Below are 72,089 nucleotides of genomic sequence, written 5' to 3'. Positions count from 1 at the left end.
TCAACTGATCGTTGAGTATATTACCGTCTTTGAGCTCTAGATGTTTAAAAATAAATAGCTCTTCCCACAGATCTAGTCTCCGTCCTTTAACTTGTCTGTGTAGGATAACCGTGTCTTCTAACTGTTTAGGCGTATGGCCGGCTATCAAGAGGTGTTCAGCAAAAGTAGAGTTGTGAACATTAGCTCCTTTTTTTCCTAATAGATGTTCTTTATATCGTGTTTTAACAGCTCTGCCTGTTTGACCAATATAATATGAGGGGCAGTTATTACAGGTTAGTTTGTATACACCTGAATTAGAAAACCAATCGTTAGCAATTTCTACTGAATGTATAAGATTTCTTTTTAAACTGTTGTCTGTAGAAAACGAGACGTTACAGTTATATTTTTTATTTAGAAGACGTTTAATCCTATATGATATGTTACCCAAGAAAGGGATGGAAATAAATTTTTTAGTTTCTGTGGTATCTGTGGGGAGGTTATTACTCAAAGTCGAACAATTTTGGGAAATTTTCTTATTAAGCAGGTGATCGATCATATTCTGGTTGTATCCATTATTAACAGCAATCATTTTGATGACATTCAATTCCTTTTGTTGGTCCGCAGGTGATAAAGGCGTGGTTTCCATTCGGTGAATGGCGGAATGAAAAAACGCCAGTTTGTGCGCTTTAGGATGAGTTGAGTCAGCAGGAATGACATTATCTGAATATGTTTCCTTGCGGAAGATATTGAAATGGAAGGTATTATCTTGTATAGAAATTGTTAAATCCAGAAAATTAAGTTCACGTTTATCATTTTGAAGTTCTTTTGTGAAGGAAATTTTTTCATGTAAACCATTGAAAGTGTTGAAGAGCTGCTCTAACTCAAGGTCAGTGCCATCAAAAGCAATGAAAATGTCGTCTACATAACGTGCATAGTAGCGGATTTTTTGGTGTAATTCTGAACTAGAATTGAAAAATGCTGTTTCCAGGGCGTTAATGAAAATCTCTGCTAGAATACCGGCGAGGGGGCTGCCCATTGCTAGACCATCTGGCTGTATATACATTTTCCCATTAAATGTGAAATAATTGTATTTTAATATGACCTTAAGCAAACCAATAAGTTCAGCAATCTGAGTTTCACTTAGTTTTTTATGCTTAAAAAGATTTTCTTTTACAAGGCCTATGGTTTCATCAACCGGGACATTTGTATAGAGGCTGATGAAGTCGAAGGACACCAGTCTAGTGTCAGGTGTACATCTTATAGATTGAATATTGTTAATTAATTCCTTACTATTTTTTATAGAAAAGTTATTTTCAAATGTGAAAGCATCTTTAATTTTAAAATGGAGGTGCCTAGCAAGAGTGTGATGTGGACTGCCTATACCATTCACTACAGGGTGGATCGGATGATTTTGTTTGTGCAGTTTAAACTGGCTTCTGAGCACGGGTGGTTTCGGGTTCATATTTATAAGCCCTTTCTTTTGAAACTTATTAAACAGGCTAACGGAATTAGTTAGAGTATGCCGGATTTCATTTTGCAGTTCAGCAGTAGGATCTACGGTAACCTCAGTGATGTCGTTTTCCTCAATAAACTTTACAGTTTTCTCTATATATTCATTTTTATAAGCCACGACAACGGTGTTACCTTTGTCGCTCTTAGTGCCTAAGGCGTCGTGCTCTCTAAGTTTATGATTAATGCTTTTTACTAAACTATATTCGCCCGACTTACTATTAGGAGATAATTTAATTTCTTTTTCTATTATCTTATTACATTCGTAGGCACATTTAACTTGCTCCGTTTTCTCTAATTTCAGAGATTCTAAACCGGTTTTTAGATCTACAATGAGATTACAAATAACTGGATATTTATCAAGTTTAGAAGGCAAGTTATATTTAAGGCCTTTACACAATAAGTCATTCTCAGCCTGCGTAAAACTGATATTAGTTTTATTTAGTACTCTTTCGTAAAATAGGTGCTTGCCACTATTGTCTGCTGTATTAACACTTTTACTTGTGGTCCTATTACTAAACTTCAAAAGCTTTCTTTCATGTCTAGACTTGATTTCTTCTTTACGATTAAAGAGCCATTCATTAATACTATTTAACCTGTGGTCAATAGGCTTCACTATTAAGAACATCTTTTTTCTTGTACAAATTCACTATGCTATCTGAAATGACTAAATGCACTAACTTCTTTTTAATGGAAGGCACTCTGTTACACTGTTTAAAGTTTGCGTACGCCTTCACGTAATCAGGGATAATGTCTTTATCTAGGCACTGTTGATTAAAGTCAATAGCCATACCTGCTTTCACAATTTTTAATTTGATGTACATATACCTTGCTGCAGCTTTTGATACCTTGGCAGGCAAGAATTTCATTATTTTAAACATAGCTGCGTAACAGCAACGGTTCCACGTAATTAGATTAAAAACAGCCGACCAGTTGCAAAGGATAAAGTAATCTTTACCTAGGTTTCAATAGGTTTAAATCTATCTTCTTCAGAAGGCGGCCTGAGGAAAATGAACATCATGTTTTATATGAAAGGTATACACATAAGTCAAGATTAGAGTTTAACATATATTAAGAGAATCTTGTGTTACAAAATATGAGAAAAATTTCTTGTACTTACAGTATTACATTAACATGGAGTGATACGTCATTGCCATTTTTACAAACATCTCCATAGCTCCATTAGTTCAAATACAATATAGCCCTAAGAGTAGGGATTGTCAGATAAATAAAATTAAGTACATGGAAGTCGGAGAGCGTATAAGCAACTGAGTAAAATCGGCCTGCGTGGTAGCACTGCGGCCAGGGCAGGTGGGGCTCAGGTCGCGTACTATGTGCCGATTGGCGTACTGAAGCAACATGTAAAATATAAATATTAATTGTGTCTTTAGATAGAGTGACAGTAAATAAAAGGAAAGCATTTAACATACCCATTATGACAATGTGAGAGCCTTAGAACCAATAACGTAGAAACATACATCAAAAAGGCAGAAGTAAAGCTGTGAGACCGGGCGTGAGTCGTGCTTCGGTAGCTCAGATGCTAGAGCACTTGCCCGCGAAAGGCAAAGGTCCCGAGTTCGAGTCTCGGTCGGGCACACAGTTTTAATTTGCCAGGAAGTTTCATATCAGCGCACACTCCGCTGCAGAGTGAAAATCTCATTCTGGAAACATCCCTCAGGCTGTGGCTAAGCCATGTCTCCGCAATATCCTTTCTTTCAGGAGTGCTAGTTCTGCAAGTTTCGCAGGAGAGCTTCTGTAAAGTTTGGAAGGTAGGAGAGGAGATACTGGCAGAAGTAAAGCTGTGAGACCGGGCGTGAGTCGTGCTTCGGTAGCTCAGATGGTAGAGCACTTGCCCGCGAAAGGCAAAGGTCCCGAGTTCAAGTCTCGGTCGGGCACACAGTTTTAATTTGCCAGGAAGTTTCAACACTTTTTTACATTCCTTGCACATTGCACAGCTAAACGTTTGCTTTTTTGAGAGAGCTGCACTATTACACTAACCTATTGGCGCTATCTTTTTCTAACCTAAATTAAAGATGCCACAGAAGATGTCAACAGTTCAGTGAATAGTATAAAAGATAATGGATGTGTAAAAAACATTTTCAATAACCACTTTTCAAAAGTAGAAGAGGAAATTATTGTAAGTTGCTAAGAAGAGAAAATAAAGTGGTACACCAAAGAAGTGACATACGGAAAATTTGATCATAGAAGTGACATATGGAAATTTTTTTATTTAAGGTTAAATACCACAACACTGAAAATTAAAAAAAAAATCATATGGGGCTAATGACACAGTCAATAACTCTCTAAATGTTGTGGCTCTATAATACCTGTATTTAATTTTCTTAATTATATGTGTTACATACCATTAGTTAATGGTGTTTTGACAGACATATTAAAATATAACAGTTACGTCTTTTTAGGGAAAGGTTAAATCCACAGTTGTCAGTAACAAATGGGCAGCCTCCATCTTCACATGGTTTTTAAAAATTTGGAGAATGTAATGTCCTTAAGAGATGTTAACCATCATTGCAATAATGAGTTATATGACAAGTCATGTTCAGATTTCAAAAGTGCCCCTTAACTGAGATGGCTATTTATACATTTACTAGACATATAATCTGATTATAATAACTTAACTTATTACTTTGTGAAATTCTTGCAACATATTGAAGACATTTGATTGCATCAGTTGTGATATTCTATTAGAAGATTTGTGTTCGTGTGCAAATGAGTTCAGTAAGCAGCAGTTTTAGCTATACATGTGAAATCTCCACCCCTGCCCCCTCCCCACCACTTCTCCTCACCGCCACCATTCCCATTCCTCTGCATCTATTTATACAGCCTTCCTTTACAAGCCAATGTGAATCACACAAAATAATGGACTTATATTGCATCTTCTATAAGGATGTTTGATTCATATGTTGAGCATTGGAAGAATCCCTGCTTAAATACCTCTTGTGAAGTGCAAAAAGAATGACTGTTTAAATGCCTATGTGCATGGTGTAGTTAGTGCAATCTTATCTTCATAGACTATGGTAGCAATTGAGATGCAGCAGTGCTATATTCCTAAATTCTTGACTATCAAAACTTTGTAACTACAATTTTTTGGAATAGTTGACATCTATCAGTATTGTGCTACAAAATCATAAACAATGACTCGAGTACATGTCTTAGAAAAATTATATGAAGAGTGCTGGGAATAAATTTATAAAACAGACATTGTTGACTGAAAATTTAACTCTTTATACGTAGATTCCTGTAGCACAAAGTTAATGTATGCTGGGAAGATAGAGCACTACCTATAGATTTGAAATTTCATTGCCACCAGTATTGTAAAATGCCCTAGTCTTTCATTAAAAATGCTCAAAACAGGAATCACTCCTTAAATAAAGTAAACGCTGTTTGTAACATTATTAAATAATGAACAGAAATAGTAAGCCAAATGAAACAGCCTCCTGAAAATAGCTCTGGTGGAAACAGTGATACTTCCAAATCAATGGTTGCCAAATGCATGATTGCTTCCTCACATGGCAGGGAATGTTGCTGCCACTAATAAACAACCAAACAGAGATGCATTGTACTTATTTGTGCATACACTGCACACACCATTAACACATATTGCTTCAATTGTACAATACCTAAGAAGATTATAAAAGTCATCAAAACACTAAAAATTAGTAATTCTGCTGCCTGTGATGGTGTTTCTAGAAGAATAATCAAATATTGTGCTGACTTGATAGAACTACACTTATTCTCTTAGTAATTAGTTAATGACTTAATAATAAATCACGGCACATTTCCTGACAGACTTAAATACGCTGTAGGAACACCCATCACTAAAACTAGAGATAAGCAAATTTTGTGTAATCACGGACTTATACGACTCCTTCCGGTGTCTTCAGAAGTGTTTGAGAAAGTGCCTGTGACAGAATGCTGAGTCATTCAAATGAGGAAATCTTGTTAATTGCATCTCAGATTGACTTTAATAAAGGAGTCTGCAAGGTGAGAGCAATACAAGTCTAAAAAATGTAGTACTAACAGAATGAAACAGGGAAAATTATCCTGTTGGTACATTTTTTGAACTTGCTTGACTGCTTGAGAAACAATGTTCCAATGGGCCAGAAATGGTTGCTCATCATCCCACCTCATCTACAGTCAACTATTCTGATGTTTTCTTATGACACTCTGATCTGGTCATCTGTGATCTGTGAATACTGCAGTCAGAATCATACACAGGTCTCACTGGCCAGGTCTCTAGTGATCTGTTAGACAAAACATGAGATACTGTAAGGAATGCTAGTGAAGGAAGCGTGTGACACAGTTACCTCAGGGGCATCCTGTACTTAGTCTGCTTGCAGCAAAGCGATTCCTCTGAATCAGAATTGGCCTCTTGGAGAGGTTCCTAAAGTTGCTAAACAAGAATCAATGGATAATAATTTGAACTCAGTACCTCATTCGCTGCTCTGTCACATAGGTTGTGTCAACTGACAAAGTCCCAAAAATTACAAGGTTCCTTGTAGAAGACATCATTTTGATGTATAGAGCACCCCATGGAATGATCCATGATTATGGGACTGTTTTCCTGCCAAAGCTAGTATTGCAAATAATTTCACATTGTTGTGAGACGTTGGAAGATATGCTCTTGATGTATGTTGATATTGAACAGAGAGACTGGGATGCAATATTGCTCATCATTACATGCACATACAACACAGTGAAGAAAACACTACAGGCTTCACATCATCCATTCTGCCTCATGGTCATGAACCTGAAATGAACAACTAATCCTGTTTCATCTGTCAAAACTCAGGATCATCATGTGAAATATCTCTTCAGCAGGACCAAAGGGCTTGCATAGATACCTCAGATGCCTTGGAGAAAGACCAAGAAACATATAATGCCAAGCACTGGCCAGTGAAATACAGCTGTAGAGACTTGGTGTGGATTTTTCTGCCTACAGGTAAAGTGGAACAATTGAAAAAGTTACTAAAGTATTATTTTGACATGTACTGTATCATTTGTTACTTGTCAAATATTACTTGAGAGTTATGAATCTACATCAAGAAGATAAAAGAGCAAAGACCTTGTTCATGTTCTCTGTATGAAGCACTACTACAGTCCTGAGGGCAGGTCAACAATATGGACTTCTCATTTAAGGAGTGACGACATGACCAAAATGTGAGGATCTGTTAGTGCTGCCATGCAGAGGACCACAGACAAGATTTAAATCCAAGGTGTTGTAATCACTGAATGACAACTTCTGAAACAGTTGGTCTCATTTTCTCCAGGAGAGAGAGAGCAATGCTGTGTTCACTTCGGTCGTGTGGCTAGGGCCTCCCATTGGGTAGACCATTCGCTGGGTGCAAGTCTTCCAATTTGGCGCCACTTCAGTGACTTGCACATTGATGGGGATGAAATGATGATGATTAGGACAACACAACACTCAGTCCATGAGCAGAGAAAATCTCCAAACTCTCCAGGAATCGAACCAGGGCCCTTAGGATTGACATTCTGTTGTGCTGAACAGTCAGCTACCATGGGCAGACAGCAATGCTGTGAGCTGTGCTGTGTGCAGTGTGGCATGGTAGTTAGCATTGCTGGCCAGTTAAAATGCAATTATTTGTCATTTATTATTTATCAGCTCTGGAAGATTCTCAAAATTTCTTGTCTTTCTAATGTTTATATATTCTGGAATATTTTATGCTTTTATAAAAAAAAATTTCACTCTCCATTTCTGTCTGTACAATGGAGCTAGTAATAAATATGGATTCTTTACTAAGTGTTTTACTTCATCAAGTAGCCCCTTTTTGTTTTCTGACTTGATTGTGGTGTTGATGTGAAAGTATTTTACAGAAAATAATCTATTGAACAAGAGGAATAAAACAACACATACAAAATTTCAGACAAATAGAATGGTCAGCTCAGAGGATTTTATTTTGAGCACTGTGGATGCAGACCTAGAAAAAGTGGACTGCAACAGGTTTCTGGGAATAGAGGTGGACAAATTTCAGTCATGGGAAATCTACATTAACAAGATCTGTTCATAAAGAACTGCAAATATATTTTAATGAATATTTTCATAGCCACAACATAAGAACTAGAAAAGTTGCCATAACTGTGGCAAATAGGTGAAAATGACAGATAGGGACCGTAGAAATGCAGTGAGTTTATTTTATAACAAATTGTTACTTAGCATAAAGATCGTAAAGGAACTGAGCACCTTCAAGATAGAACTAACATCTTGTCTTCAGGTGTTGGTATTAGATGAATCAATACTTGCAGACAACTTCATGTTGTTGTTGTTATGGTCTTCAATCAGAAGAGTGCAGCTCTCCATGCCACTCTATCCTTTACAAGCAGCTTCATCTCTGAACAACTGCTGAAACTTACATCCTTCTGAATCTGCTTACTTTACTCACCTCTTTGTCTCCCTCTATGATACCTTTCACCACCCTGCCTCCATGTCCCCCCCCCCCCAATCCCACCCCACAAACACACACTTCCTTCGAATACTAAACTGGTGACCCCTGGATGCCTCAGACTGTGTCCTATCAATTTAGCCCTCTTTTAGTCAAGTTGTGCCACAAATTTCTTGTCTCACCTGTTCTATTCAGTTCCTTCTCATTAGTTACATGATCTATCCATTCAATCTTCAGCATTCTTCTGTAGCACCACATTTCAAAAGCTTCTATTCTCTTCTTATCTAAATTGCTTGTCATCCATGTTTCAATTCCAGACATGGTTATACTGCATATAAATACTTTCAGCAAAGACTTACTAACACTTTATATTTGAAGTTAATAAATTTCTCTTTGAGAAACACTTTTCTTGTCATTGCTGGTCTATATTTTATATCTTTTCTACTTTGTGCATCATCAATTATTTTGTTGCCCACGTAATAAAACTCATCTACTACTTTAAGTGTCTCATTTCCCAATCTAATTCCCTCAGTATCATCTAATTTAATTTGACTTTATTACATTATCCCTGTATTTCTTTTGTTGAAGTTCATCTTATATGATCCTTTCAAGACATTGTCCATTCCATTAAAATGCTTTTCCATGTCCTTCGCTGTCTCACAGAATTACAATGTCATTGGCAAACCTCAAAGTTTTTATTTTTTCTCTGTGAACTTTAACTCCTGCTCAAAGCTATTCTTTGGTTTACTTTACTGCTTGCTGAATGTACAGACTAAATAATATTGGGGATCCACTACAAACCTGTCTCAATTACTTCTCAACCATGCTTCCCTTTCATGCCCCTCAGCTCTTATAACTGCTGTCTGGTTTCTGTACAAGTTGTAAATAGCCTTTCACTCCTTGTAATTTACCCCTGATACCTTCATAATTTCAAAGAGAGCATTCCAGTCAAAATTGTCAGAAGCTTTCTCTAAGTCTAAAAATTCTGTAATCATATGTTTACCTTTCCTTAACCTATCTTCTAAGATAGGTCAGAGGGTCAACACTACCTCATGTTTTCTTATATTTCTCTGGAATTCAAACTGATCTTCCAGGGCTTAGGCCCTACTAGCTTTTTCATTCTCCTGTAAAGAATTGATGATAGCGTTTTGCAACTGTGTCTTATTAAACTAATAGTTCAGTAATATTCACACTTGTCAGCACCTGTTTTCTTTGGAAGTGTAATTATTATATTGTTCTTTAGGCCTGGGGGTATTTCACATGTCTGTACATCTTACACTCGGATGGAAGAGTTCTGTCATGGCTGGCTCCCCCAAAGCTACCATTAGTTCTAACAGAATGTTGTCTATGTCTGGGGCTTTGGTCTTTCAGCACTCTGTCAAATTCCTCTCACAGTGCCATATATTCCATCACATTTTCATCTACATCCTCTTCTATTTCTATAACAGCACTTGCAAGTTCATCTCCCTTACATAGTCCCTCTATATACTACTTCCACTTTCCAGCTTTCCCTTCTTTGATTGGACTGGTTTTCCATCTGAGCTCTTGAGATTCATAAAGATGTTTCTCGATTCTCCAAAAGCCTCTTAAATTTTCCAATAGGCAGTATCTATCTTTCCATAGTGAAATATGCTTCAAAATACTTATATTTGTCCTCTAGTTATTCCTACCTAGACATTTAGAACTTTCTGTCAATCTCATTTTTTAGACCTTTCTTTGAACCTGATTCATTTACTGCATTTATATATATTCTCCTTTCATAATTTAAGTTTAATATTTTTTTTATGTGGAGCATGCAGGTACTAGACTGCCTACAGGCACAGCATTGGGTGGATTTGGGGCAGGAGGAGGGATGGGGTGGGGGAATGGGGAGTGAAAAAGAAGAGGAGTGGGGAAGAAGAAAGATGGGTGGGTATGCTGGCAGAGGACAGCACACAAATAGGGTGAGAGACAAGAACAGGGAGGAGGTGATAGGACAGAGGGGGTGGAAACTGCAAGATAGAATGTGCAGGGACAGTAGATTACCCTAGTCTGAGGCCAACATACTTTCAGTAGTGTAGAATGTGTTGTAAGGATAGCTCCCATCCATACAATTCATAAAAGATGGTGATGCAGGAGAGGATCTAAATAGCTTGGGTAGTGAAGTAGCCAATGAAATCAGGCATATTATATTCAGCTCAGTGTGGTCTACTTTGATCTTGGCCACAGTTTGGCAGTGGCCTTTTATCCTGGTGGACAGCTGATTGGTAGTCACAACAATATAAAAAGCCATGCAATGACTTCAGCATGGCTGGAATATGGCACAGCCACATTCACAGGTGCCCCAGGTTCTCATAAGATAGGATAAGCCTGCAACAGAACTTGAATAGGAAGTGCTTGGTGGTTGGATTGGGCAGGTATTGCATCTGGGTCCTCCACATGGATATGATCCCTGTGACAAGGGGTTGGACTTGAAAGTGGCATAGGGACAGACTAGGATGTTGTGGAGGTTGGGTGGGTTATCAAACAACCCTTTCAGAGGGATGGAAAGGATGTCCCTTATTTTATGGCATGATTATAGGTAACCAAAGCTGTTTCAAAGGATGTGATTTAGTTATTCCAGTCCAGGATGATACTGGGTGACGAAGGGGCCACACCTTTGTGGCTGGTTCTTGGGGATGGTGGGAGGATTAGGGGTGTGAGGGGAAACAACAAACGGTTCATTATACATGCAGACAAAGGTTCCACTACTGTTGCTATGAATCACAGTGACTACCTTGTGGAAGATCATGCTAATCATCTGACTCCACGATCTATAAACTCAGCCAGAGTGATCTCATCCTAGAAGTCCAACATAACCTCCAATCCCTGCTTAAAGCCTCTGGCCCTTCCCAGAACCACTTCCCTGAATCCATTTCCCTCCTCAGCCCTATGACATACCACACACTCACTTTTTACATGCTCCTCAAAATCCACAAACCCAACAATCCTGGATGTCCTACTGTAGCCAGTTATTGTGCCCTGCACTGAAAGAATTTTGGCCCTCATTGATCAACACATTCAACCAGTTGTCCATAATCTTGCCTCCCATGTCAAAGGTGCCAACCACTTATTTTACTAACTCACCACCTCCCCTCTCCTTTACCTTGTGGTCCCTGCTCATCATTGTTGGTGCCAGCTCCTTGTAAACTAACATCCCTAATGTTCATGGTCTTAATGCTACTGAACACTACTTTTATGAACATCCTTCAGACTCAGAATCCACTATCTCATTCCTCATACACCTTACTAACTTAATTCTAACTTACAACTATTTGTCCTTTGAAGGGAGGTATATAAACAAATCCATGATACACCCACACACACCTGCATGGCATCCTCCTATGCCAACCTCTTTATGCACTATCTGGAGGAGACCTCCCTGGCCTCCCAAAACACCAAACACTAGTTTGGTTCAGGTTCATTGATGATATCTTCATGATCTGGACTTGGGCCAAGATGCCTTCACAACCTCAACACTTTTTCTCCTATCAATTTCAGCTGCTCCTCCTCAACCCAGGATGCCACCTTCCTCCTCTCTGATGGCCCCATCTACACCTCCATCCATATTAAACCCACAAACCACCACCTGTGCCTGCATTTTGACAGCTGTTATCTCTTCCACACCAAAAAAATCCCTACCATATAGCCTGGCCACTTGGGGACAGTGTATCTGCAGTGACAAGAACTCCCTTTCCCGGTATGCTGAGGGTCTCACCAAAGCCTTCACAGACAGACGCTACCCCCAGACCTTTTCCACAGTGCGATCTCTTGTGCTGTTTCCTCTCACAACCCAGTCCTCCCACGTATCCCAGAAGCAGCTACAGAGGAGTGCCCCTTTGTCACAAATGCCACCCCAAACAGGAAAAGCTGAGCAACATCCTTTGCCAGGGATTTGATTACCAATCACCATGCCCTGAAATGAGGAACATCATATCCAAGATCCTTCCCACCTCTCCTAAGGTGGTATTCCATTGTCCACTCAATCTCCACAATATCCTAGCCACCACTATGCCAGTAACAATCCCAACTCCTTGCTGCAGGAATCATATCTCTGCAGAAGACCCAGACCTGCCCAATCCACTCACCTAGCATTTTCTATTCCACTCTTGTCACAGGCTTAACCTACCCCATCAGAGGTTGGGCATCCTGTGAAAGCAACTGTGTCATATACCAGATACGCTGAAATCATTGCACAGCTTTTTATATTGATATGACTATCAGCCAGCTGTCCACCATTATGGAATACCACCGCCAAACTGTGGCCAAGAGCAAAGCAGACCACTCTGTGGCACAACATGCAGTTAAACATAACATGCTCCATTTCAATGCCTGATTCACTACCTGAGCCATATGAATCCTCCTCTCCACCACCAGATTTTCTGAACTGCACATATGGGGAGTTATCCTTATAATACATTCTCTGCTCCCAAAATTATTTCAGCCTCAACCTACAGTAAACTACTGTACCCACACCATCCACACAATAGTTTACACGCTCTGTGTCTTAGCTATTCATCTCTCTCTCCCTTTTTGAGTGCTGCCCTCTGCCAGTGCAACCCGTCCTTCATTCCCCTTCCATGCCCCTCTCTTCTTTTGCTCCCCCCTCCCTCCCCCTCCTTACTTCCCAGCCCCACAGCCTCCCAACACTGTGTCTGTTGGCGGGCTAATCCCTGTATGCTTCACCAGACAGAGCTCCTCTTTCCCCCACACCGATACGCTGCTATCCCTTCCCTGTCCCTGCTCCTCCAGATTGCTGCTTCTGATCTATGTGGTGATGTGCGCATGAGGTGTGCTTGTTTTTGTGGATGCTTCCTTTTCTGATGAAGGCTTCAGATGAAAGCTAACATTTAAGAGTATTTTTGTTGTGCCTGTCAGCAGCTTCATGTATCCTCTTTACAGCATTGTATTGTATTGTATTAAAACGGGGACTTAGAAATGATGGAGAGGTTCGTCCCGCTGTAGACCTCAGTGGTTCACACCCCCACATCAGGCCACAGAAGTCTACCACACCCACCCCACCACTGCCCCACACTGAACCCAGGGTTATGGTGCAGTTCGACCCCCAGTGGACCCCCTCAGGAAAGTCTCATACCAGAGGAGTGTAACCCTAAATGTTGGCACGGTAAAGTCGTGGTGGTGGTGGTGGTGGTGGTGGTGGTGGTGGTGGTGTATGTGTGTGTGTGTGTGTGTGTGTGTGTGTGTGTGTGTGTACGTGGAAATGGTGTTTGCACAGCAATCACCGACATGGTGTAACTGAGGTGGAATAAGGGGAACCAGCACACATTTGCTGAAGTTTTCAAGTCAGCAATGGCATATAGTGCTTTTTGTTTAAATAGCACATATGACATGTGAAGTTGTCATAATAGATATTTTCCTTAAATACACTTAATTTTTCTGATTAATAATTCTCATGAAAATATAATTTGTGTTGATCTTCACAGTTTTCACTTAATTTCCATTTTTTGTGCTAGCAGTATAAATATGGTCCATAACTGAAACTGATTGTGAAATTGTAAGACAGAACAGTGTGTATCATGCATTTCTCCAAGTAATATTTTTTTCGTAGTCACCCATCCAATTCCTCTTTTCTGAAGTGTTTCTCACTTCTCACTTCTTTTCATATTGTCACACACTTTCTCTGTGTTCAGGAAGACCCTTACTAAATTCTAGTACTTACAGTGTCTCTCTGAGATTCCCCAGACTAGAAAGTAGATGTACTGTCAACTTTTCTGGTCCAAACACATTCTGTTCCTCTCTCAGCCCTCTTTCTACTATTTTCCATACATTATTTTCCATAATCTTTTCAAATAATTTGGCAGCATGACACATCAAAGTATCTCTCCTGTAATTTTGGCATAGTTCTTTGCAAATCTTCTTAACCCATTAGAGCTCAGAACATTTTTTGTGAGAAAAATGATCCATATTGGTAGGATAGGTTCAATAAGCTAAAAATAGCATGACCACTCTGATTTTCATTGTTTTCTGTTCACACACTACAATTTATGAGCTGGTGCAGAAACAGAAACACCCCCATTATTTCCTTTATTGGGTTTTGTGTGATTTACTGGAGCTGCCAAACAGTTAATAATTATGAATATATGACCTTGTGTTTAATGGATGAAAGGCCATTGCTTTTTCTGCTGTTGCTTCAAGGGTATTTCAACAGAGTGTGGGTGTTCTGAGATTGAATGGTTAATGGTAGAAATTTTTTCTATTATTAAAGACCACAAAGGTTGCGATATACATATACAAACTGATATGTACTTTCTATATTAACAGACAAATTCTGAGGCAGTTGCTACCTTCGCCTTACATGTTTAATTACGCTTATATCTTTTATTGGTTGCTGATTTTAAGTACTTCGTCACACACAATGATGATGGTTAACATTCACAACAATCCTCACTGCAATTCATGGTTGTTGCTGGCCGATGCAGTTGAAGCTAAACACGTAATTCAGCTCTTGTCACCTTTGGTTTTATATCACTTGTGAATCAGTATTGATGAGAGCCAACCCCACGACCATAAGGGGACATGCTCATTTGTCACACTCTGGTGAATTTACAATTTACTCCTCACTCAGCACATCCACCATTGACACCGCACTCAGCTTAACTGCCATTTTTTTATTTTTGCCAGTTTTCCCAGTACTGCTGTCACTCGACACTCATCTTACTGCCTCCTGCAGCGCTCGACAATCGATTCCTGTCTGCTATCGACCTGGATGTTGGATACTAATATATATGTTCTTGGGATCACAGATCCCTTACAAAATGCACCACCAAGCGTATGGGCTCCCAAACATCCAATTTTCTAGAATGAAAGGAACAGAAATATTTTTCATGTAAGGATACATTACATTTTGTGCACCTGCAAGCTGCGCGTGGTTTACAGAGAGAATATCTCTTTCTTTTGGTTTTAAGAATAATAAAATGACTTTTTTCATCAAAACAAACCACCAGAGAGACTCTACTAGTGACTGGAGTGACACTTGGTTCTGACTTACATTTTTGATTCCCATATTTTTTAAAGAAATCTCTTGCTGCACTTCTTCTAAATGCAATAAAATCCATTTCCAAATTCCCGGAATGTCTGTACAACAGCCATAAATTTTCAATTGCTACAGCTAAAGCCCATAAAAATTGGCCATTGCCATTTCATGGATCTGATATTTGTCCAGCAATAGCTCACATATTTGTCCATTCTATGTACTCCAACCACAATGTAATAGTAAGACTACCTTACATGAAGTTGAGGAACAACAGTTTTCTTTCTCAGTGCAGCAGAATATATTTGAACTTAGCAAATGAGATTTATATCTTCACAGTGTGACACTGCCATGACTACACAGTTGTCATTACAGTGACAAACAAGTAACTGTGAACTTTTATCACACACCCTTTCATAAGATACTCTGTGTTCCTTCTTCATTGTGGCCATACCTTTCAGTGGGCAATTTTCAGTACTGTTGCTTCTAAGGGCTCTACTTGCACCAGTATAATTCCATTAAATTTACTAACTATTTTCAAGGACATGAAGTAGTTGTCTGCAAACCAGTGACAGGGGAAAATGTCACCACAACCATGCTTAGGCAGAGATTCAGTGAACTGTAAAAGGATTCTCCCTCCCAAATCATAATCTTCTTTGTATTTATTTTGTAGGCCCTTAAAGCCTTGATAAACCTCAAAATTTACAGGATAACCTAGTCTGAAATTGTGGCAGCATACTTTGTATCCAAAATGTACAGGTTTTCCCCTAATCAATTGCTTGAGACCATGCTGTCCAAAGTATGGTATTATAGCTTCAGTTACACTGGTTTCTTTCTCTCACACAGCATATTCAAGATTTCTCAGGTAGTCTAAGCAGGACAAAATCTTTGAGAGTCTATTATTCATATCTAGCTTAGTATTATCATTTAGATGAAAATTATACGTTATCTTCAAAATGACTTCTTCTCATGCACTCTCATATTATGTCATAGTTCCATGTTTCATTACTTTCGTCCCAGTACACTTATTTTTGAGTTAGGGCATCATACACTAACCAACAATGTCAAAAAGGCTTCAGTTCTTCAATAGGTAATGCAAAGTTCATCCTACCTTTTTGCACTGCATATAAAACACTTTATTTCACAATTTATGGAATAAAGTTATCACTAAAAAAAGTGTTCAGATATATTCAGTGGAGTCAGGAGGCTGTGAACAAGGTTAGGTCCCCAAAAAAAGTAACCAAATTCAGCCATCTTCTTTCCCACTTCATTTCTTTCACGAAACTCAGATTCCAACCATCTTCTACCAGTCATTTTTGTCATTTGATTATGTGAAATGAGGTGGTTCCACAGATTAACATCTTCCGGAACTTCTTTGCTGGAACTAATTATTTTATTTTCATTAGTATTTTTTACAGCTACTTTAGCTTCTGCAGTCAATTTATGTGTGTTCATCCCTTGATTTTAAGTTTCAGTATCAGAAAAATCAATTATTTTATCTTAATTAGCCTTTCTTACACTTACTTCACATTCTGCTTTCAGTTCATGGCAATTCAAATTATTGATGTTTCCACCAAAATCTTGTCCACACTGTGTTTATCTGTGTCATTCCTGACATCAGGATGAGCAAAACAGAGATCTAATGAATTTTCCATTTTAAGATCTTCAATATCAACAGCTCTAACAAAGCCAAGACCCTTTCTCCACTTCAACCCCTGTAATGAGAGTAATAAGTACTCTGTAATGTAAAACAATGACTTACAAATTATGCTACAAAGAATGAAGCTAAAAGATAGAGTTGCCATCTCAGCTAAATGTATACTCTTTGGACTAGTGGTACATTAGTGCCCCAACTAAATGTCAATAAAGAATACAGTTCACTAAAGGTAATTCAAACAATAGTGTACCTAATATTTAAGATTTTTGCAATATACTTACCTTTTGTTGTAATAATTTGCAACCATTTTGTTCTCTGAAATGAACTAAAAGTTTGATCCCTGAAGACAGTTATACAATACAACAATACACCAACGCAACAATGCTGAATGCAAAGTGCCATACCTTTTCTGTATTAAAACAAGAACAGAGAGTAATCTTTACATTCAAATGTTTCCCAAGTGTAAACATCAGAAACAACACTGCATAATGCATTAATGCACCACCAAGTGTAAATGGGTTAAAACTTGAGACTTTGATTCCTTTTTCTACGGTTCATGGCTCTTCATTTCTTTGCATACAGTTCTCATGACCCAATAGAACAACTGCCTTCCTACAATGCTTGCTGCTCACCCCATCTGCACACTTGCTTCATCCAGTCCAAGTGCCTTTCCTCCTTTCACAGTCTTTACAACTTCCTCTACAACTGCCCAGGTTAAGTCCATCACAAAATCCTCTACTTACCATGGCTCCTCATCCCATTATCATAACATTCTGTCTGATTATTTGACTCTGCATTTCCTCTTCAAAGTCCTCCTTCATCCTAGCAGAGAATTCAACTTGTGGTCCATATGCTTGCTTTTCTCTCCCACTCTGACCTCCATCATCCTGTCATCTGTTCTCTTCACCTCTTTCAACCATCCTCTCATAACTACTACCACTCTTTGTCTTCCTTGTCCCTCATTCGCACTCCAGTACAGCCTGTATCCATTCCTAAATTACCTGCTTTGTTTCCCCTTCCACTTGGCTTTTGACAATCATAGCATATTCATTTTCCTCCTGTTCATCAACTCCACCACTTCCTCCATCTTCCTTTCAACAGCCAGGAGTTGCTTTGAGCACTCTCCAATCTGCCATCTAGGGATATACTTCTCTAAAGTTAAGGCTCCCCCGAGAGGTTCTCAGTACAGTTGGAGAAAATTAAAATCTTAATCACTTGAAAATTTAAAGAATGGATGTAATTAAAACATGGCTGTGTCTTCTGCAGCTCTGTACAGATTATGCCTAGTATTGCATTTCACGTTTTTTCTTTCAGCCTGGCTTTCTACAGCTCCTTTAACTGTCGCCACCCAATTCTCTTTCCTTACACATTTCCACAAACTTTTCTGTTAGTTTCATAACATTTATGAACTGGTAGCCTGAATAAAATTTGCTCTCATATTTGCCAGGTAATATACAACCATATCTCCTCACACCCAGAGAACTCACGGAAGCTATAAAATTCAGAATGTTCAGGGAAGTTAAATTTATGACTCTCTCTCTCTCTCTCTCTCTCTCTCTCTCTCTCTCTCTCTCTCTCTCTCTCGAATACGTAAATCCAGTATGCAGATGTCCATTTATTTGGTCTGGGAGATTGCTACTGATGGATTGGATATAGTGGCAGTAGCAGTAGTAGTAGTAATAATAATTTTATATGATTAATGGAAAATCTCATATAAAGATGTGAAACAAATACTAACAAAGAGATAGAGGGGCTAGCCAGTACTTACCTCAGCTCAGTACAGCCGATAGATACACAAAAAACAGAACCGAAAATTTATGTTCCTAGCTTTCGGAACAAATGTTCCTTCATCAGGAAGGAGAGAGGGGAAAGAAAGGGAAGAAGGGAAAGTGGATTCAGTTGCTCACAACCCAGGTTATAAAGCAACAGGGAAAGAAAAACAGGGAGGGTAGCAAGGATGGAGGCATGTTTGTCAGAGGGAAGCCAAAGATATTCTACTGTAAGTACTGTGCCAGCTTCAAACCAAAGAGGATGCATACTGAAGTAAAGAGGTATATAGTATAAAGATAAACACAACTATGTAGGATGAAAAGATGCATGAATGGCTAAAGAGGAAAGGGAAAGAGGAGAAGACAGAAGAGTAAATGGCAGCGAGGTGGTATAATGTAGGTTCAATCCAGGGGGATGGCGGGATGAAAGGATGTGTTGGAGTGCAAGTTCCCATCTCCGCAGTTCAGAGGGACTGGTGTTGGGTGGGAGAAGCCAAATGGCACATATGGTGTAGCAGGTTCCTAGGTCCCTAGAATTTTGCTGGAGGCATGCTCCGCTACTGGGTATTGGACATCTCCTAGGCGGACAGTTCGTCTGTGTCCGTTCATGCGCTCAGCCAGTTTAGTTGTTGTCATACCGATGTAAAAGGCTGTGCAGTGCAGGCATGTCAGCTGATAAATGACATGTGTAGTTTCACATGTGGCCCTGCCTTGAATTGTGTATGTTTTACCAGTAGTGGGGCTGGAGTAGGTGGTTGTGGGGGGTGCATGGGGCAGGTTTTGCAGCGGGGTCGGTTACAGGGGTAGAAACCGCTGGGTAGAGAAGGTAGTCTGGGAATATTATAGGGTTTAACAAGAATGTTACAGAGGTTAGGGGGCGACGAAAGGCAACTCTGGGTGGCGTGGGGAGAATTTTGTCAAGGGATGATCTCATTTCTGAGGTTGACTTGAGAAAGTCATATCCCTGGCGGAGTAATTTGTTGATGTATTCGAGGCCAGGATAATAATGGGTGACAAGGGGGATGCTTCTGTGTGGTCTGGGGGTAGGAACATTGTTGTTGGATGGGGAGAATGTATTGCTCGGGAGATCTGTTTGTGGACAAGGTCTGCAGGATAGTTGTGGGAGAGGAAAGCACTGGTCAGGTTATTGGTGTAATTGTTGAGGGATTTGTCACTGGAGCAGATACGTTTGCCATGAATACCTAGGCTGTAGGGAAGGGAGTGTTTGATGTGGAATGGATGGCAGCTATCAAAGTGAAGGTACTGTTGTTTGTTTGTGGGTTTGATATGGACAGAGGTGTGGATGTGAGCTTCAACAAGATGAAGGTCAATATCCAGGAAGGTGGCTTGGGTTTTGGAGGAGGACCAGGTGAAATTCTGATTCGAAAAGGAGTTGAGGTTATGGAGGAAATTAAGGAGTGTTTCTTCACCATGAGTCCAGACCACAAAGATGTCATCTGTAAACCTATACCAGGTCAGGGGAAGCAGCTGTTTGGTCTTCAGGAAAGCGTCCTCCATGCGGCCCGTGAAGAGGTTGGCATAGTACGGAGCCATCCTGGTTCCTGTAGCCGTTCCCCTAATTTGTTTGTAGGTCTGGCCTTCAAAAGTGAAGTAATTATGGGTGAGGATGAAGTTGGTAAGTGTGATAAGGAACGAGGTTTTTGGAAGATCTTCGGGTGGGCGTTGGGAGAGGTAGTGCTCAAGGGCAGAGAGACCATGGGTATGTGGGATGTTTGTGTAAAGGGATGTAGCATCTATGGTGACAAGAAAAATTTCAGGTGGGAGAGGAGTGGGAATGGATTTGAGGCGTTCTAGGAAGTGGTTTGTGTCTTTGATGTACGATGGGAGTTGGCGGGTGATAGGTTGGAGGTGTTGGTCTACCAGGCTGAGATATATCCTGTTGGGGCTTTGAAGCCTGCTACAATGGGATGGCCAGGCTGGTTCTCTTTGTGGATTTTTGGCAATAGGTAGAAGGTAGGGGTACGTGGCTAGGGTGGAGTGAGTAAGTCTATGAAAGCCGTTGTGAGGCCTTGTGAGGGACCTTGGATTTTTAGGATTTTGTGCAGCTCCATCTGGATGGAGGGAATGGTATCCTGGGTAACAGCTTTGTAGGTTGAGGTGTCAGAGAGTTGACGCAGTCCTTCTGCCACATACTCCACATGGTCAAGTACCACAGTTGTGGAGCCTTTATCCGCCGGGAGGATGACAATAGAGCGGTCTGTTTTCAGCTCCTTAATGGCACGGAATTCAGCTGGGGTGATGTTGGGGGTTGTCAGGATGTTCTTCAAGAAGGACCGGGAGGCAACACTGGATGTGAGGAATTCCTGAAATGTCTGCAAAGGATGGTTTTGGGGGAGGGGAGCAGGATCCCTTTGAGAAGGCGGTCGGAACTGTTCTAGACAGGGTTCAACACTGGGTCTAGTATTTGGGGGCTGTGTTTGGGTAGTGAAGTGATATTTCCAGTTGAGGTTCCGGGTAAATGAGAGGAGATCTTTAACCAGGGCAGTGTGGTTGAATTTAGGCGTTGGGCTAAAGGTTGAGCCTTTTGATAGAACAGATGTCTCTGGAGAAGAGAGGGATCTGGGTGAGAGGTACATCAAAGACACAAACCACTTCCTAGAACGCCTCAAATCCATTCCCACTCCTCTCCCACCTGAAATTTTTCTTGTCACCATAGATGCTACATCCCTTTACACAAACATCCCACATACCCATGGTCTCTCTGCCCTTGAGCACTATCTCTCCCAACGCCCACCCGAAGATCTTCCAAAAACCTCGTTCCTTATCACACTTACCAACTTCATCCTCACCCATAATTACTTCACTTTTGAAGGCCAGACCTACAAACAAATCAGGGGAACGGCCACAGGAACCAGGATGGCTCCGTCCTATGCCAACCTCTTCACGGGCCGCATGGAGGAGGCTTTACTGAAGACCAAACAGCTGCTTCCCCTGACCTGGTATAGGTTTATAGATGACATCTTTGTGGTCTGGACTCATGGTGAAGAAACACTCCTTAATTTCCTCCATAACCTCAACTCCTTTTCAAATCAGAATTTCACCTGGTCTTCCTCCAAAACCCAAGCCACCTTCCTGGATATTGACCTTCATCTTGTTGAAGCTCACATCCACACCTCTGTCCGTATCAAACCCACAAACAAACAACAGTACCTTCACTTTGATAGCTGCCATCCATTCCACATCAAACACTCCCTTCCCTACAGCCTAGGTATTCATGGCAAACGTATCTGCTCCAGTGACAAATCCCTCAACAATTACACCAATAACCTGACCAGTGCTTTCCTCTCCCACAACTATCCTGCAGACCTTGTCCACAAACAGATCTCCCGAGCAATACATTCTCCCCGTCCAACAACAATGTTCCTACCCCCAGACCACACAGAAGCATCCCCCTTGTCACCCAATATTATCCTGGCCTCGAATACATCAACAAATTACTCCGCCAGGGATATGACTTTCTCAAGTCAACCTCAGAAATGAGATTATCCCTTGACAAAATTCTCCCCACGCCACCCAGAGTTGCCTTTCGTCACCCCCCTAACCTCTGTAACATTCTTGTTAAACCCTACAATATTCCCAGACTACCTTCTCTACCCAGCAGTTCCTACCCCTGTAACCGACCCCGCTGCAAAACCTGCCCCATGCACCCCCCACAACCACCTACTCCAGCCCCGCTACTGGTAAGACATACACAATTCAAGGCAGGGTCACGTGTGAAACTACACATGTCATTTATCAGCTGACATGCCTGCACTGCACAGCCTTTTACATCGGTATGACAACAACTGAACTGGCTGAGCGCATGAACGGACACAGACGAACTGTCCGCCTAGGAGATGTCCAATACCCAGTAGCGGAGCATGCCCTCCAGCATAATTCTAGGGACCTAGGAACCTGCTACACCGTTTGTGCCATTTGGCTTCTCCCACCCAACACCAGTCCCTCTGAACTGCGGAGATGGGAATTTGCACTCCAACACATCCTTTCATCCCGCCATCCCCCTGGATTGAACCTACATTATACCACCTCGCTGCCATTTACTCTTCTGTCTTCTCCTCTTTCCCTTTCCTCTTTAGCCATTCATGCATCTTTTCATCCTACATAGTTGTGTTTATCTTTATACTATATACCTCTTTACTTCAGTATGCATCCTCTTTGGTTTGAAGCTGGCACAGTACTTACAGTAGAATATCTTTGGCTTCCCTCTGACAAACATGCCTCCATCCTTGCTACCCTCCCTGTTTTCCTTTCCCTGTTGCTTCATAACCTGGGTTGTGAGTAACTGAATTCACTTTCCCTTCTTCTCTTTCTTTCCCCTCTCTCCTTCCTGATGAAAGAACATTTGTTCCGAAAGCTAGGAACGTAAATTTTCGGTTCTGTTTTTTGTGTATCTTTCAGCTGTACTGAGCTGAGGTAAGTACCGGCTAGCCCCTCTATCTGTTTGTTAGTAATAATTATATATGTCATTTTACAAGACACACCCCAGTACTGCAGTTTAAGAACAAATACATATAATGTGTATGTACAGGTATTGAAATACTTTCAGCATGGGACGGGCAGACAGCTGTTGGCCTTTTAGCAACAACATGCCACCATTTATCTAAAGTGATTTATGGAAACCATGGAAAACCTAAATCAGGCTGCTGTAATGTAACTTATCACTTCAGTGAAGGATGTGTTGCACTAACATTTTTTGAACCGACAAATTATGATTGCCACTATAAAAGTTAATTTTTGTAGTGAATTAGATAATCTACTGTTTGGACTTACGTTTTATTCATGTGCATATAATGAGAAATGTGTGGTACTGTTCAAAGCTTGTGGTACTACACCAGAGTTGGCAACACACATCAGTACCCAGACATTAGTGATGTCTCACTGCAGTCTGCACAAAGAATGAAAGAGGCTGATGAAGACAGGCCCTCTCTATCAGCACAACAATGCCCTTGCAAGGTGGTCAATATAGAGCTGAGCATGGAAGTGCTCTTCCCCAATTAGTGACCGCAGCTGAAGCCGTCAGCATCATGAACGAGGTCTAAAGAGATATTCATGTCTCAGATGGAACTGTACTTTTATCAATGTTACACATTGTACTTTAACAGAAGAGTTTATTAGTTAGTGCACCAAGTGATGCTTATATCATCAATGGAAGTCATTAATTATAAGGCTTTCCTCTGGCAAAGAATTTATCCAGTTCAGTAAATCACATTCATGTAATAAAATAATCTAATACTCCATAAATGTTGTAGTTACAATTAGCCATCTCCCAAAGCAATCAAAGACCCAGCAGCTACGGTCAAATGACTGAAGCTTTGTCTGATCATAACAAAATGGATGGACACAGCAGTCTGCAAGGCAGGACAGTAATAAACTTCGTACTACTGTTATGGTTCCTACTGGTTGAACAGTTTATTGTGTCATCAGTTCCTGCCTTGGAGGTATGGTGCATTACATAGAAGAAGAGCAGTCATAACAATGCCTATGATGACAAAAAAAAAAAATTGTTCTAGATAGACTCATATGGAATCTGTTAACTGAGACAGAACATTTCCAACTTTGTCTTTATCAATGTTTTTATGATGTTCCAAATAATGTAAGAACTTGGTAATGCAGAGTTGTTGTGGACAAGAGTACAATATATGAGATGTTATTAATGAGAAGCCTTGCATATATTTTGAGAGTTGGGTTTTGGACTTGTATTCTTAATTTCCAGCAGCAACTGCACCATTTCAAGAATAGAAGTTTGGAGAGAAGAGGTTGGCAAGGATAAAGAAACAATAAGGTGAGATAGATTAAATAACAGGAAGTCTTACATCCATATCAGGCTTTACTTCACCACCCAATATCACAGCAAAGAACCAGCAGAACATTGCTTATGGTGACTGTTGACAACAACTCAGAACAAAATGGCTGGGAGTAGGTAACATTTATGAAGAACAAGAGTATTAAACATAAATTTTAAATTTTAAAGGAAACTGGTAGATTGTGAGTACCTTTGCAGGAGCTGATATCTATTGTAAATGGTAACAAAGAACTACAGCTAAGATTACACTGCAGTGCAAAATCAATTGCTAGAAGTTTGACTATGGTACTTGATAAAATTTTATTAAAGCCTTTGACAATAATTATTATGGGGAAAAAATTACTAATCCATGAGTCAAAAGATTTTGACTGCAACTGTGAAGAACTGAAACTGTAATAATCCCACAACAAGTCTAAATTAGTAGCCACAGATCATAGCTGTGGCATGTTGCTCTACATGATGGCAATATCTATGGTACATTGATTTTTGGTGATGCAGTGAACTACACATTGATCCAGCTACCTGTCAGCATCTATGCACTGTGGGATTCTGGTGAGCTGTATACAATTTCAGTTGATCAGTTTCCAAAAGTTGCTTTTTTATGGCAGTGTTTGTTTCATGAGTATACTGAAAGTGGTTCTGAAATGAGAGTTTGTGGTTATACTACAGAGGTGTACCTATTCTAATTACAATATTAAGCTGAGGCTAACTAAACCGATGTTACTGTAGACATTGCATGTCACTGGTGACAACAAAGATGCATGCTGATGTCCTGCCCTTGTTCAGACGGTTCGCTGTGCAATCAAGAAATACGTGTGAACAACTGGGTAATAATATTAAAAAGAAATAAAAACAATAAACACAACACTCAAAAACACTAAAACTGAATTAAAATATGAAATAAAGTGACACACACCACATTATAGTAGCATATAAATGGATCATGTACAGAAAACCAGGAGACACAGAATAGCATCTTGAAGTTACAGCTGAAACTTTCCACATTACCAGAGGAAATAAATATAGAGATGTAAACAAGGACTTGAATCAGTTAAAAGAATTAAAGTAGAAGGAAATTAAAACAATACACCATCAAATCCCAGACACTCAAATAAGATTGAGTGTGTCAGAACAAAAAATAGATTTGAAGGTAGCTCCTATTTCAGAATCTACGCTTGCTACTTTGGAGGAACATGTAGTTGATCTAGCCAGTAGTAAAGTATGAGAAAGTGTTGAATCATCTGTAGATACACCTCATTTTAATGCAGAAACAAATAGAGCAGTTAGTAATAGGTACAGAAAATTTGGGACATATATATTAACTAAGACTACAGAATACACCTCTTAGGAGATACATAACCTAAGTGTTGATACACAGTACAAACAGACACATTGAAGAAGGTATGGGAAACTATTGATACCCTATTGACAGAAGCTCTGGGGTAACTGATTCTTACAAAATCAAACAATGGAAAATCCAGTTCAGAATATCAACAATTATGAAAAGTATAGATTGCTACTCGATGTAAGGATGACACATTGAGTTGCAGATAGGCACAACAAAAAGACTGTTATACTTCAAGCTTTCAGCCAAAGCCTTCATCAAAAAAAGAGGGACACACACACATTCACACAAGCAAGCACTTCTTACACAAATATGACTGCTATTATTGGCTGCTCAGGCAAGACTGAAATTAAAACAAACAAAATTAGGACCACAATGTGTAATGTAGTGGGGAATGGTCAGGGGTAGCAGAGTAGGGGGGGGGGGGGGAGGAGGAAGAGAAGAAAGTGTTGCCTTGAGGAGCATGTAGGGGCTAGAGGTGGTAGACAAGGCTAATTGGTGTAGTGTCAGGAGGCTGTGGGGAAGGGTGGGAACAGGAAAATAGGAGCAGAAAGGGGATCAGCAGGACAGGAGAAAAGAATGTTCACAACCACAACCCCTTGCCAAAGGGATCATTTCCATGTGAAAAGACACAGGTGCAAGACCTACTCAATCCCCATACACAGCACTTCCTATTCACTATGTATTTCACTTTCAGTCAGCCTGAATGGGCAGAGATAGTGGTTTGTGAATATGAAGTATACTTTCTTGTGTGACTGTATGTGTGTTTTGTTTTCTGATGAAGGCCTTGGCCAAAAGCTTAATAGGTAACAGACTTTTTGTCATGCCTGTCTGCAGCTCAGTGTGTCATCTTTATGGTATGGCAGGTAGCAGTCTATGATTTCAATATTTGTAGATCCTTATGAAGTATATTTTAAGCCAGAATTTGTGTGTCTGTGGCACTGTACTAAAGTATGTCCTGTCAGAAACCTAGGTATGGGGAATGTAGCCGTTGCAACAATGCTGATGAAGATTTAAACTGTGAGCAAAGCCTGTGTCAGGGATGGGGGGGAGGGGATGGGGTAGGATTTGAAAGGAATACCAAAGCATATCACGGCTTTTTTTATTATTGTGGGAAATATTTGAACAGGAATATCTAGTTAGTGAAGAATTATTCTATGGAGGTATTTTATATTACCTATCATACAATTAATTATATGTAGAAACAGTAAGGTTTATTAGTTGTGTACGCTGTGTAATTTTTAGCATGCTGCTTTATGTACATGGCGGGTACGAAGTAGCTGCAGGTGTAATGTTCAGTGAAAGAATCAGAAGATTAGATTTAAGATTTGTCTACCGCCCAAATCATGGAGGCAGTTTGGTTATTTTTTGACATGGACACCACAGTGATTGTTTGATGTTGTGTGTCTCTCAAAAACCAATATGTGAACTGAAAGCATTAGTCTGCAACACTGCTTAAAATTTTGAAGTCTAATTAGCTTACTCTTATTTACTCTACTAAGGCAGTAAAATTATCTATTCAGTTATTTGCGTATTGTCTGAGGAAAAGAATAGTATTAAAATAAATTTGTGTCAATTTGTAACACATGTTAATTCACAGAATTACAATCTGGGGTTCAACATTTGGTGATACTTTATTACAGAAAAGGAATTTTTCCTAGTGCATCAGCCAACCTATGTTAAGAGTGCTTACATCATTACTGGCTACATTATGGAAAGGATAGACTGCTATGCACCATACAATGAAGATGCTGAATCACAGACAGGCACAACAAAAAGACTAATAAACATGTAAGCTTTTGGCCAGGAGGCCTTCTTCTGAAGTAGATAGCATATACACATTCATTCATGCAAACACAGCTCACATACGCATGACCACTGTGTCTGGTTGCTGAGGCCAAACTTTCAGTCTGGCATCTGGTCTTGACAACCAGAGACAGTGGTTGTGTGTGTTTGCATGTATGTTTGGTTTCTTGTTATTATTATTATTATTATTAAATGTACATATTTGATTTAGTAATCCCTGCCCACCACCTTCTACTCATTGCAATAAAAGAAATTATTCTGTGGAGTAAGAGGATTGTCAAGGAGAAAATTATTCAGTTTGTTTTAAAATTTTGCTTTTCTGTCTGTCAGACATCTTGTATCACTAGTTACGTTATCAAAAATTGTAGGTGCAATAAGGTCGACCCCTTTTTGTGCTAAAGACAACCTAAACATGAAGTAATGAAAGTCATATTTCCTTCTGGTATTGTAATTATGTACATCATTGTCTCTTTTTTAACTGCCATGTATTCTTTACAACAAAATAATGAGGGAATAAATATACTGTGAAACAGCAATGAGAATGCCCAAGTCCCTTAATGGATGTTTACAAGATGATCATAAGTGAGTGCCACATATTGTTCTGACAGCATATTTTTGAGCAATGGAGACTTTCCTAAAGATGTGTTACCTCACACTATTATTCCATATGACACTAGTGAATGAAAAATGTAAAATACGTCAACTTACTTATTTGTCTCTTCTTAATATTCGCAGATGTGGCTGAAGTAAGTTGTTTTAGGGGCTACAGAATGTGCTTTTTCCATTTTAAGTTCTCATCAATGAGGACATCTTCAAATTTTAGAGTTTCAACCCTCTTTGCACTTATCATCAATGTAGTACCCCTTGATGTGCAGAACTGAATATGTTGTGTCTTTTTAACATTGAGTATGAGACCATTTGCAGAAAACCAGTCAATGATACTTTTAAGAACCTTTTTTACTATTCCTTTTGTTGCTATATGTATGCTTATTTTGATTACAATAATAGTGTCACCTGCAGAAAGAACTAATTCTCCTTGATATATATTAGATGGAAGAGCATTTACATATATGAGAAACAACAGCAGAACAAAGATTGAGCCTTGGGGGCCTCGTACATGATTTTTTTTTCCTAGAGTAATGTCCCCAGACTACACTGTTTGGATTACTAAGTACAGCTGGCCTCGGTGATCTAACAAAAATGCCATCAAATGTATAGGAACTTTTTTTTTTAAAGAGAGAGTACTGCAGGATCTCTACTTCTTCTTGCCAACATGCACATTTCCCTTTTCCTTTCAGAAAATGCTTTAATCCCTCTTACATCTATAACTATTTACATGGCTGTTTAATATGCTTTCTTATTAGATAATGTGGAAAGCTGTTTTCAAATATCTGTATGAATTTATTATTGAATAGATTAAAATTGATGTTAGCATTTGGTTCATTATAAATTTCATTGCACGTCACACTTGTAAACTGTTCTTAACATTATTTGTCCTGGAGTCACTAATTATTCTAGCAAATCTCCACTGAGTGTCTGTATTGTAGGGCACAATATTATTTACCCTAACTGTGCATCATGATAAGTTGCTGTAATTAGCAAAGACCATTGGGACAGCCATTGATGTGCAGCAGGAACAGTACTGATCCTATTAAGGTATTTTATTCCTGATAAGCATTTTACAAAAATTTTAGGCTTATTTAAGATTTGCATTTTTTTTATCCTTTTACTCATTGCTAAGTATGAACAGAATCAATTGTTAGTTACATCACCTATTCTTAATGACAAAAAGAGCAAAATTCTCACATACAGAACACTACAATAGACTTTTCAGATATTTTACTATGAACGCCAATGACATTAGTCAGTTGCACTTAAAATTCGTCCTTGAGCGTGAAACGTGGCACAATGGAATCATTCCACTCCCTATCATTCTGTTTCTTTAATGACTTCAGCAGAATCTAATTATATCAGTAATAAATATGTGTACTTAGTGCACAGAAGATCAAATTATTTATTATTCCTACACTAATTAATGTAAATTTTATTGTTCACCTCATAACTACTTGTTTGTTGATGCCCATGGCGTTTTTACTTTTGTGGAAAATATTTTTGTTGTTGAGACAAATTAGTGATTAAAGTTCCCTCATTAGTATGAAGTCATCAGAACAGTATGAGCTACTAACAGTTTCTGCATAAAAAGACCTAACTTAGTGGACATGCCTTATTTCACACTTTTCAGTAATTCTACACATTTTTCTGAAAACCCTTTATCGTAGGAGATAATCAGAGTTAACGTTAGGTCAGACCCAAAATTACTTCCACCATTTGAGTTCTTCTACCTGTTCCATTCCAAGATTTGGCATTACACATTTGTTGCTCTAATTTTTCTCAACATGACTGTGACTTTAGGTATCCAACTAATTAAGAAACTGGCTAAATTAACAAAATTATGAACACAGAAACTTTACATGGAAGCAAGGAATTCACAAAGTATGTATACAATGTGTTATTCTGACAGCACCTTAAAGCTTATTACTTTTCTAATCATCTAACATCAGTTAAGTCCAATTATTGTTGGAATCAATGGATTGATAACACCACTAAATATTCATTTTGCAGTACTATAACCTAAAATGTAATGACCAAGTTTAACTATTATTCCTATGCAAGTCTATAAATAATTGTGTGAGCCCATGTTAAATTCAGTCAGAGGTCAGCATTTAATGTTAAAACATGTGGTCATGTATGTTACATCTTTTTGAAAGTCTTTGGTAAAAGTCAACCTGTTCTCAGCAGTCCACCAGTCAACATCTTCATTGTTAAAGTATGCCTTAATTTTTTTCAGAAACAAAATATAAACATCAGCGTATTGCTATCAGTTATCAGGAGATCTATTACATTCAGCAACAGAGTGATCAGAACCTACTTAGCAATATTCATCCATCACAACTCAAGTGTGAAACTGCACTGTATACACCCAATCACTGCCAGAACATTTCATAGTTTATTGAAAGTGTCTTCCTGTGACTGATATGCTGTGTGAGAGCTGAAGCTGGTCTTCATGTGGTAATGTATGATAATACAAAAAACAGACAAATTAATTAAATACTTTGTTGCCCTTATTATTTAAGAGCTCATCATAAAACCAGGTTACAGCATTACAATGAACATACAACAATGAGCTACCAAGTACAGTCAAGAAATCATGGATAAGATAAATTCCTAATGTGAGGATGTGTTCCTTTCTGGCACCTCAAAGGAACTAAAGGTCTTCAGAGTGTAGCAGAAAACAATTTATTGACATTTGCACCAAAGTTAATGACGGCTTAAAACTTTGAGTGAGTAAGCATTTAATGTTAAATGATTTGGACATAGTAGGGATAATAGTCACACAAATTCTGCTAGACAAGCTCAAGTATTGTGGCATGAGTGGGACAGTGCACAAATGGTTTAATTCGTACCTAACTGGAAGAGTGCAGAAAGTTGAAATAAGTGGTTCTCATAATATTCAAAGATCAGCACATTCCTCAAACTGGGGAACTATCAAGAATGGGGTTCCACAAGGGTCAGTCTTGGGTCCTTTGCTGTTCTTAATATATATTAATGACTTGCCATTCTATATTCATGAAGAGGCAAAGTTAGTTCTCTTTGCTGATGATACAAGTATAGTAATCACACCTGACAAACAAGAATTAACTGATGAGATTGTCAATACTGTCTTTCAGAAAATTACTAAGTGGTTCCTTGTAAACGGACTCTCACTGAATTTTGATAAGACACAGTACATACAGTTCCGTACAGTGAATGGTATGACACCATTAATAAATGTAGACCTTAATCAGAAGCATATAGCTAAGGTAGAATATTCCAAATTTTTAGGTGTATCCATTGATGAGAGATTAAATTGGAAGAAAAACATTGATGATCTGCTGAAACATTTGAGTTCAGCTACTTATTCAATAAGGGTCATTGCAAATTTTGGTGATAAACATCTTAGTAAATTAGCTTACTACGTCTATTTTCACTCTTTGCTTTCATATGGCATCATATTTTGGGGTAATTCATCACTGAGGAATAAAGTTTTTATTGCACAAAAGCGTGTAATCAGAATAATAGCTGGAGTCCACCCAAGATCATCCTGCAGACATTTATTTAAGGATCTTGGGATATTCACAGTAGCTTCTCAGTATATATACTCTCTTATGAAATTTGTTATTAACAACCAAACCGAATTCAAAAGTAATAGCAGTGTGCATAAATACAATACTAGGAGAAAGGATGATCTTCACTATTCAAGATTAAATCTAACTTTGGCACAGAAAGGGGTGAATTATACTGGCACTAAAGTCTTTGGTCACTTACCAAATAGTATCAAAAGTCTGACAGATAACCAACGAGTATTTAAGAAGAAATTACAAGAATTTGTGAATGACAACTCCTTCTACTCCATAGAGGAATTTTTAGATATAAATTTTAAAAAAATTAAAAAAATAAAAAATAAAAATAAAAAAACACAAAAAAATGAAAAAGTTGTTATATTAACTTAAGTATGTTGTTAAATTAACTTAATTATGTCATGTATTGGAAAATTTGACTCGTTCCACATCATTACGAAATATCGTATTCATGATCCATGGAAGTAGTATTAATCTAATCTAATCTAATCTAATCTAACAATAGTAGAAGAAACAATGCAGTGAAGATGACATGAAAGACATTGCAAGGACATGTCATATATTAGAACATCCAATCAAAAATTTTGAAATTTCTGAAATGGTTCCTGCCAAAAGAAGACCAGGAACATAAAAGTCATAATGGGAAGACAATGAGGAACCAGCTTGGAGTCCAGATGTCAACTTAGCTGGTGGGTGTGTCAGTATGCAAGGTGGACAAAAATCACAGATGGCAACAGCAATCAAGACTGAAGAAGTTTTAAGGAAAAGTGTTGCTAAGTATTTATGAGACACTGAAAAAATGATTGACTAGAAAGTTCAGAATAGTACTGTAAGTAGCAACATGAATTATTTTGGTGGAATTTATATGAACAAGACTTAACTCCTGATGGGTAAATGGAAGGCAATATGAAAATCAGTGGAGCATGCATTTAGTAGAATTATTCCAAATGGGAAAAGTGACATTAGGAAGGTAAGTGAAAAACTGTACAAAAGTAATAGGGTCATCAAAAGTGACATTCAGGATATAAATCCATTGAGCAACAATGTTAACAATGTAAACAATAACTTAAATCCAATGCAAGCCTGTGCAGAAAATAAGACTGAAAGTGTAAAAAAACTTTAAACTCTCAATTAGATGCCTTTGGTAATGATATGGTATCCAAAGGAAATGAAATTTCAAACAGTTGTAATAATCAAATGACAGTTTTTGTTATTGATACCCAAGTTCTTTCATGTAATTTTTGTAGAATCTTATAGGTATCTCATCTGGTTTTCACATCTTTCCACTACCAACTGATTGTAGTTGTTTTTCTGTCCCATGATCAGTTTACCTCAATATCTGCCATTTTCATATTCATATGATGATTGAAAGGAGGGACCATGTAGTAATCTTTTGTGGAGAAAAAATTTTGAAAGACCGAGTTCAGTGTTTCAGTCTTCTACCTGTTATCTTCTGTTTTGGTACCAATATGGTCACTGAGCAAATGAATATTTGATTTTGACCTGCTTACCAATTTTACAAGGTTTTTACTCAGGTTGGTTGACAAAGTTTTACTTTCAAAGTCTTTGAATGCTTCTCTTATTACTCTTCTTATGTTAATTTTCACCTCATTCTGCTTTTGTTTGCCATCACTGTATATTTGACGCTGGCTGCTCAGATGCTCTGAAATTTGTATCCTGTAACTCTTTTTAGGCAAAAGTATCTTCCTACCTTTCTTAACATTCTTTGTAAGACCCATTTTCATAGATCACAGCCTTAAGATAACTGATACATTCCTCCAAGTCAACTGATTCAGTAAGTCCAGGTTTGTTTGTTGCCAGGAGGTCTAAGACATTATCCTCACTAGTTGGTTCTATAACTATCTGCTCAAAGCAATTTTCAGACAAGACATTCAGACTGGGTGTTGTGTTGTTCTCCTCATCATTTCATACTCATCACCGACACCATGCAAGTCACCTAATGTGGCGTCGAATGAAGTTACACTTGGCAGCCAAACTTCCCCGGATAGGGTCTCCCAGCCAGTGACGCCATATGCTCATTTCATCATTTTAGTGATACTAATTCTGGGACCTTTCCTTGGATGCTCCAATAGTTTACTAAAATCATGCTAACCTTTCTACCTCCAATCTATGGTGACGAACATTCAGAACATTCTCTGAGAACATTGTGGCTAATTTATGAGGCAAATTGTCTTGGATTCCAAAGGAAAGTGTCTCTAACCTAAAACAGTCCCATTTGCATTCCTCACATATTCTGCACCCCAGTAGCTGCTTCATGCATAAAGTGCACACCTGACCTATTAAGGGGAATGTAACGGAAAATATAAACATTTATTTAAAAAATCATTACAGCCATATTTATTAATGTACAAATCTAAAATTATGCATGTGTAATGCAAAATAGCTATGTTTCAAAGGAAAAATATAATAAAATGTGCAGAATTAATATTTAGCCAAAAATATGAATTTTTAATTTTTTTATTGTCTTTTTTTATAAAAAGCCATTGCTCAAATTCTAATCATGCAATTAATCTGAAAAATTTAGTGTAGTGTCGTCAGAAGATTGTAAGATTACTGAACTACAGTTATTAATTTATGGTACAAACTATATCAATAACAGAGTTTTTAATTTTGCACATCCAAAATTAACTTTTTTTTCTACATAAAATCATCTAAAAATCAGAATGTAATAGCAGGACCTCGTATTTTTTAGTTCAATGGAGGCAGTAACAAGTTGTGAACAGTTTCTGAATATTTCATAGCATTAGCACATACGTTTTTGAAAAGGGCTTCTAATAACGTAAAAAACTGTACAACAGAGAGAATGAGGTTCAAAGATTTTCATCTCATACTTCTGCATGTAATAAGCTTACTTCAATTTTAAAATCCTTCATATTGATACTCCTCATCCTCCAGATTTCTCTTCTCTTCCTTCAAATCTGCCTGGCCTGTATTTGCCAGTAAGACACTGATCTGCGAGTTCTCTTGATTATTAAAATTGTAATGTCTAAGTGACAAGTAAATTCAATTACAAATTTTCATGTATATGTATTTTAAATTGTAATGTTTATTGACAAGTCCTATGTCATTTCAATGATTTACTACAAGGACGCTAATAAATTGAATTGAATTGAATTGAATATGCTCTCGTTGATGGAGTAAAATGCTTTTGTTGTAAACACACCAGGATCCATACCAACTCTCTTCAGCACTTCAGTTCTGCCATTACTTCCATTATTGTAACATAAAACTGTAACAGAATGTCCTTTTTCAGCATCTAATCCAAATTAAATTATTGAGGCTTTCATTTGTATTTTGTCTTTCTGTGAAGACACTTTCTCAAGAAATCAGGGTTTGCAAGAAACCTGAATGTGGGCTTAATTGCATTCATAACAAGTTCTGTTAATGAGTGTTTATATGAATACATCTCATTTCTGTTGTTGAACTTACCCCAATTGTCTTTCGGGGACAGACTGTGCATTGGTGTTTGGTCAGCAGATAGTTCATGGAAAAAATTGGCCACATAGCATGCCTCATTGCTTCTAAATTATGTGTGTTTTTCCTAATAGCTCTCCCATAAAATAACTGAAGAGAATCAGTCTCTTTCAGAGTAAGCCTGCCTTTTTCCTCCTTGTGGTTTTCCATCCTCAAGCACTTCACTTTTCTTCTCTTTCAGCAAGTGATGAAGTCTACCACTAAGCATCTTTTGGATGTGGCCAACACATTCCAACATTTCTATTGCATTGTACGGATTTTTATCTGTTACAGCTTTGAATGAAAAGGAGTCCCCATCATCAAGCTATTTTGTATGTCTAACACCATATTGGTCCTCAGATCTGGGGAACGTCCTCACAACTGCAGCAGCCTCCATGCCCCCCCCCCCCCCACCCACCCACCTGAGCCACTATAATTTTTAGACCATGCTACTGCATGGTATTCTTGCCACAGTTTTGCACTGTCTTCATTGTTGGACATTTTTCTTGTTGACGCTGGTGACAGTATTTAGACATAATTTCTACATCTAAAACCTTACCTGAGTCAATACCAATAACAGGTGTAACTCCATATAGAGATGTGTGACCCCTTTTCTGCCTGGTCCCATCTACAGACACACGCAGTTCAGTAACATCTGTAGGAGATTCACTGTCATGAATATATACACCAGAATCTATTTCTTTTTGGTTTATTTCCACCAATTTCTTCACTGCTTTCTTCATAGAAACTTTGCAGTATTGCATACAGCATCAGACATATCTTTATTTATTTTTTGAAACCTTGCACAAGGTGGAGGCATGTTCATAATACTACACAATAAATTACCTCCTTCTCTGCCCTGTCCAAGGCATCTCAGAGCATATGCTAACCTAAAATTGCTTTCATAGGTACCAGTGTCAGTTTTTTTTGGAGGAGGAAAATGAAAATTCATACCCACACAAATTACAAATTAATTTAAATTCACAAGCTATTCCCACTCTCCTTTCTTCAACAACAATAATGCGTTACGTATTGTTACAGCTAACACATGAAAATGAAAACTTTATAGTCTGGCAGAGAAGCTCTAAATCAATAAGTATGAAACCAGTGGAATCCATATCAGCATCATTCATTCATGTGTACAGTGATCCTGACCCAAGTTTTGATGCTGAAGCTGAGAGCTTATATTCTTCATTGCCATTATTACTGGCTTCTACATCATGCCCTATTAATACAAGACCTAAGTTAGTGAGAAAAACTCTTCTGCGATTTAGCAAATTCTTTTTCCAATTTGGAAGCTGAGAAGGAAGAATGAATGTACATTTATTGTTGCTATATCAGTGAGTGTGTAGAAGAGGGACACAGGCCATCTTCCTGTTCCTCTCTTCATGCTGCAGTGTCTTGCCGTCTTGTCTACGGTGTCCACGCCTCCCTCTGCAGGATTATATAAAGGATTTATGTTGGTCTTTTTTGAATCTTCACTAGTTATCCCTTCTGAGAGATAAACAGCAGACGCTTTGGTTTCTCAAGGACTGGAGTTGATGCGAGAGTAACTGGTGGCATTTGTATATAAGGGTAAGTATATACAAACGTTGATGAGCATACACTGTGGCCATTTGTTGTCTTCAGCTCCTCTGTTATGCGACATCTGTTCGACCGCAGGGTGCCAATAAGTGTGACGTGAAAATCATTCCACAGAGTCTCAGCAAGCTCCAATGAAGTGCAGTACTGGTCCGTGGTAACATTGCGGCCTGATTTCTCAATGGGTTTTATTAGACTTTACAGAATCCATTGTTCCATTTAGATACTGCGCATTTCCAGACTTTCCTGTACAGACATCAATGCTGATCATGTATCGAGTCTCAGAATCAGACAGCATAGTAGTTAGAGTCCTTGTTTTCCAAATTTTGCTTTTAGAAACCCCTTGACTGGGCAGCGACTACGGAACAGACATCGTCACATCCACTGTGGTGTGCAGACTGGGAATGAAATACAGTGGAAATGTAGAATTCAAGCTATCAGAAATTTCCCTTATTAAAGCAAATTTGTCAGTCTGGAGGTGGATTTTTCTTGTATCCTTATCGTGAAACCTCAATATTTTAGTCAATTCGAAAAATCGGGTGCGACACATTTCGTCACAGTACACTTGCCGGCCCTGAAGCATAGACCATAAATCTTGGATAGGTGTCTTACTGTCATGATTTGAACCCGTGATTAGTAAGAGCCCCATACAACAAAATAACTCATCTTCATCGGTGTGTTCAACACCTAGTCGAGAAGCCCCTTCATTTGAGTGTAGTTTCATTAGATTCATAACATGATGTGTCAAAAAGTGGTCTACATCCTCTTTCGGAGACTCAATTTTTCCTTTGTGTCTTAGCCCAGTTTTTCCTGGCACTATATTTCGCACAGAACGCCAATATTCTCGAGATGGCTCCGTAACAACCTCGCGCCCACTTTTGGCAATGAATTTACCACAGTTGGGATCTTAGCATCTGATGGGTTGTATTATGTTGGATTAAACATAAAACAAAAAATAAAAAGTGACCGGTAGCAGAAATTACAAATAAATAATTATTCCTTATTTAAATTCGTTGCTATCTTTATCATTTCAGATAGTGGAGGAGGAAAAAGTCTTACTTTAAATATACTTTTCCAGCGGGAGTGAGCCCATGGCTAAAGTTATAGTAGCTCTCGGTTATTGAGGAATCAAGAGTGTGAACATTCTCTCATTGGTGTAGTACAAACTAAAGCAGAGACAAGCAGATTAATAATTTATATTATGTTTAATTTGACATATTGCTACGCATTTCAAGCATCTTTTGTTCATCAGGCACTTATGCACAAAAAAAAAAAAAAAAAAAAAAAAACTGCTACCTAAAGACAAACTGTCTTAATGTTCCTTAACATAGAACTGTTCTGTTCACTGTTCGCTGCTGGAGTGGCTATTAGAGTATTTGTGGGACGGGGTGTCAGTGGGTGGTCAGAAATCAGCGTCTACTGGTGCCTTCCGCTGGCGTGAAGCTGTGTCTTGTTGTAACTGACACCATAGCCTGTGTGGTAAACAGGTAGTTTGGCAGCTCCTATTGTAGTGTGGTATCGTGATCAACTTCTTATATGTCAGTTGTTCACTTACGATTTAGGCTTCCCAAAGTTCATCAGTTTTTTTTTCTTTCTTTTTTTTTGTAATCTGGAGGAGCTTTGTTATAACACTAGACTGCTGCACTGCTTAATCTGACACTGACTTGGACGTAATTGTTCCACAGAATCCTGCTTCATAAACTGAGCGATTGTGGCTACAATTAAGAGAGAAGTAGGTTTCTCACGAAGTAATTGACGATAGACATCGTAATTTTCCCGTCAGATAACCTTCTCTCAGTCCAAAACTTAAAGTTTCCAATCCAGGTTACGTATTATGCACGAATTCCTAAAAAAAAAAACCTCATCACAATTACAAGTAAATATGTAGTGAACTGAATAGGACCATTCAGTTCCAGTCCTGGGAGTCCATTGACTGTCACTGAGTGGCCAAACATTTACCGGATGGCATTTTACATGTACCTATTTTCTGAGAAAATACAAGTGAGTTGCGAACATTTGTTTTGGTAATAGGGCCTTAACGGCATCCTTTCCTTAGTCATTGTTTTGTGATGGCGCTAAACATGTCGAGTACATGTGATCCAGATTGTAGCACCTATTTATTTGAATAACTAATGGTCAGTGTGTTTCAGAACAGTAGAAGCAACATTGTAATATCCTGATTACTTAACTATAATATATAGAACCTACGTTGTGGCTGTCATTTCAGATGCATAGCAGACCGTTATTTGTTGACCAAATATCTACAGAGTTCATGTATTTGCCACAAGAATGAACTCTGTGCCTGCTTGGTGCTATTGAAATAGACTTTCTAATATTAGGAGTTTTTGGGTCCATTAATTGCTTGTTTCTGAGAGTAACATGAGGCGGCATATCAGGGCTGATATTTATAGTCACAGATCACTGCATAGTGTACGCTAGCTTTCAGAGCAGAATGATATAGCTAGAGTTGTTGGTCATAAGAAGCGACGCCGCCACCATGCCATCTTCACTTAAGTAGGCAGCTTTAGATCAAGTGCACAACCACTAATGACATTCAGAACAGGTGGACTGCATTCCATTCTGATCAAACAGTTGTGGGGGTCACAGGCAAACAGTCATGCGAAATATATTTGAACACTTTTTCTGAAAACTGTCTTGAGCAGCTATTTCGGCATCCCACACGCGCTAGAAATTTCTCAGCCCTCGTAGCTACAAAAGGGCCAGACTTTATCAACAATGTCAGCATAAAAATGGGAATGATGTCATTATAGCAACTATGATCACAAAAGTTAATAAATCAGTCAAGAAAGCTAAGAGATTGTTTATGCTAGACAGAGCAGATAAGCAGTTGTTACCATCTCATTTAGACAATGAGTTGGCGTCACTTAGTTCCAGTAAGAGGGATGTAGAGGAATTATGGGCAACGTTTAAGGAGACTGCAAATCGTGGTCTGGAGAGTTATATGTCTAGTGAGTGGATAAAAGATGGAAAAGATCCACCAGTGGGCACTTTAATTGATTTGGGCATCGTCTACATGTTCTACCATTAAAACTAGGACTTTGGGTTTCCTTCCCCTCAATAATTACCATATGTTTGTTGCGATTTAAGTTTTTTCCGATCGTAGCTTCTGAATCGACAATCTTGAAATGTGACTCATTTATCGATAAGCGAACTTTAACAGAATTGTTTTGGCATTCATATGGAGAATCTCAGACATTTTATTGTTTCGGGTCAATTGTCAAGTTTTGCACCGTCAAGATATATTTTCAACATCGTTTTGGAATTCGCTTTGCTCATCTGAAGAGCTTACTATACGGCAGCATTGCCCTCCACAGATCTAAGAAAAAAGTTTTGATAGTCTTCTGAACAGTTTTTATATATTAGAAATGGGGATGGTATACTTCACTTTACTTGTAGAATCACACTCATCAGTCCCCTTTCACTAGGTGATGTCCTACCAGTTACTGTGGACTGTGACCTTTCATACTGGAAATCACGAATCCAGTCGCACAAGTGAGACGATAGATCATAAGAAACCATTGTGGTTAGAAGCCCCTTATGAGGAATGATATCAAAAGCCTTTCTGGAACTCTAGAAATACGGAATCAATTTGACAGCCCCAGTACACAAACTGCGAATTAAGTGTCAACTGTGTCTCACAAGAGGAATGCTTTCCAAATCCAGGCTGGTTTGATGTCATTAGATAATATATTACGAGATTTTTCATAACGTTGCAATAAAGTATTTTTTCACACGTCCTGCTACTTGTCGATGTCAATGAAATAGATCTGTAACTCTGTGGATTCCGTTTATTTTCTTTCGTATGTACTTTGCGGCCTGCGCAACTCTATATCTAGATTTAGATAAGATATCTGTATGGTGCGAAAATTGGCAATTGACCCTAAATAACGAAAAGTGTGAGGTCATCCACATGAGTGCTAGAAGGAATCCATTCAACTTCAGTTACACGATAAATTAGTCAAATTAAAGACTGTAGATTCAACTAAATACCTAGGAATTACAATTACGAACGACTTAAATTGGAAGTAACACATAGAAAATGTTGGGAAGGTTAACCAAAGACTGCGTTTTAAGGGCAGGACACTTAGAAAATGTAACAGATCTGCCTGACTACACTACGCTTGTGCGTCCTTTTTTAGAATACTGCTGCGCGGTGAGAGGTCCTTCCCAGATAGGATTGTCGGAGAGCATCTAAAAGTTCAAAGAAGGGCACAACGTTTTGCATTATCGCGAAATAGGGGAGAGAGTGTCAATGAAATGATACAGGGTTTGGGATGGACAGCATTGAAACAAAGGAGTTTTTCGTTGCGGAGGAAACTTGTCACGAAATTCCGATCACCAACTTTCGCCTCCGAATGCGAAGATATTTTGTTGACACCAACCTACGTAGGGAGAAACGATCACCATGATAAAATAATCGAAATCAGAGCTCGCACGGAAAGATATAGGTGTTCATTCTTTCCTCGTGATATACGCGATTGGAATAATAGAGAATTGTGAAGGTGGTTCGATGAACCCTTTGCCAGGCACTTAAATGTGATTTGCAGAGTGTCCATGTAGATGTAGATATTTCTCTCGTTCACCATAAGTACTAAAACTCATGACGTCGTAAAAATAGAAACTAAGTCGTTGCATCGTTGATGCACAAGGTGCACTCCTAAACTGTTAGCCCACTCAGGAGACACATTACCGTTAGAAACAACAACGTCCTGCTAGGACTATGATAGGATCATGACAACATAGTGGCATAATCGTCCTGCTACGACTGTGATAGGATCAAGACAACATAGTGGAACATATCTGGTGATGCTGTTACATTTGCGTTACTTCTTAGAGTGACAGAATTATCTGGCGAGATTCGTGGTATACCAATCAAAGATTCTGTATGAATTCCACTTTGATGTACCATCGATTAATCAAATATGTGTTTACGGACAGGGAGGTTTCATTCACGCAGCAACTACAACTAATCTTGTCTTCTACATTGTGAATTATCTGTATTAGTCATTATAAGGGCAATGAGGAGTTGATGAACGCTGCAGTTGGTCGCTTGATCCATGAAAATGTCGACGCACTGTAAAGAGTGAGCGGCAGTAGCTCTCAGTCCTAAACTGGCATCTCTTCTGTGACAGAGCTACAAACAACTATACAGAGCTCAGAGCGACATTCTTAGAAATTTTCTCATCATAAGGAGTGTCGCTACATTCAGTAACCATTAGATCGAGGTATAAGAAATTTAAAATACTGTGGAACTGCTACTGAACATACACAGATCTATTAATGAAATCGTATTATTGAATACTCCGCCGAGTGTGTTTCATTCAGAAACTACTCTCATAGCCACATTGTCATATTTATGCTGCAGTCTGGTAAAGCTACTTGAGTGTGACAAAAGACTTTATGTTTAATTAAGACAGACATTCGTTGTATGGTATAACGATGAGACACCAGTTGTATTAGTGTAGAGCATATTAACAGCATTTCCCGTCAGGTCATAGAAATAGAACAGAATAGACACACATATCAGAGAAATTGTCAACAATATATTTCACCTTGCTATCGACCTAGTGATGTGCAGGTAGTTATTGGATCCCTAGCATGTAGTGAGTTAGTTGCTGATTGATTCAGCCACGTTTAAAGTGCAATCGTCGAAGTAAAACTAACAAAAACAAACAAAACTAAATCCAACTTTGTGATTGATCGATAAGATAGTTCAAATGGCTCTAAGTACTATGGGTCTTAACATCTGAGGTCATCAGTCCCCTAGAACCTAGAACTACTTAAACCTAACTAACCTAAGGACATCACACACATCCATGCCCGAGGCAGGATTCGAACCTGCGACAGTAGCAGCAGCGCCGTTCCGGAGTGAAGCGCCTAGAACTGCTCGGCCACAGCGGCCGGCTGATCGATAAGAGGTGAGAAATGTAAACATATGCGGGTGTCAGATTAGAGGACGTGTGCTAGGCGTATTTACCAACCAAGCTCCTTGGTGCCGTGTTTCAGATCGCATTTCTTACTCTGCGACTGCAAGGCATCTCATTTGTTGACAGCAAAAGTCAACTGCGAAGGGCGTAGCCCTGTGAAGCAGTTCGTAACAAAAAACACCTTTTTGCCACAAGATGTAAATCAAAAACAATACATTTTGTGGACGTATACAGCCATCGTCTGAGATAATGTTTGTTATGGAATACCCAGTATTTTCTACTTATGAAATTACCGTACATTACTTCAAATCGCCTTCGGGACACACTGATTTATGTTTACGGAGACCTTAAATCTATTACGGCGAATGTCAGGTTGAATCTTTTGAAAGAGCACAGACCACTTCCTTCCCCATCCATCCCAGTTCGACATACTCCTTCGCGTCTGATCCCGTTTTCGACGTGATGTTGTACCGTAATCCTCTTTCCTTTCTTTTAATCTCAATACGGCTACTGAAGGCAAGTATTGCACAAAAGTTAACCGCCCGTCACAATTGTCAATTAATGGATACACAGTAGTACTGCAGAAACGACCTTCATCAACGCCTGTTTATCTTCCTCAGGGTGGTAATTAATTTATTTCCAAATGATCGTACTTGAAACGATACAACTTTACTTTGTTGACAGAATTCTCTCCACACAGGACACAGGTATTTCGAATTGCATCCACAGCTTTCAGCCTTTTATTAAACACAAGCAGAACACAATGTCACAAATGTTAGACATTTCTGCATTTCATACTCCGTTTCCCAATGTATAAACGACGCTCCTCATAACGTCAAAATGAGACCGTTGTTCAATAAGATTATACCAACATGCCATACAAAATCGCTACAGAGCATGCTGAAACATAGTACTATATCATATGCAACATTATATAATGTTATAGTAGTAAGTCGAATGGAGAATAGTTCGCTGGAGACGTGTCTCGATAACTTGGCTGACGCTGGTCTGTATTAAGCGGCCTTACATGATGACGCTGAAATTGGTCTTACCATGAAACACCCCCCCCCCCCCCTTGAGCCCTTTCAGAAACATGATTCTGCAAAATTTTTCTATTACTGGCTGGTTATAAAATGAATGAAATGGTCCCTCATCTTCCGTCAGAAGATGCTCTTAGCATAAATTCGGAATAAGGCTTAAAAAAAAGTAAGGAAAAGAATGCTTTTGACATCATGGCTTTGCGTTCTCACTGGTTGATGTTCACTACTAGACTACGAATAGGTTACTCACAACAACAGATGCCGGCCGGGTGGCCGAGCGGTTCTAGGCGTTACAGTCTGGAACCGCGCGACCGCTACGGTCGCAGGTTCGAATCCTGCCTCGGGCATTGATGTGTGTGATGTCCTTAGGTTAGTTAGGTTTAAGTAGTTCTAAGTTCTACGGGACTTATGACAGAAGTTAAGTCCCACAGTGCTCAAAGCCATTTTTTGAACAACAGATCACGTGGATTTCAACACTTCTCCTACCATGTGCTGTGTATCCCATTACGACAAAAACATGACCCTAACACATGTGAATTTCGGTGGTTGGTTTGAGTGAAGCTAGCTTGTAGTGGCTAAGGTATGGGTTCGATTCCCACTTGGGGTACCAGTTTTTAACAGTCACAAACATACTCTCTTCACCTCCAGTAACGCCAAGTAATGATCGGATGATTCTGCCGTAGTTCCAAATCAACATTAAACGTGTCCATTCTCTACTGACTGTAACAGAGTTGGATTACTTTTAGCTGTCGAGACGGAAGCCACTGCTTGCAGAAACTCTCTCCCTAGTAAGCTTACTTACACTAGTAATGTAATTTTAGTTCACTGACCAGTCGTCATGTAGGGTCATAGGACCTTCGTTTCTTATTTAAAGTGACCTTGAGATTTTGGAAATATTGGCACTAGACTGGGATTCGAGTTCCGGTTCCAATTTCTTTTCTGGATTTGAACCGTCCAAGGTGATGCTCTCACTTCATTTCGTCGTTTCCTCGCGATACCAAACTCCTGCAGGTCCCTACCAACATCGAGATCCTTACTACTAATGAAAGGAAATTTTATAGTTGTCATTTCTTCGTGTGGGGCCGACGACGACAGTATGCGCGGGGTTGGAGTCCCAGGCAGCACAGAACTATTCGTTGAATTACCTCTAGCCGAACATGTGCACCTCTCACTACTAGTGAAGAAACGATAAATATTCCTTTGTCTGCCTGTAGCTTTAAGGCAATAGCGAAGGTGTCGGGTTCCAATTTCTGCCAGGCAAAATTCATTTGTATTTTTGCTTCAGGTTTCATTATCACCCTCTTGTCAAAAATATATTTTATATCTGACACTTGATTGTGCTTAGTTAACAATTCATATAGGTGCTGGGCTCTACTCCCCGTCCATTACCACAACTTTACTTCATGGTGTTTCACACTTGTGCTCTGCACTTTATTAGATACATTTCGTTATTACTTATCAGAGGAAAAATAAGCGTCACGAGGTTCCTGGTGCAGCACTAGACGTATCGTCATTTATTTTCAGTTTAGGACACTCAGTCTTCTAAAACGATACTGGAGAACTTTTCGATATTTTACGTCTCTTTGTGCCTAGTCGAGCCTCGATCAGAAACACAAGCTGTGTTTGGTGAAAAGTGGGTTCAAATTCAGATCATGAACACTCAATTCGCCATGTCAATTAATGGGTTTGATAAGACTTCTGAAGTGTCATTTATTGTAACTAATTTTAATGTGACTCACTGTTTTTTGCAGTCATGTTTACATAGAAAATAACAGCGGTGCTATAACACTTCCGTGGAACACTTCTGACAGTAATCTTGTTTCTTACGAACACTCACCATCGAGGACAGCGTACTGCATACTGTTACATAACATATCTTAGAGACATGCAGAAATCACGGAACCTATTCCTTATGCTTCCATCTTCGTTGACAGCCTGCAGTGAGGCACCATGTCAAATACTTTTCGGAAATCTAGGAATACGGAATCTTCATCCATAGTTCGCAGGATATCAAGTGAGAAATTTGTAAGCTTGGTTTTGCACGAGCTATGCTGTCTAAAACCGGTATGATTCGTGGACACAAGCTTCACGCCCAAGAAAATGTATTATACTCGAAATGAGAGTATGTTCAAGAATTCTGCAGCAAACTGATGTTAAGTATGTTCGTCTGTAATTTGGCGAGTCCGTTCTTTTGCCCTTCTTAAGTACTGGAGTCACCTATGCTGAGGCATTTGGCGGGAGGGTCTCGATAAATGCTATGTAGGAGGCCAGTGCCGTAGAGTACTCTCTGTAAAATCGAATCGGTATTGAATCTGGACCCATCGCCTTATTTGCTTTCATTCTTTCAGTTGTTTCTCTACATCCAGGATGCCTTTTACTATGTTCTCCAGACAGAGATGTATGCAAATGTCAAATATGTTAGTACAATTCTCCCGCGTGAACAATTAAAAGCGAAATTTAAAACTTGGGCTTTAGTTTTGCTGTCTTCTACTGTCAGGCGAGACTGGTCAACGAGTGACTAGATAGATGTCTTAGACCCGCTTACCGATTCTGCGCAGTACCTTCATTTTCTCGGCTTCTTGGCCTTATCTTTTGCTAAAGTATGACAGTGGTACTTGATTGCTTCGCGCATCGATCTTTTCACATTCACAGAAATCGCTACTAACTTTAGCCTGCCGTCATTTCAGCTTTCTCTTTTGAACCGAGAGTGCAACACCTTTTGCTTGCTCAGCATTTTTGCGAAATTCACTGCGGGTCTTTTCCGCCCTTAATCCTCTTACCTGGCTCATATTTCTCCCGAGAACGATTTAAAATCCGATTAACTTTCTCAATAATTCTCTACGTCCGTAATATTGGAAACAAATGATGCACATTCATTATCTATGTGAGACGCTAGCAACTGCGAGTCTGTTCTTTCTAGCATAAATAATCGACCAGCATTTTTGAATGCTTCATTAACTTTAGCGATCCTAGTCGATATGAAGCTTTACAATATGGTTAAATGATGATGGCATCCTCTTGGGTAAAATACTCCGGAGGTAAAGTAGTTCCCCATTCGGATCTCCGGCGGGGACTGCTCAAGAGGACAGGAGAGAGAAAACTGGCGTTGTACGGATCGGAGCGTGGAATGTCAGATCCCTTATTCGCGCAGGTAGGTTAGAAAATGTAAAAAGGGAAATGGATAGGTTAAAGTTAGATATAGTGGGAATTAGTGAAGTTCGGTGGCAGGAGGAACAAGACTTTTGGTCAGGTGAATACAGGGTTATAAATACAAAATCAAATAGGGGTAATGCAAGAATAGGTTTAATAATGAATAAAAAAAGTAGGAGTGCGGTTAAGCTACTTCAAACAGCATAGTGAACGCATTATTGTGGCCAAGATAGACACGAAGCCCACGCCTACTACAGTAGTACAAGTTTATATGCCAACTCGCTCTGCAGATGATGAAGAAATTGATGAAATGTATGATGAGATAAAAGAAATTATTCAGGTAGTAAAGGGAGACTAAAATTTAACAGTCATGGGTGACTGGAATTCGAGAGTAGGAAAAGGGAGAGAGGGAAACATAGTAGGTGAATATGGATTGGGGGTAAGAAATGAAAGAGGAACTCGTCTGGTAGAATTTTGCACAGAGCATAACTAATCATAGCTATCACTTGGTTCAAGAATCATGAAAGAAGGTTGTACACATGGAAGAATCCTGGAGATACTAGAAGGTATCAGATAGATTATATAATGGTAAGACAGAGATTTAGGAACCAGGTATTAAATTGTAAGACATTTTCAGGGGCCGATGTCGACTCTGACCACAATCTATTGGTTATGACCTGTAGATTAAAACTGAAGAAACTGCAAAAAGGTGGGAATTTAAGGAGATGGGACCTGGATAAACTGACTAAACCAGAGGTTGTACAGAGTTTCAGGGAGAGCATAAGGGAACAATTGTCACGAATGGGGGAAAGAAGTACAGCAGTAGAAGAATGGGTAGCTCTGAGGGACGAAGTAGTGAAGGCAGCAGAAAATCAAGTAGGTAAAAAGACGAGGGCTAGTAGAAATCCTTGGATAACAGAAGAAATATTGAATTCAATTGATGAAAGGAGAAAATATAAAAATGCATTAAATGAAGCAGGCAAAAAGGAATACCAAAGTCTCAAAAATGAGATCGACAGGAAGTGCAAAATGGCTGGGCAGGGATGGCTGGAGGACAAATGTAAGGCTGTAGAGGCTTATCTCACTAGGGGTAAGATAGATACAGCCTACAGGAAAATTAAAGAGACCTTTGGAGTAAAGAGAACCACTTGTATGAATATTCAGAGCTCAGATGGAAACCCAGTTCTAAGCAAAGAAGGGAAAGCAGAAAGGTGGACGGAGTATATAGAGGGTCTGTACAAGGGCGATGTACTTGAGGACAATATTATGGAAATGGAAGAGGATGTAGATGAAGATGAGATGGGAGATATGATACTGCGTGAAGAGTTTGACAGAGCACTGAAAGACCCGAGTCGAAACAAGGCCCCGGGAGTAGACAACATTCCGTTAGAACTACTGACGGCCTTGGGAGAGCCAGTCCTGACAAAACTCTACCATCTGGTGAGCAAGATGTATGAGACAGGCGAAATACCCTCAGACTTCAAGAAGAATATAATAATTCCAATCCCAAAGAAAGCAGGTGTTGACAGATGTGAAAATTAGCGAACTATTAGTTTAATAAGTCACAACTGCAAAATACTAACGCGAATTCTTTACAGACGAATGGAAAAACTGGTAGAAGCCAACCTCGGGGAAGATCAGTTTGGATTCCGTAGAAATGTTGGAACACGTGAGGCAATACTGACCCTACGACGTATCTTAGAAAAAAAGATTAAGGAAAGGCAAACCTACATTTCTAGCATTTGTAGACTTAGAGTATTCCAGTCAACATTGTAAAAAGCTTTCTCTCTTTCACATTCTGAAGGTAGCAGGGGTAAAATACAGGGAGCGAAAGGCTATTTACAATTTGTACAGAAACCAGATGGCAGCTATAAGAGTCGAGGGGCATGAAAGGGAAACAGTGGTTGGGAAGGGAGAGAGACAGGGTTGTAGCCTATCCCCAATGTTATTCAATCTGTATATTGAGCAAGCAGTAAAGGAAACAAAAGGAAAATTCGGAGTAGGTATTAAAATCCATGGAGAAGAAATAAAAATTTTGAGGTTCGCCGACGACATTGTAATTCTGTCAGAGACAGCAAAGGACTTGGAAGAGCAGTTGAACGGAATGGACAGTGTCTTGAAAGAAGGATATAAGATGAACATCAACAAAAGTAAAACGAGGATAATGGAATGTAGTCGAATTAAGTCGGGTGATGCTGAGGGAATTAGATTAGGAAATGAGACGCTTAAAGTAGTAAAGGAGTTTTGCTATTTGGGTCGCAAAATAACTGATGATGGTCGAAGTAGAGAGGATATAAAATATAGACTGGCAATGGCAAGGAAAGCGTTTCTGAAGAAGAAAAATTTGTTAACATCGGGTATAGATTTAAGTGTCAGGAAGTCGTTTCTGAAAGTATTTGTATGGAGTGTAGCCATGTATGGAAGTGAAACATGGACGATAAATAGTTTGGACAAGAATAGAATAGAAGCTTACGAAATGTGGTGCTACAGAAGAATGCTGAAGATTAGATGGGTAGATCACATAACTAATCAGGAGGTTTTGAATAGACTTGGGGAGAAGAGAAATTAGTGGCACAACTTGAGAAGAAGAAGGGACCGGTTGGTAGGACATGTTCTGAGGCATCAAGGGGTCACAAATTTAGCATTGGAGGGCAGCGTGGAGGGTAAAAATTGTAGAGGGAGACCAAGAGATGAATACACTAAGCAGATTCTGAAGGATGTATGTTGCAGTAAGTACTGGGAGATGAAGAAGCTTGCACAGGATAGAGTAGCATGGAGAGCTGCATCAAACCAGTCTCAGGACTGAAGGCCACAACAACAACGACAACAACAGTTGATATGATGACATTGTCACTAGTCCTGTCTCTATTATAATGCCGTCGATGAGGTGAAGCCTGTTTGTAGCTAAAAGATCTTAGATATGTTGTATCTCAACCTTGTATGTGGCAGTAAAACGGGCAGAGTTTTCGAAGACCCGTGTTGACGCTATCTCGCTACATTATGTCAATGTCGAGACTAGGTGGCCGCAATGAAAACATTTCGCCACCTAGACTGCGTCAGGGAAAACACAACGTCGGCGTTTCTGACGAACCAAGCAGCCAACATCAGTAGAATGTAATGGATCAGAGCAGCCGAACAGGGTCACGTCACCTTCATTATGTGACGAAAGATAGGCTAGGGCGAATGCAACAAATGATACGAAGAGATTTTACGATCCAGTTCTGTACTATAACAAACGTAAGTAAGCACGGCGGAAGGGAAAACGCTAATACCTTTGTAACAGCAATCCCTATGCGGTAATGACTAAAGATGGGGTTAGCCACTATTTCGCTTCATAAATATCCCAACAGTTTAGCTCGTAAGGCACATGACGTTCAGACTCGATTAATCGCCTGATTGCAGCCAAGTGACGTCGGGCACGACGTCTGGTCGTGACAGCTATCGGAAAAGATATGTTTCCTGAAGAGGGGCAGCAGCCTTTGCAGTAGTTGCAAGTGCAACAGTCTGGATGATTGACTAAATAGGAGACTGCCATGAGACTGAAGGAAAAGAAAGCGAAGGAAAAGTAGTAGGTGAATATGGACAGGGGATAAGGAATGAAAGAGGAAGCTACCTGGTAAAATTTAGCACAGAGCATAACTTTGTCATAGTTGGTTTAAGAATCATGAAAGAAGATTGTGTACATGGAAGAGGTGTGGAAACACTGGAAGATTTTAGATAGACTATATATTGCTAAGACAGAGATTTAGAAACCAGGTTTTAAATTGTAAGACATTTCCAGGGGCAGGTGTGGACTCTGACACACAATTTATTGGTTATGAGCTGTAGACTAAAACCGAAGAAACTGCAAAAAGGTAGCAATTCAAGGAGATGGGACTCGAATAAACTGAAAGAACCAGAGGTTTTAGAGAGTTTCAGACTTAGTAGTAGGGAACGATTGATAAGAACAGGGGAAAGAAATACAGCAGAAGAAGATTGGGTAGCTTTGAGAGATGAAATAGTGTAGGCAGCAGAGGATTGAGTAGGTAAAAAGACGAGAGCTAGTAAAAATCCTTGGGTGACAGAAGAGATATTAAATTTAATTGATCAAAGGAGAAAATATAAAAATGCAGTAAATGAAGCTGGCGAAAATGAGTGCAAACATCTCAAAAATGAGATAGAAAATGGCTCTGAGCACTATGGGACTTAACATCTAAGGTCATCAGTCCCCTAGAACTTAGAACTACTTAAGCCTAACTAACCGAAGAACATCACACACATCCATGCCCGAGGAAGGATTCGAACCTGCGACCGTAGCGGTCCCGCGGTTCCACACTGTAGCGCCTAGAGCCGCTTGGCCACCCTGGCCGGCAATGAGATAGACAAGAAGTGCAAAATGGCTAAGCAGGGATGGCTAGAGGACAAATGTAAGGATGTAGAAGCATGTATCACTATAGGTAAGATCGGTACTGTCTTCAGGAAAATTAAAGAGACATTTGGAGAAACGAGAACAACCTATTTGAATATCAAGAGCTCAGATGGAAAACCCGTCCTAAGCAAAGAAGGGAAAGCAGGAAGTTGGAAGGATTGTCTACAGGGTCTATACAAGGGCGATGTACTTGAGGGCAATATTATGGAAATGGAAGAGGACTTAGATGAAGATGAAATGGTAGGTATATTACTGAATGAACAATTTGATAGAGAACTGAAAGACTTAAGTCGAAACAAGGTCCCGGGAGTAGACAACATTCCAATAGAACTACTGATAGTCTCGGGAGAGCCAACCATGACAAATCTCTTCAGTCTGCTGAGCAAGATGTATGATACAGGCGAAATACCCTCAGACTTCAAGAAGAATATAATAATTCCAATCCCAAGAAAATAAGGTGTTCACAGCTGTGAAAATTAGCGAACTATCATTTTAATAAGTCACGGCTGCAGAATACTAACACGAATTCTTTGCAGACGAATCGAAAAACTAGTAGAAGCCGACCTCGGGGAAGATTAGTTTGGATTCCAGAGAAATGTTGGAACACGCGAGGCAATATTGACCCTACGACTTATCTTAGAAGAAAGATTAGGGAAAGGGAAACCTATGTTTCTAATTCTGTCAGAGACAGCAAAGGACCTGGAAGAGCAGTTGAACGGAATGGACAGTGTATTGAAACGAGGATATAAGGTGAACATCAACAAATGCAAAACGAGGATAATGTAATGTAGACGAATTAAATCAGGTGACGCTGAGAGTATTAGATTAGGAAATGAGACATTTGAAGTACTAAAAGAGTTTTGCTATATAACTGATGATGGCCGAAGTAGAGAGGATCTAAAATGCCGACTGGCTATGGCAAGGAAAGCGTTTCTGAAGAGAAATGTGTTAACGTAGAGTATAGATTTAAGTGTCAGGAACTCTTTCCTGAAAGTATCTGTATAGAGTGTAGCCACGTATGGAAGTGAAACATGGACAATAAACAGTTTAGACAAGAAGAGATTAGAAACTTTCGAAATGTGGTGCTACAGAAGCATGCTGAAGATTAGAGTAGTAGAGCACGTAACTAATGAACTAGAAGAAGGGATCGGTTGGTAGGACACGTTCTGAGGCACCAAGGGATCATCAATTTAGTGCTGGAGGGAAGCGTGGAGGGTAAAAATCGTAGAGGGAGACCAAGAGCTGAATACGCTAAGCAGATTATGAAGGATGTGAGTTGTAGTAGTTATTCGGAGACGAAGAGGCTTGCACAGGATAGAGTAGCATGGAGAGCTGTATCAAACCAGTCTCTGGACTGAAGACCACAACAATGACAACAAATACAGCACCGGTCACCTTTCCTGTCTTGATTCAAGCACAATTGCCGCTAGTATAAGGCAAGAGCTTAATGACGATAGATGCCTTGTTTTCCTTGTTCAGATTCTCCCAGAACCGTTCTCACTGAGAAGCTGTCGCTGTCCGAAGTCTCTGATCGCCGTCCATCAGCAGATCTTAGTATATGGGAACAAGAAAAGTATTCCCTAGACGTGCACCCAGACATATTGTATTATATTAATCGCATTGTTCTGAAAAACGTTTCAATCTCAGTTTTAAAATCTATCTTACACGTTAACACAGTATAATACACCCGTAGCATGTGATACTCTATAAACTCTGTGCTAACCACATTATTACTCATCATTACATCTAAGATTATCAGTATTACTTTGCTGTTAAACGGAAGAACTCAATGGTGTATAGAAAAGAGGCTGACATTGTCTAAATGTAACGCCGAGAATATTCTTCTACTTAATTATCTAGCACAGACCATGTACCCGATACTTGCATCTGTCTCCTTGTATGTCTTCCAATGGGTCTGTGTAATACACTTGCTACTGAGAAAGTAATACAGATGTGACCCTAAGAATGTCTGATATAACAATCAAAAGATGTTCCAGTATGTGCGATAGCTAACCCCACAGTCATTTTAATATCTTTATATTCCGTGATGAACGTGGTAAGGACAAGGAATTCAAAAAGACGCACCTACAGGAAATCATTGTCTGGGAGAAACCATAGCCCTATCCCTTGTACTTTCCTCATTAATACACGCAATTTGCCTATCTCGGGAGACGGGAAAATAGCATACTTGAAAAAGTTAATTAAGATATCGACAGTAAAAGTGCAGTACAAAAATTACCTTATTCTTTCATTCAACAAACCCAATATGGTAAACATTCATACCATGACAATCAGCCAATTAACAAAAACGTGTCTTCGAAATGAGTGCGTCACACAAGGAGTTTTTTGTTAATATTCCATGGTAGCCTCCTACTGTAGTTTTACATTAACAATCTGAAATTTTGGGTATTGCATCGACTTTAACCACATCGAATCACTCGTGCTTGTCTTAGAATTGCATACAGCACCATACATCGTTGATAATCTCAGTACCTCATCCAATGAACGTGCTTACAAGGGGGGAGACCTCAGACGCGACCAATCTGTTCGGCTCATATTTGGCAGATTGTTCGAGCTCAGGTTGTGCGCAGGCAAAGTGCATCACTTGTTTGTATCGCTTCATCTTATCAATTTTTTATGTGCCAGAAGAATGAAGAGAATAAGTTGTTTATATAGTTTTCTTACATTTTTGTGTAAAAGTGTTGTAGATACGCGACATTTGACGGTCGAGAAATCAGTGTCCTGACAAGTTAGCGAGTTTGCAACGCCCAGCCGATTGCTGAAACGCCGCGTGCAGCAAAGATAACAACTACGATGTAGTTGGCCACTACGAACATTTGCCGGCGACTACAAAGAAGGCACTTATTGTTAGAGAATTAGCGTGATACGTTTGTTTGTAGAAAATGGTTCTAGCTCATCCTTTGAGAATTTCAGGAGTGGTAGTATCCGAGTATACCAGGTATAGGAAAATTTCCGAGTCATTGAAGAATGATATTAGTTTCCCCTAGTTGTGATTAATGGTGCGTTATGCTGTTTAATAGACGCGAAATGGTAGGCGAACTGTATTTCAATATTTTTATAAGATTTTCCGATGGAGGGTGTATGTGAAGAGCAATGTCCATGCGAAGTCGTTTAGTTGTTTTGTGGTTGAGGATTAAAGCACGCACTAGGGATAGTAGCGTTGCATTATATTATTATCATTGTAGATGTGTACACAAGCACTAAGGAATAGTTGCTTCGCAATATTTGGGTTAGGATTTATTGTGTGAATTCGGCGTGAGCGTCGCAGTATAGTAAATTCCGGAAATTTCGTTGGCTGCACTGAATGTGCAGTCTATATTAAAGAGAACTGTTGCCTTACGCAATAGTTGTTTATTGAGAAACAATCGGAAGTTTATTGAGAATGTGACAGCTTTTCCATTTGGCGCTAAACAACAAAATCAAGAACCATTTCAAAGAGAACACGTTTTTCTTTTTTTAAAGGAGGTCATCGAGTGCTGTGTTTTGAGTTATAAATATTAGTGGGTCGCGGAAGTCAACGCCTGAAGTGATTGAGCTTTGTGTGATTGAGTTCACATAGCCGCAAAGTGGCGGTGGCACTCAGGTTCTTTAATGTTTTTTAATTACATTTCCGCTTAGCGGGGTGTGAATAGATAACCAGCTCTCTAAAAAATAAAGCGCTGACTTGTACTCATAGTTGATTTATTTGCAGGAAATAAATAAAACAGTTTTAAACTGAAAAAGTCAGTACTCGACTCATCTCTTACCCACAAAACATTACAAGAAAAAAAAGGCTTATTTGAAAGCAGACTAATACCCGGAATATAGTAAATCCAAAGGCCAGTGAAGTAAAAGACTGGATTATTGGTAAAAGCAAGGTTCAAAGAAATTAAAGAAAAGGAATAGTATTTTGCAGTGAACGACTTGTAACGAAAAGAAAGATAATTAATCTTTAGACAGAGAAAGCAAGTTTTCGTGTAGTGGGAAAGTGATCAATAATAAATGAATAGTTAGTCTACCTAATTCTGAAAGATTGAGATTAACGAAATAGTTTATTATGAGAAAATTTCAATAGAGTAAGGATACTGTTGTAGCAAGGCGCTACTTATAGAGGTTATCGTTGATTGACAACGAGACATAAACAGCATAAAATTAAAATTTTGCCTTGTAACGTGTTCTCCAACATAGGTTGCTGTTATTGGTAATTTAAATACATCATTCCTACCCCTGGTAGACTCTCGCACTTAGTATTTATCTAGTGACTGATTGTAGCTTTGGTGATAGTTCTTCTTTCGAACTTAGTGAACCCTGATAGTCAGATGCGTTTCTGTAATTAATATCCATATAGCTATCACTGAACCCATTATAGCGCGAAGTGTGTCCATCATTTCGTACATACTGATGTCGTAGCGAGCGGTAGTGTAATTTTTAGTGAGAGAAGCTGAATATAAAATCTTACCTGGCGTCGTTGTGTTAGTACCAACGATTATTTCAAATCACACAGATTACGTCGTTAAGTGTAGGCAAGATCTAGTAAGGACAGCTAATTTCAGTATTACCAGAGTAAGCTACGTTGCCCGACGTTGCTTTTTATGTACGTATTGCAGTGCCGATAGAGCTTGTTCATATAGTACATCTACTACGACTGAAAAATATTAGAAAGTTGGTGTTAGTCGTACCGAAAGAGTGACGCAGTGCAATACATATCTCAAGAATTTTGCTGGAAATTAGATATCGAATCCTCCTAGAAGTGTCTTTCAAACACTGCTGCATCACTGACAATAGATTTTTGTATACTTCTTCCGAAAGATGCTGACAGCATGAGCAGCTTCTAGGCGCACGACTTCCTGTTGACGTAAATACGAGGTTTAATAAATAGTCTGAACTAGAGCATCGCAGCATATCAAGAACACAACTCTCTTTCATATTACAGTCGCACGTAACACAGTACCGTACTGATAAAAGAACTGTAATAGTTTATGGCTCATCATACCTTCGTTTTAATGTGTTTAAGAAACATTGAAATACAATGCAGAAACGTACGCGTAAGTATCATTTCAATGTGCAATTGAGCTACACAGTCGTTTGGTAAAAAACTGGCAATTTTGCAGTAGATGAGAGCTTTACACCTCTAAATTACCTGGCAAGGATGCTAGTGTCCCAAGGATACCGGTTTGTACTCTTTTGTGAATGCTTTTATCTGCATAAGAGAAATTATACGTCTTACTCAGATGGGTCAGAGGCTTATGAAGGGTTTTAGAGAGCATAGATATACCATAGAGACATGTGTACAGCTTTGACAGTCATTGGTGACATGGGTCATTCCATCTCAAATCAACTAACAGTCTGAACCATGATATCTCAGATTTGGATGAATTTTTTTTCAGGTAATGTACCCACTAACACTAGTTTAAATTTGAAATTTCAAATTTTTCTGACCTTTGGTTTTTGAGTTTCAAGGGTTTAAAAATCAAAAAAACCTCCATTTTTGATCAATCGATGATTGTTTTAAAATGCTGTAGCTCAAAAACTATACAACCTACAGAGCTCAAACTTGCACCATTGTTTTCCTCTATAAATTCCCTTCAATTTGATATGTAACATGACTAATAGTCTGCTTTTCACCTCACTAGTGTGTATTGCGGTAGTAAAATATTATGTTATACAAGAACCCATTGAGATCCCATCTTGAAATTTTGCATGCATGTAGTCAGTTAAACTGGACAACTCATACAATTTTATAAAGAAATCTGAGGGTACGTATTTTGGAAATGTCAAAAAATGTTTTTTTGGAATAGTTTAAAATTTTCATATTTAGGTAGCATAGTCATGTTACATATCAAATTGAAGGGAATTTTCAGAAGAAAACAATGGTGCAAGTTTGAGCTCTCTAAGTTGTATAGTTTTCAAGCTACAGCATTTTAAAACAATCATTGAATGATCAAAAACAGAGGTTTTTTTGATTTTTAAACCCGTGAAACTCAAAAACCAAAGACCAGAAAAAAATTAAACCTCAAATTTAAACTAGTGTTAGTGGGTACATTACCTGAAAAAAAATCATCCAAATTTGTGAGGTCATGGTTCAAATAATGTAGTACAATTGGTTGATTTGACATGGAATGACCCACATGAAGGGTTTTAGAGTGCATAGATATACCATAGAGACATGTGAACATAAGTGTACAGTTTTGACAGTCATTGGTGACATGCGGTTTCTGGAGATTAGGCTTTAAGGCATAGTTCAATGCCTACTGTTCAGTCCGCTATTGCATAAGATATCTTTCTAGGTTATGGAAATATACTCAGTTGATTTTCCAGCGTAAACTTCCACGGATACCCGAAAAACAGAAAAATTAATTCGTGTTCCCGTAATAGCCGATGATGATTATGATGATGATGTTGGTTTCAGGGTACTCAACATCATTATCCATTATCACCAGCCCCAATAGTTGATATCAAGATACCAATCTCGAGGTCTGGTCGACATCTGCTCTCATTACCAAAATTTGTGCGACGACGAATTCCAACGAACGCTTATTAACAGTTTTATACGGAACATCTAGTTATGTCGACACAAATTTGTGGCTCATACTTATTAAAAGCTCCAACACATTGTATATCGTTGGCTGACCGCTTAAAGTAAAACCAGGGGCCGACTCACTACTTCTCCCCGGTGAGAAATATCATATTTTATATAATTTTAAAATACGTTTTCCAGTGTTGCTGTTGACAGCTAGGATGGTGGGAAGACTCCAGCTAAACGGAAGACCACCCTCCCCCTCGCCCCCCCCCCCTTTATGTCACTTGTAAAGTCATACAAGATTGCATAGTCACGCCATCACGAATTTGATCAGAAAAAAGTTGGTACTGTTTGCTGTCTTCAGCAGACAGGCTCACATTACTCGAATTTAGTCCTTCCTTTCCGTTTAAGTTGTATTTATGTTTTCCATGTTTGATGGCCCCTCTGCACACCCTGCATGCTAATGATACGACTTGGATTAAGCTTTACAAATGGAGAATCGTGTACCGTGCCGCTCTGGAGGCAGTGTATGAGCTCCTACTGTTGAATTATCAATCGACTGTTGATATCTCTTTCACAAGTGTCTATGTGCACTTGACGACAAGTGTTAAGAATTTTGTATTTGTTGCCGCGGCGTATTGGGGTTCGGCTTCTTCGAAACATTCAAGTACACGCTCTCATTTCCTGTATGTTTCAACGGCGTATCAATACAGTGTCTTGTGAGCAACCTGCTGATGCGACCTGTGACGGTTTTTACAGTCGGAAGTTGTTTGTTTTTCGTCTGATTCTCAGTACCTTTAGGAATGTAGTGCCTCACTTAGCTCTCCGCCAGAAGAGCTATTTCTTCTTAAAGTAATCCCTCAATTACATATTACTTCATCCGAGTGGTCTGACAAGGGGAGGCCGCCAATTGTGAAATTCAGATTCGATTCAAACTGCGCATAATAAAAGCTCATGGCCAGAGGTGTCATGTGGCAAAGCACCAAGATGCACTTCTCAGCCGTTGTCGAGAAAATCGACAGTTAAAAGAAACGTCTGCGGTGAAATACTCTCTACGCTTAATGGTTTTCTACAGCGTCGTGGCGCAGCGGTAAGCGCTGGAGTTCGTAATCCGAAGGTCGCCGGATCGAATCTCGCGCCATGCAATTTATTTTTATTATTACTATTTTGTAATTCAAATATATATATATATATATAAACTATTAATGTATTGCTTATGCATGTTGGTGAAGGCGGATCGCTCTCCAATTGTACCGCCTCCATTTTTCCGTTTGCTTAACAGTGTGTACCAAAGCTCTCCCATCCGCACTGATTTTCGACGATGTTATTAAGTTGCGCTAGGGACCGCATCTACCTTCTTTCGAAGTTAGCACGCAACTACGCTGTTATGCGGCGGCTCGTTTCGGCCCATTCAACATCTGTCCTTCAAGTGTAACGAGCGAGTAACGGAATTTATATTTCATACCTGCCACAGCAAGTTTGTGTTCGTGGGGTCTCTATTCTGATTCGAACGTTTGACTTACGCTATACGTATTCGTTTCGGAATATCGTTTCTACGTCTTCCGTTAACTATACGTGGTTAACATTATGAAGACAATTAATAACCTTTGTGAAATACAACTTTGTTTGGGGAAAACATAATGATGTTCGAAGTCGCCAGTTTTTCCACGACAAACGACTTTCAACAACTTATTATATGCATAATTGTTGCAACTGATGGCCGGGAATTATATATATATATATATATATATATATATATATATATATATATATATATATATATATACACTCCTGGAAATTGAAATAAGAACACCGTGAATTCATTGTCCCAGGAAAGGGAATCTTTATTGACACATTCCTGGGGTCAGATATATCACATGATCACACTGACAGAACCACAGGCACATAGACACAGGCAACAGAGCATGCACAATGTCGGCCGAAGTACAGTGTATATCCACCTTTCGCAGCAATGCAGGCTGCTATTCTCCCATGGAGACGATCGTAGAGATGCTGGATGTAGTCCTGTGGAACGGCTTGCCATGCCATTTCCACCTGGCGCCTCAGTTGGACCAGCGTTCGTGCTGGACGTGCAGACCGCGTGAGACGACGCTTCATCCAGTCCCAAACATGCTCAATGGGGGACAGATCCGGAGATCTTGCTGGCCAGGGTAGTTGACTTACACCTTCTAGAGCACGTTGGGTGGCACGGGATACATGCGGACATGCATTGTCCTGTTGGAACAGCAAGTTCCCTTGCCGGTCTAGGAATGGTAGAACGATGGGTTCGATGACGGTTTGGATGTACCATGCACTATTCAGTGTCCCCTCGACGATCACCAGTGGTGTACGGCCAGTGTAGGAGATCGCTCCCCACACCATGATGCCGGGTGTTGGCCCTGTGTGCCTCGGTCGTATGCAGTCCTGATTGTGGCGCTCACCTGCACGGCGCCAAACACGCATACGACCATCATTGGCACCAAGGCAGAAGCGACTCTCATCGCTGAAGACGACACGTCTCCATTCGTCCCTCCATTCACGCCTGTCGCGACACCACTGGAGGCGGGCTGCACGATGTTGGGGCGTGAGCGGAAGACGGCCTAACGGTGTGCGGGACCGTAGCCCAGCTTCATGGAGACGGTTGCGAATGGTCCTCGCCGAAACCCCAAGAGCAACAGTGTCCCTAATTTGCTGGGAAGTGGCTGTGCGGTCCCCTACGGCACTGCGTAGGATCCTACGGTCTTGGCGTGCATCCGTGCGTCGCTGCGGTCCGGTCCCAGGTCGAAGGGCACGTGCACCTTCCGCCGACCACTGGCGACAACATCGATGTACTGTGGAGACCTCACGCCCCACGTGTTGAGCAATTCGGCGGCACGTCCACCCGGCCTCCCGCATGCCCACTATACGCCCTCGCTCAAAGTCCGTCAACTGCACATACGGTTCACGTCCACGCTGTCGCGGCATGCTACCAGTGTTAAAGACTGCGATGGAGCTCCGTATGCCACGGCAAACTGGCTGACACTGACGGCGGCGGTGCACAAATGCTGCGCAGCTAGCGCCATTCGACGGCCAACACCGCGGTTCCTGGTGTGTCCGCTGTGCCGTGCGTGTGATCATTGCTTGTACAGCCCTCTCGCAGTGAACGGAGCAAGTATGGTGGGTCTGACACACCGGTGTCAATGTGTTCTTTTTCCATTTCCAGGAGTGTATATATATATATATATATATATATATATATATATATATAGAGAGAGAGAGAGAGAGAGAGAGAGATCCTTAAGGAATGCGCGGATAAAGTAGGTTTACAAATTTCGTTTCAAAAGACAGAATTTTTCTGTACGAAATTCCATATACACAGTTTGAACACAAAATATGGAAAAATAAATAGAGTAAAACATTTTAGATACCTAGGTGAAATTTTGGAGCCAACCGGAGGAGAGAAAGTTGCACAGAAGATCAGACAACAGAAAATGAAGAGAGCATATGGTATGACACATGAAATATACAATAAAAAATGCATCTCCTCGAACACAAAAATCAGACACTACTGCGCAGTAATTAAGCCAGCAGCACTATATGCTAGTGAAACGCTCACACTCCACACAAAATGTAACTTAGAAAAAATACTAAAAGAAGAACGCAAAATTATGAGAAAGATTTTAGGTCTAAAATTAACAGAAGAAGGATACCGGATACAATCAAGAAGAACCACAGAAACTATATCAAACCTGGCAGCAGACATAAGAAGGCGAAGATTAAAATTTTATGGACATGTCACTAGACTTCCCCCCACACGACTCACCAACAGAATTCTCACTTACATAGAAAAAGTCAAATCAACAACACCATGGATTAGTCAAGTAAAATTAGATTTACAAAAAGCAAATATTGAACTTAAAGATGTCAAAGATAGAAAAACTTTTAGAAATAAGGTGGAAAAGTGGATTGTATTGTCGGAGAAGGAAGCACTAAAGAGACCAGGAACAAAATGGACAGAAGAAAGAAAAAGAAAACATGGAGAACGAATGAAAGAAGTATGGAAGAAACGACGTCAGAAAGCTTTGCGTGATCCTTCTGGGTCCATTCGCGATAAGTAAGTAAGTAAGTAAGTATATATATATGAATTACAAAAAACAAATACTAAAAAAAAAAGGTTGAATGGTTCAGGATTCGATCCGGCGACCTTCGGATTACGAACCCCAGCGCTTACAGCTGCACGACGACGCTGCAGAAAACTTTTACTCTTAGAGAGTATTTCACTGCAACGGTTTCTTTTAACTGTCGATTTTCTCGACAACGGCTGAGAAGTGCATCTTGGTGCTTCGCCACATTACACCTCTAGCCATGAGCTTTTATTATGCGCAGTATGAATCGAATCTGAATTTCACAATTGCCGGCCTCCCCTTGTGAGGGTATGAACTTTGACACTGTCTTCAAATAATAAATGTGCAACTCCCACTGTTGTTGATGATTTTAATTGTTACATTATAGTACAGTTCGCTTGCGGCCTATGTGCATCATAAGGTCTTTTTCAATAATGTGAACCATCTACTAATTTTTTTTGATAAGCTACAGATCCTAAAATATTTTCCTAAACGAATAGATTCACATAACCAAAATGTCAAATGTGTTACAGACACATGGGTCTTTGTGTTTAGTGCCCTAAAAATCAAATGCATTTGACATCTACTGTGCCAAAATTACGAAGGCAGATGCTTGGTGCAAACGAATCTTTCATAATATCTAACATGATTAAATAAAATGTGAGATTTCTGCTTTGTATCTGGGTGCCCTTTGCCTATCTTCCGACTATTACCGAAAAGAAACAATGAACTTAAGTCTGAGTTACTACTTTCGACGTATACAGTCTGAATAAAGCCGAAATGGTCACTTGTCGTGTTTTGCGTAGGGTTTATTGAAAACAAATGGCTCCGAAACAATAATTAATAATGTAGTAGCCGACGGGCTGTGGCATACTTTAACCAGTTTGAAAATTCCTGGAGAACTATAACGTGACTCAATAATTGCTACTTGTATCACTGGGAAGTTTGCAGCATAGCATTTCGTAAGCGGAACCAATATTTCTGGAGAGCTACACTTTGTAGACATTAGTCTGTCTAGTTATAACTACATACTATTAGGATGTGCATAGTTGTTCAGATGCTACAGACTGTCATGCAACCACTTCCAGTATCACTACAATACCACGAAAATGACAGGCATTTTCAAATTTTTATTGATATGACTACAGACTTATAATGAAATTCGTTTCCTGTAACTTGAGGATCATTTAACTACAGCATCGTTGCGTGTTTCCATTGGAAATAACTACCATGTATCTCCCTAGACAAAGGTAAAAATCCATATACATAGCTAAATTCGGCAGCACAGACACTATACCCACAAGAAAATAATCTCGATAACTGCTGCACATCAACACACATTCTCTTTGTCAGATCATCAGAAGCTGATCAGTCCATTACAAGAAAAATAGTCAACTAAAAATACAATAAAAGTTTTCTGCGTAAGTGAAACACACACACTTACTACCTGACATCCCCCATAGCGCTATCATTTAAACTAGAAAGTATGCGTGAATTACCTTTAGTTGGTGGAGAAAGTCCTTTGCAGCACGTGCTGATGACCGTGCTAGAAGTTTTGACTTCCATGATTTATCTGTTGTCAATAACGATATGAGTTTCTCCTCAAAATATGCCATGTTCTCTGTGACTTTTAAGAACCTCTGATAATCGTTCTCCTTGTCACAAATGGCTGTTTTCCCGACGGTTGCGATTGTTTGTCAGCGCTGGCTGAAAATCAGAACAGAAACAAGTAAATAAAAAATGCTAGAACGTACACATTGTATTGACACTTATCAATCTAAGACTTAGCTCTAAAACTGATACAAACTCTTATTGCTAACCTGAAATGAAATAACTGTCACTCGCGGAACACTAGTGTTAAGCAAAAACGTGTTTACATACGATATATAAAATGTCAGTGGAATGCTTAGGTTAGTCCCGTTTCGGCTTTGCTACAAACGGATATACACTCCTGGAAATGGAAAAAAGAACACATTGACACCGGTGTGTCAGACCCACCATACTTGCTCCGGACACTGCGAGAGGGCTGTACAAGCAATGATCACACGCACGGCACAGCGGACACACCAGGAACCGCGGTGTTGGCCGTCGAATGGCGCTAGCTGCGCAGCATTTGTGCACCGCCGCCGTCAGTGTCAGCCAGTTTGCCATGGCATACGGATCTCCATCGCAGTCTTTAACACTGGTAGCATGCCGCGACAGCGTGGACGTGAACCGTATGTGCAGTTGACGGACTTTGACCGAGGGCGTATAGTGGGCATGCGAGAGGCCGGGTGGACGTACCGCCGAATTGCTCAACACGTGGGGCGTGAGGTTTCCACAGTACATCGATGTTGTCGCCAGTGGTCGGCGGAAGGTGCACGTGCCCGTCGACCTGGGACCGGACCGCAGCGACGCGCGGATGCACGCCAAGACCGTAGGATTCTACGCAGTGCCGTAGAGGACCGCACCGCCACTTCCCAGCAAATTAGGGACACTGTTGCTCGTGGGGTATCGGCGAGGACCATTCGCAACCGTCTCCATGAAGCTGGGCTACGGTCCCGCACACCGTTAGGCCGTCTTCCGCTCACGCCCCAACATCGTGCAGCCCGCATCCAGTGGTGTCGCGACAGGCGTGAATGGAGGGACGAATGGAGACGTGTCGTCTTCAGCGATGAGAGTCGCTTCTGCCTTGGTGCCAATGATGGTCGTATGCGTATTTGGCGCCGTGCAGGTGAGCGCCACAATCAGGACTGCATACGACCGAGGCACACAGGGCCAACACCCGGCATCATGGTGTGGGGAGCGATCTCCTACACTGGCCGTACACCACTGGTGATCGTCGAGGGGACACTGAATAGTGCACGGTACATCCAAACCGTCATCGAACCCATCGTTCTACCATTCCTAGACCGGCAAGTGAACTTGCTGTTCCAACAGGACAATGCACGTCCGCATGTATCCCGTGCCACCCAACATGCTCTAGAAGGTGTAAGTCAACTACCCTGGCCAGCAAGATCTCCGGATCTGTCCCCCATTGAGCATGTTTGGGACTGGATGAATCGTCGTCTCACGCGGTCTGCACGTCCAGCACGAACGCTGGTCCAACTGAGGCGCCAGGTGGAAATGGCATGGCAAGCCGTTCCACAGGGCTACATCCAGCATCTCTACGATCGTCTCCATGGGAGAATAGCAGCCTGCATTGCTGTGAAAGGTGGATATACACTGTACTAGTGCCGACATTGTGCATGCTCTGTTGCCTGTGTCTATGTGCCTGTGGTTCTGTCAGTGTGATCATGTGATGTATCTGACCCCAGGAATGTGTCAATAAAGTTTCCCCTTCCTGGGACAATGAATTCACGGTGTTCTTATTTCAATTTCCAGGAGTGTATATATGCTATGGTGGTGTAATGTATCTCACCTCTGTCTGTCCGTTGTTAACCACTAGTTTCCTTTGCCCATAAATTGGCCAACGGCAACAGACCAGTCCTCCAGGAAACCAACTCCGAACAACCCTTCTCCACATTCTGTAGCAAACAGCATCCCTTCTCACGTTCTGTACATTTTTTTGCGGAACATAATTGCCCTAGTTGGGTACAAACCAGAGTACTTCATATTCACGTTCCCGCTTGGATTTGTCATCTGAGTTATCAGCCGTTTTAGCAAATGACGCGCGGGCTGTCGACGGCGTTTTACTTTTTATCCGCCAAAGCAATATGGCAAAGGTCACTTAATTTTTAGTTTTGGGCCTCCGTTTCTATATGGTGTCTTCCTTAGCCCTTTTTCCACGTGCCTAGTTTTAGTTGTCTTGTATTATGTCAATTGGGACTGACGTGTATAGTCATTCTTTAGCTCCTCTCCGTCTTCGTGTTCTATAGTTCTGACTTGGGCGCGTATGACCCCAGTTGTTTTTTGCGCCCTAAAGCAAAACAAAACCAAATCCTTACCACATATGTAGAACTGAATAAAATGTCACAGTATTTTGTAAATACCAGAGAGCTACGAAATGTTTTTGAATTATGATTGTTACTGGTACAACAAAAGCGTTGAAATTTCATATCAGTTAAAACATAGTGGTACCATTTTTATTTTCTGGGAGTGGAACATGGCATCAGGGAATGATGTCTGAGACAACAGTGTAGCACATGTCACACTAGACTACCTCCACTACAGTATATTCTTTATAGAGAATGTGCTGTGGGTTCCGTTCCGTCATATCAGTTGGTCCGGTATTACAGTACCATAATTCTTTGTCAAAGTTGATATGTCAATTAGTTATATCAAAGAAATTTGATGGTGTAATAGGGAACTTTGTCATATCTCGCCTGTAGTCAGATAAATATGGTCAAATTTAGGGTCTCGTCGTAGATTTGATCATAAAAGTCATTTGTCTTCTGTTCATGAAATGCAACCACCTGCAGCACTGACGTCGCTACAGCTATTTGACGTCTCTGTAGCGTTTTTTTTTTTTAATAAAATTGCTTCGGATAGGGTGAGAGGTGAGCAAGGGGCACAGTGCCTGCTATTAATCGTGTTTTGATGGGCAAGTGGAATATGCTGCAGGCGATTGCATGTCCACAATCATAGCTACGACCATCCACCTCTACATCTGGAAACATCCAGGCAACTTTTCGGCAAGTGGTCACAGTCTAAAATAAAAAATTATTTCTTAGCTTTCCTTTCTACTTTATTTTTGAACTCTGGATGCCACAAGTTAAAAGTGACTTCATCTGTTTCCTACTTTTTATTGATTTTGTAGTTGTTGGAACACTAATTCCATTAATTAAATAATTCAAAAATAAAAACAGTTCTTACTGCTCATATAATGTGATAAACATTTGTTTACCTTTACATATTCCCCCTTCAGTGTTTCATAAATTGCTTCACACGTTTCTGGAATTATTTCTCAAGAGAGTAGTCTGTTTTATAATATGAGAAGCCACTTTATTGAGCAAATATTGAAATACATCCTCATTCATTCGTAAGTAATTTATATATAAGACTTAACGTTCTCCATTAGCAGCTCTCGTAACAAATTTTGCTGAATGCTTTTACTATCTCGACGTAATACCTATGGCTTCATCCAAGTATGATTCCTTTTTTTCCGCCGCTTTCTTCCAAATATACACACAGTGCAATTGTGGTACTAGCAACTGCAATGACAAATTGTTGTCCGCCACCTTAAAATTTGATGAGTAATACGACGACAGTGTAATACCCCTTTTTAGCTCAACTTCAAAGATCTTTGTCAAAGAAATTTGAAGAATATATGATCGTATTCTTTGTCAAAGAAATATGATAGTGTAGTACCGGCCTTGGGCATGACGAAATGGACAATAGCTCAAGACCTGTGTCAGTGAGGGACTTATGAGCTGTAGGTAATTTGGACACCTAAAAAAGATAATAATAAGAAATCTAGTTCCTTATGATACTGCTTGGTTTCCGTCCGTGATGGCTTCTTGATTCAAAATATAATATAATCTTTCGATATTACAGCAACGCAATACAGAACAGCATCGTTATTACTTAGCTCCACACAGGTGCAAAAATTGTTTATACATACAAGCGACCGTAGGGTGCACAAGAATTTGAAAACTATAGAAAAAAGTGACATCACGTTTCTGATGGGGAACACGGTAAACTCCGTGTCGAATATTTAAAATAACCGATCTCACTCAAGCGGTAGTTTATCGGTCGTTGCTGGACAACTTTTTGTCGCACGAAAAAGAACTGCTTGGTGCAATAACGAATGAATGGTGAACATTCTAGTGGCTCGGAAGTGGTACCAACTAAAAGGAACGAGGTAACTTGAAAATAACTAATTTTAAGCACGTACAAAGTCAGTTCGATCCTAGAGACAGACAGATAATTTTTTTTGTAATTTTAGGGCTGAAAATATCTTGATCAAAGCCTACAAAAATGTTCCTGGCATAGGTGAAAATTTTTAGGTTAATAAAATTGAAATTCAGTATTGTATTGCGAGAAATAAACTCTTCAGCGAACCTACTACTTTGAATTAGTTTTTTTTGTTGCGTTTACCATATCAAAACTCATTCTATTAATTTAGAAAAATATTCCTGTTTACTGATTAGTGCAGCAGATTACTTTTGCTTTTTTTTCCTATTCACTGAGAGGTAAGTACGTTTCCGACTTTCATCAAACCCATTAGTTACCTGCTTTGGGCTGTTTAAGTATTGCCACATATTTCTGCAGTTTCCCACAGTCAGCACTTAACGAAACCGAACTTTCAGATCATCTCTCCTTGTAGGATAGCTACAAGCCACTAATTCCAACATCAATCGGCGACTAAAGAGTAACCCTCAAGGTAGATTAAGTCCGGCGTAATCTTTTCGCCTACATAAGTCTAAATATTTTATTCAGTTACGAACGCCAATTAAAATGGCGTGAATGGACAATTTGCTCGTATCTTGACAAAAACAAGAAAAAGTGGAACCTTATAGTAACTTCGAAGGTTACGAAAAGTATTTTTTCTTCTAAAACTGTAAAGTCTTCGTTACGTATTTTTTTTTCCATTACCTTTAAATATCTGCTAAATTTCCCGCAGTCATAAATCAAGTACTCTGAGCGTGAACGTATTCATAATGCAAATGGAGCAACAAAGCAACGTACCAAAGACTTTCCAGATAAACCTGGTTCAGTTTTGGGATGTCTTGAACGACACTGGCACCGTACTGCTTAACCATCTGGCAAAGTTTTCTCCCGTTTACAGTACGTTAAACGTGAAGTACCTTAGACCATTCCATTCGTCCTCGAGGTTTCACCGTGATTAGTAATAAATGCTGTACGTTATTTTCTATAACTGCTGCTTATACTGTAGGTATGGAACATAGTACCTTGACCACGATGCTGTTAGTAGTGCAAAAACACATTCCTTATGTTATGTTTAATTCAATGGAAGTTAGATTTCACAGATACTACCAGATGAATATTGCCTGTGACTGCGTTCAGTTTCAGATGGGATATTTAAATATTTATGAGTAACTTAGATGAAAAAGTGCATTTCTCCTGAAGATAATCGTATGCCGGCCGGTGTGACCGAGCGGTTATAGGCGCTACAGTCTGGAACCGCGCTACCGCTACGGTCGCAGGTTCGAATCCTGCCTCGGGCATGGATGTTTGTGATGTCCTTAGGTTAGTTAGGTTTAAGTAGTTCTAAGTTCTAGGGGACTGATGACCTCAGCAGTTAAGTCCCATAGTGCTCAGAGCCAATTGAACCATTTGATAATCGCACGCAAGAAACTGCCGGAAAAAATGAAGTGTGTCATCAGGATGAACACACATTCAAATCACAAAATATATCCGCAAACAGTTATAATTTGGTATTCACGTGCCGCATCCTGACCTGTCCACGGCTTCCAGTTACGCTCTGTGGTCAACAAATGTGCGGGCTAAAGGACGTGGAGGTAGCCCAAGACTAACCTTATTTTATTGAATTTCGTAGTGCTTCAGAAACAAAGTTCACTATTAATTTCAGTCACTAAATTAACTTTCAATTTTACGGTTTTATGAATTCCTTTGCTTAATTAAGTCAGAGTGTAGCGAAATTTATTACTTCTGACAAGCATTCAGTTTTTCACACAACACGTGTCAACCTTCAGTTGCCACGCTTTTAGTGCTAATTATATGTGCATTAACCTTTCATTTTCAGTTATTATAGTAGTTGTCCATAGGACTGGCGACCGTAATTTTCCCCAAATCTCAAACATCTAATTAACGCCAATTAATTGTAAACGTAACGACCGCACATTTACCTTCTTTATTAATTTTACCCTTTTTTCAAAATTAATTTCCACCGATTTCATTTGCATTTTTCCTTTCATTTAGATGTAACCCTTTCCTCCCTCTTTACCGACAAATTAACTTCGGTGACGATTGCTTTTCCCAAATTTCCATTAGGTGCACGCGGTTTAATTTTTCACTGTCATTAAATTCGATAAGAGAGGGAGAGGTTACACGTGGCGACTGTGCCAGGACAATCTTCGGATCTGAGTTTGTTCTGGACACGAATTTTGCATTGTTCAAATCTCGTAACAAAGTACTGGTTACGAACGGGTCGTTACGTTAGCGAGAATAAGTAGTGGGAGGAATCCTAATTAGATTTGAGATTTTGCATTTATATTGAAAATTATTAAAATGAGTGGAGGCAACAATTACCAAAATTTGGTAGACTTGGTGTTATAACCAGGAATAACACAATAACCTCCTCAGTCTGGTTTATTAAATCACAAATCACTTTTAACAATTATGTTAGCCAAGCGTCTACCCAGGCTCACAGAAGTAATGCAGAATTAAAGTTTGGTTATACAAATGTCCGAATGTGCATGGTGGGTTGCACGTTCCGTAATTATTCCCAAGTCCAGTGAAGTTCAGTCTCTCCAAGTGGAGTCGCAAGATTTTCCCGCCGAGCAGCCAGGTAACCTCGAGTGGTGCGGCGAGTCATCCACAAGGAGCTGGAACACGGCGTACTGCACTTCCCGACGAGAACTGTCGTTTGCGGCGGCGGCAGGGTTTATATAAGGCTTGTTAGTTAATGGAGCCGTCGGCTGGGGTCGCTGTTTTCCAGGGAAAACCAATCGCAATGTTTCCTGGCAGCCCGGAGAAGTGCGGCCAGCGATGTATTTCTCGGCCACGTAAGGGAGACAGTCAGAACAAAGCTATTAATGTTGTTAGCAACAATGTTGGAGTTGTTAACACAAAAGTTGATAAAATCAAAGAAGATATTGTTGTGATTAATACCGAAATCAGTAATCTTAAACAGGAAATGATAGGCGTTCAGGCGGAAATTGCGAGCATAAATACTCGTTTTGATTCCGAAATTAGCAGAATCGAGAAAAGTGTAGGAGAAGCAGTTGCTCCGATCATCGAGAATAAGGTGACGGAACAAATTCAATTGGTGAAAAAAGAGGATCAACAGAAGGTGGAAAATTTAAAGGCTTTAGTATCCGAATTAGATACTAAAGTGAGGAAGCAGGCTAATACCTGCGAAGGGAAAAGAGGGAAGTGGAAACGCTTGCGACAACCACTTGCCAAGTAATTTCGAGAGTGTCGGAATTAGGAAAGAAATTTAGCGAAAAAGAGAGCTATGTGCCAATCTGCGCACATAGTTCGGAATTGTTGACGAAGGAGGATCGGTTCGACCCCTTGAAAAAAGGCGGTATACACGCGACGGATTTCATTAAAAATTGTGAAAGAGTTTTACCCAGATCGTGGACTAATGAGAGAAAATTTAATGCGGTTATTGACGTGCTGGCTGGTGATACCAAGCGTTGGGGCTTAAACCTCAACATCACGAACCTGACTTTCGACGAGTTTAAAAATTTGTTTCTGGCCGAATACTGGTCAGAGCAAAAACAACAAAGTGTCTGGTGCGAATTTGTCGTATCGAGGCCTTTCGATGCGAATTCGCGTGGCTCGATGAAGGAGTTTTGTGAGGGCTGGATCCGCAAGTTGGAATATTTGCGTGATCGCCGCACGGAATCCGAAATAGTCTGGGAACTCTACAGGAAGCTTCCAGATGATACAAAACGCTACGTAGGATGCAATTACAGGACAATCAATGATTTCCTGGAAAGAGTTGAGGACGATGACAATTGGCGCAATAATCGCGACAGTGGTAGAGGCCATGGTAACAACAACGGGTACCACAACAACCACAACAACGATAACCATGGGAATAATACATACCGCAACCTTGGCAGCAATAACAATAGTGGTTCGGACAGTAATGACAATCGGTACAATGCAAATAATAACAGGAATGATGGAAACCAGTATCATACTAGCGTGATACGGACTTCGCATAATAGTAATAACGTCAGAGGGTGTGATCAGCCGCCTCAGCAGCATCCGAGGAGCGTATCTGCTGGGACGAGACAGGGAAACCATTAGCCGCGCCGATGAGGGGCCGATCGGGCGCGGAGAAATTTTGGCGGCCCAACAACAGTAGAAAACCGAGGTGTCGTCGTTATGAAAATTCCGTATGGAATAATCAACGGCGGGAGAGTGTGCCAGTGGTAGGAAAAAGAAGTGCGCCCACAAGTAGTAGATAAGTTGTAGACACGGCAGTAGAAAATACATTCACTGTCAGTGGGAACAATTAGAGTAGTGTTCCGGAAATCGATTATAAAGTCGTAGCTGTAACACCCACAGCGGAACTAGAGATTGAGTTTAAGAATGATTCGCAAGTGTTGAGAGAAGATCAGACGTCGGATAAACGTCCGTCATTGAGCGAGGAGATGCAGAGAGGGATGAGGTCTGGTTAAGGCAGTTCGGTCGCTTATACGACGAACTAAGAGATTATAGGGGCCTGTATGGGAGAAGTGTTTATGGGGAGCGCGTGCAGGACTTGCCGCGTCTCGTCCCGCAGGAAG

Source organism: Schistocerca cancellata, chromosome 7 (genome assembly GCF_023864275.1).
Source record: "Schistocerca cancellata isolate TAMUIC-IGC-003103 chromosome 7, iqSchCanc2.1, whole genome shotgun sequence".
Lineage (NCBI taxonomy): Eukaryota > Metazoa > Arthropoda > Insecta > Orthoptera > Acrididae > Schistocerca > Schistocerca cancellata.
The sequence above is the reverse complement of the archived record's forward strand: the minus strand, read 5'-3'. Positions refer to the sequence as shown.